This window comes from Pinus tabuliformis, chromosome 9 (genome assembly GCF_031772625.1).
Source record: "Pinus tabuliformis cultivar Carrire ecotype Pingquan chromosome 9, CPIR1, whole genome shotgun sequence".
Classification (NCBI taxonomy): domain Eukaryota; kingdom Viridiplantae; phylum Streptophyta; class Pinopsida; order Pinales; family Pinaceae; genus Pinus; species Pinus tabuliformis.
This window is the reverse complement of record NC_142307.1, coordinates 1,628,648,997-1,628,721,085: the sequence shown is the minus strand read 5'-3', so window position 1 is coordinate 1,628,721,085 and position 72,089 is coordinate 1,628,648,997. Positions and strand designations below refer to the sequence as shown.

General features: G+C 38.2%; 1 pseudogene; it reads right to left on the bottom strand.

The window, feature by feature from the left end:
- Window positions 1-24,192: 24,192 nt before the first annotated feature.
- On the bottom strand, window positions 24,193-67,476 carry LOC149155059 (peptidyl serine alpha-galactosyltransferase-like; annotated as a pseudogene).
- Between the last annotated feature and the right edge of the window lie 4,613 nt (window positions 67,477-72,089).

Here is a 72,089-nt window from a genome sequence, read left to right as displayed (position 1 = left end):
TATCTTTATTTTACGAGCATAAAGTGCATTTTTATTTGTGGTCTTCCAAACAAGAAGGTAAGATTGTTCATTCCTTTCATCTGGTGCAACAATTGTGCTTAAATTACACTATAAATGATCGTAGGGAGCAATCTGTGTCAAATACCATGGTTAGGTGGAAATAGAAAATCTCTACTCAATAGTGAAATGAAATTACCTTTTTTCGTAAGATTTTTAAAATTTATTCATACTCATTCTGTAAAAAAGAGTAACTGGAGCTTTGCCATAGCTCCTACTTTCATTGTTGTAGTGTTTATGCTAAGGATTTTTTTTATGTCATGCCAACATCGGAGGGGATGTATGAATCTTCTTCAGGAGTATACACAAAAGAGTGATTTATCACTTCCTATCTATCACTCCAAAAGTTCTAGAAAATTACATTCGCCCACATACAAATGTTTTTTTGGAGCCTCTGGGATTCAATACACAAGTAGTGCGACAAGAACTAGAAAGGAAGAAGAAACGAAAGTTTCCCGAGTATCATTACAGGCACTTTAAGCATAAGCTTATGGGTTACTACATATTCTGTTATGTGAATTGTTATTTCTTGCATGATGCTTTGATGATAATGTTGTTAGTTTCTTAATGGGATACTAATTTTTGACATGCATATTGTAGATGATTACATATCTCAAGCCACTATCCAAAACTTTTCTCCCTCTCAAGATGCTGGTTCTATTGTTTTGACTTCTCTGGTTGAAGCCTCTCCAAGAAAAAGGGACAAAATACAAATAACCTTTGAATAGAATGAAATTGATAAAACAAAACAAAAGATGACAACCAATAATTCTATGCAAGTTGAAAATGGTTAGGGGAAGGTCAGTAAGTTCATTCCCTTTAGCATGACATTGCACCCCCTATAAGGTGACATCGATGTTGCAGCCTGACATGTCGCACAAAGTGAAAGTTTCCTTCCAAATTCCCCACTCCTCTTATTGACGTTCCTTTGCACCTCTTGGTGCAATTGCAAGTATAAAAATTGTAATCCAATAAAATCACTTTCTAAATGAATATATACATACATATTTAACCTTTGTTAATGTGAACCTTCTATATTTAACCACACGTGCTCGCTTAATTTTTCTAACTAATTTTTTTAGGTAGTTTTTATGCCATATACCTTTGCCCATTGGATTTTCGATATTAGTTAATAGAAAATACTGCTCCATTTATTGATTTATGATTAATATATATATATATATATATATATATATATATATATATATATATATATATATATATATATATATATATATATATATATATATATATATATATTATATATATATATATATATATATAATATATATATATATATATATATATATAACCATTACATTTTTGGGTGATATGGTGAAAATTGTTCAAATAAATCACTATATCTTTTAATGTGCTATCTAAAATTATTGAAATAAATAAAAATTGAAATGTGGTTAGTTTGGTTTAACCAGTTGTTGTGAATATATATGGGGGGATTTGTTGAAAAAATTGGTTGGCTCTTTCTTGGCCATGAAACGATGCCATAATAGAGGATTTGTAAAAAAAAATGTTTGGCTCTTTTTTTTGGCTATGAAAGGATGTTATAATAGAAGTTTTGTTTATGCAATTAGGACACTAAGATTTGTAAAAGGTTGTTAGAGAAGTTTTTTATACACAATCAATTATGAATATATGGTTTTTGAGGTTTAGATAAAGGTGGAAAATACCATTCTTTTAAAGACTTCATGATTAAAGTAGGGTTATGACGAAGAAAGACACATGTAAGACAAAGGACCCATTTGACCACTAAATTCTATATAGGTGTATATACTATACCCCCTATCAATTTGAACCTATGACCTCTTTAAAGAAATCACAATAGAGGAAATTTCAGCCTTAAAGTGCACATAAAATTTTCAAGTAAATTCTATGTCATAATATTTAGATCAATCGAAATACTTTAAATTTAAAAAGAGGTACATGTAAATATTTTCGAGGGAAAAGAAGAAAAAATGCTTGTTTTGAATTGTATTTTTGGTTTATCTCTTTATAGGATTTCTCAAATTTCAAGTATAGACACTCATTGGATGCAAAATTAAATTCCAGATCAACGAGTTCCTATTGTGCATACTTTTGAGAATACTCACATTGATAAGAATTGAAGATACATTAAAAAAAAACATGTTGAACACACTTTTTTTAATGTATCTTTAATTTTTATAAATGTGGGTCTTCTCGAAAGTATGTACAATGGGTACTCGTTAGATGTGAAATTTAATTTTGCACCCAACGATTTTCTACACTTGAAATTTGAGCAAACCTATAAGAAGATAAGACCGAAATACAATTAAAAAAATACTTTTCTTCTTTTCCCTTCAAAATTCATAACTCTTATTTTATGATTTTAACAATTATTTTATTATTTTTCCTCAATAAGCCACTTTTATGCTAAAGTTTCCTTGAATGAATATTTTTAATGAATTAGGACACTAAGATTCATAAAAGGTTACTAGGTAAGCCTGGTATATGCAACCAACCATGAATATATGGTTTTTGAGGTTTCGATGAAGGTGGAAACACATGTTCAACAACCATGTCGAGGTGCCCCTACAACTTTAGGCTAGGCCCCCATGGGAATTAAACTTTTCCCAATGGCAAAAAACTACTCACTTTCCACCATTGGATTAAACCACTTTTTTTGAAGTTATTATATTGTGCATTTTCCTAATACGTTTATCTATTTATAGCTAATGTAGATTGTTGTGATCTAAATAATATAAATATCCAAGAAAACCATTCATATTGAAAAATTTAAGTTACAAGGTATAACTTGCACATCAATACCATGCATAAAATCAATAGTAGGACTACGAATATCATTCTCCTTTTCATTCAAAGAATTTGAAAAATGAAAAAAAATACCTGCTTGACATTGAAAAAGAAAATATTATGATGTTTCAAACATCTTTTGAATTTGGCATGACTTATCTTTTCTAATATTAATAAACATTTTCCATATATCATTTATATGACTAAAATAATTTTCTATAAGAACACTTCCTTAATCAAATAATGTTATATATAAATACATGAAGTTTTTTTCAAGACAAACAAACTATCATGTACACATAATCACTTTGTTGAGAGAATATCTCAACCACGCACTAATATAGAGCTAACTAGTTGGAGAGAATCTCTCAACAAACTAGGCCTAGATAACCTGCCATCTAATAGGAAAAATCTCATTCTAGTAGAGCCTAGAACTTTACCAAAATTGACTAATAAAATTAATCATTAAATAATGTCACACACATCGAGACAAGTGGGAGTTACATGCTCTAACAATCACACTTAACAACTACTTGTCTCAATATTGATAACAAAGTTTGCAATCTGGTAAATTTTACAAACAAGGTCATAATGTTGATGTTTATATAAAGAAACAACAATCCACTGAAATGCATGGGTACCTAACCAATGCAACCAGGGTGTCCCTATACGTACATTTTTCATTCAACGATCATGTCTTTATACCTGTACCTCCCCTTCCATCTTCATCATCTAGATTTTTCTCGAGTTACCCACAATCATGCTCAGGGTTTTCTTAGCTGACCCTCAACCATGCTTAGGACCTTCTCAGTTGACACACTTATAAGACTTTTCTAGGTAACCACAAACCTACACTACAAAGTGCTTTATGGGGGCATGCACTCCCTATGAAAAGAAACACATTATGCATTCCTCTTATTTTTTATAATTCTTATGATGATATCCATTTACAATCTTTTATTATACTATGTACTACTAGCACAAAAACCCGCAGGCACTACTAAACTTTCAAATCTTTATAATTACTTTGAATGAGAAATTAGTCCCATGTTCCCAAAGTGATAGTTAGTCGACATGATTGATTCCTAATCAGGTGAGTGTGAAAATTACTCCAGGGCACCATTCCTCCTTAAACATAACCTAGGAAATTGAACCTCAGACATAGCTCTAATACCATGCAAAAATATTCTATTACTCACAAATTGTGTAAAGTACATAGAAGACCTTCTCCATTAAGGAAAGCTATGACAACTTGTAGTTACAAATCCCTATGAGGTTACAACTCACTATAGCTCTATCATTTGGAAATAAGACATTGGAAAAGACTAACTCTAATAAATATGGTGTAGTATAACTATTCTATCTTATTTTTTTTACAAATATTTAACCATACATTTTAGAAAGGCCCTAACTTTATTATTTAAAATATATAAATAAATTTAATATCTAAAAATTTATTAACTACACAAATTTGTAATTTGTATATTTCATAACTTGAACTAATAAATTGAATCTATCACTACCCTTTGAACCCAACAATAACAAAAATTAGTTGAAAGGCCCTAACTTTATTATTTAAAAAATATAAATAAAATTAATATCTAAAAATTTATTAACTACACAAATTTGTATATTTCATAACTTGAACTAATAAATTGAATCTATCACTACCATTTGAACACAACTATAACAAAAATTAGTTAAAAAGGATTTCAGATTAACAATATTAATATAAAAACCTCATATTATCGTCAAATACATATATAGTCGTATGGCCATTTCATAAATGATTGTAAAAGATTATCATCAAAATTATGGGCCATTTCTTAAATATTGTAAACCACAATCATTTAGCCACAATTTTACTTTTATTATTAAAAAAGAATAGCGTGACTATTTAAACCAATCGATAAACATGGCAGCTTGGTGTATTTTAGTAATTAATCTCATCCCGTGAGACTATAGTTTGGTTGTTTCCATTATTTTAATGGAAGAAATCTTAATATTATATCGTTAAATTTATTTACTAATGTAATTTAAATGTATTTTTTTCCTATAAAATTAATTAAATTTTAGTTTTTTTATAAATTAATAAAATATTTTAATTTTTTTTATAAATTAATAAAATATTTTGATTTTTTTATAAAATTGTAAGAGAAATTATAATTTTATATTATTTGAAATGTTTTTCCAGATATATAAATTGATTCAACGTTTTTGAAAACCTATACCATACTCACATTATATAGATTTTACAATTCATATTTGTGATTGTAATAAATTTTTAAATAAGAAAAATTAAAAAGAAATTGTAATAATTTTTTAAATAAGAAAATAAAAAATAATATATGTGCATAAAAGTAAATTCAAAAAATATATAAAAAGAAAACAAAAAACATGGAAGTATATTATTCTTGAAAAATATTAATTCTTAAAAATTATTAAACTCCTAAATCTTGTTGATAATCGTATTTTTATTTGTTATATTGTTTTCAGAAAAATTTATTACTTAAAAATGATTAAACGTATAAATTTTATTCTTAATCTTATTCTTTGAGGTGAGAGATTCATTCTACAACCCAATATAAGTATGTACATCTCTTAAAATAAAAATAAAATATTTCCTAGATAGAAAAGCAATATTAGCTATAATAAAAAAGAAAAAAACATCTTCTCAATATTTAATTAGTTATCTATAAGGCCTAATATAGTTTTATGTAAAGAAATTAAAAGTAACAAAAAAAATTTAACACTTTATATCAACTTCATATATATCTCTATATAGAAAAAATGTTAAAAGAAAATATTTTAATGTTGTATAGAATAAAATATCCAGTGTGGGTTATGAATAAAATATTTTAATTTGAATTAATATTGATATATGCTTAAAAATATATCAATAACAAAAAAACACACTTGTTGGTTCGACCCCTAGCAAAAAAATTCTCTTATGTGATTTCTACCAAAACACTTTGTTTAATTCATTATGGATCACATAAACTTGAATAAAAAAAAAGAGAGTTTAATATGTATTGATAAAATGTCTTAATGCACATGTTATGGAATCTCTATAACATTCAAAAATTCAATTTAATCAATAAAAAATTACACATTATTTTTCAGATTCTAAAATACAATTGCATGTGAAGAAATTTAATCCCTCTATGATCAAGATGGATCTATGCTAATATCCATAAATCCTTTTGCAAAGCTTCATAACCCTCCATTTACTTAATCATATATACCCCACTTCCCTTCTCATTAAAAAAAAAGCACCATGTACATATAAACAACATTAAACCCTAAAAAGTATATATATATATAGATAGATAGATATATAATAATATTTAATTAAAATTATATATATATATATATATATATATATATATATATATATATATATATATATATAATTCTCACATTATTAAATAGTTGATTAATGACTTTATTTATATTTAGTTAGTATACTTTCCGTAGACATGGTATTAGGCATTTTATTTTTCTTTTGGTTGGGTATTACTTTGATTTTGACCAAAACTAATTTGTAACTTCTCTGTAGTTTAACATTATGAATTTAATTTTTTTATTTTTTATTAATATCTAAAATTATTTATTTGCAATATGATCAGTTCAAATCTTAGTCTACAATAATTTTTATTGTAGTCTTTCCACAAAAAATATAATGTGGATTACTAACAAATTTTTTTGAGTAATATTTTTTGGATGCAATTGCAATATTTATACCATGATGTTTAGATACTTTTGTATTTTTCATTGTTAAGCTTCATAGGAAACCATCGAAATATAAAATCCCTGAAAATAGCTCATACTCATGTAAATGACATATACCATCTTCTTTGAGTTTAAGATTTTGTGATTCATAATGTTTAGAAATAGAGAACTTCTGGATTAATCACACCAACAATTTTCTGGCCAATGTTTCGACCAACCAATGTGGTTCATCATAAGGACATTGATAGAGAATCTGATTAGATCAAATTATCCATCTATGTACTGATGAATCACATTGGTCGGTTAATCTCCTAGTTAGTGTAATGCCCATGGAAAAATTTACTATGTTACTTTTATTTATATGCTAGTTGAAATAATTAAAAAGCACATGAGGAAAATTGTTGAGCTAAATATTATTTTCAATAATGATTTTTTGTTTTTTGTTTTGTTGTTGTTGTTGTGTTAATCCTCTCATAAGTATGTTAAAGGATAACATCAACATAACTATCAAGATAACACTTGAAGTCAATTATGCCTAGAGGAGAAAAGAGAAAAGGGAAGAAAAATTATCCATCTTTCATGGCGCTTACTCATTGTCTAGTGCAAAGTGCAAGGGTGGAAAGAGAGAAAAAAAAATGATAGAGAGACAAATGAAATATAAATAGAGATGACTGGGAAAAATGTCATGTGGTGGATTTAGTATCAAGGAACTATGGGAGATAAGGAAATTTACCTTATAAGAGATTACCAGTTGGAGGGAAAGACTTATAGTACCCAGTAAGGATTAGTAGGATGCTATTAAGGGTTCGGGACTAAAATCTTGATAAATACTTTTGCAAAGTTTTCCTCACACTTAAAGGTAGTGTTTGGGGGGACTAAAAGAGAGTCTGTTCAAAGTTGGGAGGATCATGGAAGCATTTATCTTATTCCTTAAAGGATCTAGATAAATATAGAATTAATTAATTGTGAATAATACAACTGTAGAAATAGGGAATTGTACCATAAATATAAATAGATATTTCTCTAAAACTAATTAACTAGAAAATTATAAACTTCTAACAAAATATTGTATTATTGTTGAATATGAATATAATATTCAGAAAGTGTAGAGGTTGTTTTGACTAACTCTATTGTTGCATCTACAAAAAAATGCATACAATTTATAGAATTAGGTGATAGAATTGAAAATGTATATAGTAATGGTAGGAATTTCTGGTATCATAACTTTATATAGAAATATGTAGGTTACAAAGAAAATCTCAAGTGTACTTATGTATAAGTATATAGATAGGTACCATATGAATGTTTGAAAGTAATAACCTGAGGGTTAGATTTGCGCTTGTGTACATGTTAAACATGTAGACCTCTAGAGAACCAATACTTTATTCTCAAACCAGCATCGTCTGTCCTGAACACGAGTAAGTTAGGGCTCAGAGACTAAAGAACATTCCTCAATACACGAGTCAGTAAGTCCTATATGATAACATTATTTATGTTTAAATATATATATATATATATATATATATATATTTAAATAATATGATAACATTATAAATTACAAACATTTCATGTTTTTTACATATATATGCATGCATGCGCACATGTAAGAATTATGAAGTATGACACAGAAATACTATACAGTGAAAATAGGAGGCATATAATCGTTATCACATAATAGACTTTCTGAAATGAAGAAAATAACAAACAAGTTTGTGCTGTATCTAATGATACGAATATGAATGCATAAAACCATGACCAGAATTTTATTTGACAGAAAACTAAACCAACAACAATATTTTTGAGTAGTTGTTCATGCTAAAATATATTATCAGTAAGTATTATTTCTAAAATATACAACAATTACAATATTTCCAAGAGAGGGACGCCCATATAATATTAATAAACCACCAAGGAGATACATTCCAAGAGGAGAGGAAAACCTCCCTTGGAATTACCAATGCAGGTTTAATTCCAGGTTTTGAGATACATACATAAATTGCTTATAAAATCATAATTTCACCCCATATAATGTTGATAAGGTTTTCGTTTAAATAAAGAAGTGCACCTAGGCAAGTCTAGGGCCAAATTCAATAAACCATAATCTTATAAACTAGAAGTATCCATAAGGTCGTCATGACGTGATAGTCGTGGAAAAAATTAGAGGTCTAAAGTGAGAACTTGAGACTTTGAAGAAAAATGAGAAAGCAAGGTAACTTATTTGATTTCAAAGTCATTTTGATCCTGTACTTGTAAAAGAAATTTGAATAGAGTGAGCTCTTTATCAAACCCTAAGTGAATATGAATGGAAGAAAAACAATGAAGGTTATTCATAACTTAATTATCTATAGAAAGGTGAGTTGGGTCACCACATTTGTTGTTGGAGGAACAATATCAAAACTTAATAATAAATTCGAGAATAAAACAATCTACTTGAGTGAAACAACAATATGAAACAATTCATTAAGCTAGGGTTTCAAAAAATATAAACCGACAAGGAAAATGATAATGCTCCCTCGAATAGGCCAGATAGAATCTTCTAAAGTATCTTGTGGAACACTCAGTGCCACAACTGGTGAAACCCTTGGCTGTAGCTTATTTATATTTATAAATGACAAGCACAAGTTAAAAATGATGTTGGAGAGTAGCTACAAAAGAAAAATACTTCTTAAGTGACATACAATCTTGGGACATAAAAGCCCACAAAGATTACCATAGACGAGTTAGAACTCCTAGTTAATCATGCAAGTAAGCCGCCTAGAGTTTGAAGGGTTAGGTTACGTAGAGTTGCCATGAAATGAAACAAATAAATATATAGGAAATCAAGGAAAAATATTTGGATGCAAGAGGGTCTGATTATAGTTTCAAAGCTCCTTCTCACTGCGAAAAGAATCAACACAATGAAACTGTGGCGATAAGTCTGGTTAAGGTTTTTACCTTAACTTTTGCCCCAACAATCTCCATCATCCCTCTGAAATGACCTAATATACACCATTAAAATCGATAATAAGCTAGGTTTTCCATGAGTGCAGTGGGGCCCCAAGCTACAAGACAAAGATCACATGATACTAGTATATGTGGCAACTGTAGTAGTGTTTTTGTAGTAATGGGGTACCAAAAGACATCTTCTTAGCAGTTGGTTGTTCCCTGCAAATAAATACAAGCATTTTGGTTGTTGTAAGTGGATAAGAATTTTCAAGAAACAAATCATTGCAAATGGTGAAAACAAGGCATATACAAACATAAACTAAAACAAAGAGATAAACATAGAAATAAAGATTAATGAAGCAAACAAGTCAACACAATTATGGAAAATGGCTCCCTTTATTGACTATTGGTGGTAGAAGATGAATACAATAGATGAATACTAAACACTTGAAGAGAATTCTTCGAGCTATGGTGCTAAAAAATCCTCAGCAAGGATGTTCCTTTCTTCACTCTCTTTGCAAACTTCTACTCACTATCAAAGAAGTATCAAGGCTCTCTCAATGGTGAAATCCTCTCCACACTAGAGTTATGGATTGATATGAAGAAACTCTTCCAACAAAATAGTTCTCTACTTATTCTACTTCAACAATGAAATGAAGGATTTCTTTGATAGGAATTTTTCCAGGATAAGAGTGTGCTCTCTTTCGTCCTCCCATGGCCTGTCTATATTGATTTTTTAAAATCTCTCTACCCTCTCTTGGTTCATGAATGAAAATGACTTATGAGTATGATAAGAGGAATCCTTTGAGGGTTACGTATCTTCAGGGAGACCTGAAATTTGACTGTCCTTGACTAAAACCTATCAAGGAATCATCTTCCAAGTGTGGGAATTGGTCGCAAATTTTCTGAGTCAGACATTACTTCGACCATGTAGCTTTCGAAGGAAATGTTGCGCAGTTGTAAACTATTACTAAGGATAAGACGCAAAATCCAATTTCATATATAAAACCTTAGGAGAAATTGATTTTTTGAACTTTCATAATGTTTTCAGCTGGAAAACCTTCACCTGTACATTTTGTTGGGTGACTTTGGGCGTCTTTTGGATTATACAAATGTGTGTATGATTTTCTTGTGTCAACAGTTTCCAACTGATGTATGAGGTTAGGAGTAAATTCATAGCTGAAATACATCACGTTTTTTGTCATGGCTGAGAGTCTGATCAACTTCTTGATAGAGAGAATAACTTGCTGTAGAGATGAGTAGGGAAAAAGCTAACCATGCTATGAAGAAAAAAAGTTCTTATACAAGGTAGGCATGTCTCGTGCTCATTATGATGACTAGTGACTATTTGTTACAATCAGACAAGAAGTATTCTTATCACGTCAGTGTTAGAATGACTGACATGCTCATAGCTAATGATGATAATTGCTCATGCTCACAGGGGCGCTTCTCTGACAAATAGACCAAACTAGGTACCTCCATACATCAGAGAAGGTGAAGCACTCCTTGAATGAAGTTCTTGTGGATGCATGGGTCTTTCACTATGAGTACCTCCCATGCGTCAAGATGTAAGCACTGTCGAGTGAGGTGCTATGCAATTCATGGGTCTTCAACTAAATGAGAGAACTATAATGGTCATGAAGTATGATACCACCATGAAATGACAGCTTATTTTGGTGTCGAAATGTTAGGGGGTAGAGGAAATCAATGGAAAATAGTGATTCCCACTATGCCATGGAGGATTTCCCTTAAGGGGGGAAGCACCTAAGGTACTACCTTGATCCTGGAATATGGGTGTTGAATTTGACACAAAAGAGGCATCAATCGCCTCAAATGTTGATTCGGGAAATCAAGATGTGTAGTGAAACATATTATAATGACGAGGTCAACAAGGCATGATAATGAAAGCTAATGATATGAATGGATATGAACAACTTTCCCGAGGTTGGAGTTGTAATGTGAGTGGCGATAGTCAAAACAATTCTTCTGAGAGAAGTGGCCCTGGAGTCGGTAAGATGTCCAAGGTAAGTGTGAGTATGTTATGGCTGGCGTTGAAGAAGGTGAATGAATGTGGATTAGGTGCAAGCTCAGACCAAAGGTGACTAGGGACTACCGTCAGGTACAAGGTATGAAAATATGGGTGGGGACCATTTTCCTAAAAAAAAATATACACTTTCCAAAAGAATTTAAAGGTGGTTTGGGATGTACATACACGAAGACCGGTGTCCCATGAAAATAGTGACCTGCATGATGATGGAGGTAAACTATATTTTGTAAAGGGAGGGAGCCCCATTGGTTGGTCTTGGTGCTGGGTTGATGAGGTGGATGAAGTGACATAAATGACCTTATGTCGTATGGAGGGAGGATAGGCCAAATGAAAAATGTGGGAGATCATTCGTATTTATCTGTCACGAATGAATAAGGTGGTACGGGAGTAGGGTTGGTTAGCAGTGAGAAAATAAGAGAGGAATGAGGCTAGTCTTCAAGGCATGCAAGTGAGATGGCTCCCAGGCTGGAGTAGATTAGCATGGATTCGAAATAGAATGTGAGGGTCTATAACATGAGGTGATCCATGGGTGGGGAGGCTCTATTGACCGGTCATGGGCATTTTACCATGTGCAAGGGGATATGGTGGTAAACATGATCAAGATGATTGTAACACCCTCCACCCACATCTACCCAAGTAATTGTGCCAACTGGGGTAAACATGTCATGAGAGGCTATTATGATTGGATTCGACCTCCTATGTGACCTTAAGGAAGTGGAATTGACAGAAACACAACATACAGACATTCAACATTAGCTTCAGGACCCTTAGGAACCAATCCAACACTTTAGAAAACTTTCCCTTGGGTCCTATTGAAGCTCTGACTAACTTAAGACTTAGTTGATCTCAAGCTATATGCATGACAGCGTCCAAAAACCCAGAGTCGTTGTCACATGCTTTCCTGCCAACATCTAGAGACTAATTTTTCGAGTTCTGTGCTAGCGTCCCTGTGATTTGAACCACTTTTTCAGGCCCAGAGTCCAAGTCACTACCCATAATGGAATGATAACTTAGGAGAAGTAACACAAAATGGAAAAAATAATTTAAAAGAAATAAGTTAAACAAGACGTTAATTAGACCCCTACTAGCCATGACATGCATTTCGTCAAACATGTCGCAAACATGTAATCTATAGGCATAACCAACAGAATTAAACATAGCAATCTTGTACTTATATGAGAATCACTAAGAACCATTTTTCCCTCATGTCATTTGCTACATTACCATCTATTATATCATAGATACATTATCCATTCATTTACAAGTAAAAACAAGCTGAGAGCCATACATAGCTACCATTATAAAACACACATATAACTAGCATAATAACAACAAAAATACTCATGAAAGTAAAACCATATAGACCACATATAATCCATGAAAATGCTCATATATATATAAGGAGAAATAACCTTTCATTAATGATGCAAAAACTAAACTTGGGATAGGACTTCCATGCTCCACCTGACCATAGAATGGATGACCAAAATCTCTCTTCAGCCATTCACCCCCGTGCCATATTCCAAGCATGAATGTTAGAATTAAACCAAAAGAACCATCCAGGGCTTACTGAGGCTAAACTACCTCACCCTCATCAATAGAAACCATGCTTTACCATAATACATCCTAGATCACTAGGAAAAACACAATGAACACATAATAACATGCTTTACCATGATCTCCACCTGATCACTAGGCAAATCGAGAATGGATACCACCAGAGTCCTCCACCTAAACAGTGAGGAATTTTCATGTCTCCTAGTCTCTCAAGCTTTATCGCAATCCAAACCTAGATCACTAGGCCCTAAACCGAGACCCACTCTCCAGGCTTTACCGCATATCCCAAACTTAGTATTACTAGGCCCAACGAAGAGAAAACCACCTCTTGGCTTTACCGTGTATCCTGCCATTCACCAGCAAGGATTCCTAGGTCCACCGAGGAAACACAATCATAGCTTTACTGTAAGCCATAGTCTGGCTCAGGGGTCACTATGCTAGTGGCTTTACCATGATCCGTAGTATGGTTCAGGGACTATTAGGCCATGTGCTCTATCATTCAGAGATCCACCCCACTAAGCTTTGAATCCATTCGAAAATCCTGCTCAGCCAAAACATGAGAACCCCATCACACCACGACTATCAAGAAATGGAAAGGCTAGGCTGAAAACACTGTTACACTTGGAAAAACTCATGCCATAATAACAAAATAACCACATGAAATATCATGCATTTCAAATCTAGCAAGGAAAATATGCATGCAAATTGATGCCTGCAAAGAATCATGTTGTAGCTACTTGATCCTGCTCTTCCCTTATTTCCCCTTCCTTCTTCTTTCCTTCTTTTCCTTTCTTGACCACATGCTTAACCATATCAAAATATTGAGCCAAGATTCTACACTGACTAAGAGCTTGCCAACTGATCCTCATAAGCCTTTTTATTAATGAGGCCTATATTATCTTTATTTTCATTTATTTTCCTTCAATTTCCTCCTCACATGCAACATGTGATCTTTCACCTTACTTTCCTCCTAATTTCCTTTATTTTCATAAATAAATGTGCCAAAAATGTCATTTCCTTTCCAAAGCCTTAGCCATTGTCTTTTCCAATTTCCTTAGCTATAATAAACCATATCAAAACCCACTAGGATGTTGCCCCCACCATTTAGCTTGGAATACTTGTCCCATCACCGTGGCCATATATATATTTTTACATGGAATTTTCACCAGGTTTGTTATAGAACCCACCCCCTTGGGGGGACACTGTCCTCAGTGTTCAATGACACCTATAACCAATAAGACTACTAAAAACAAAACATACTACCCATCGAGCTTTATACCACAGCTCGTTGCAGTATTTACAATGACCACTGCTGAAACATGACAAACATACCATTTACTAGAGCTTTATAACACAACTCATTATGGTATATTTACAATAATATCCACATATACTTATGCACATTTTCTTCAACCAACAAATAACCATACTGCCTATGGAGCTTTATAAATCCAGCTCGATATAATCTTTACAATAATATGCACATCCAGCAAATAAAACGATACGATGCCCATATCAATCAATAAGGGAATCCAAAGGCTCACACCTCCATCCTTAAAGTAATACCAGGATTCACCTCCTTTGTAGGAAGTCTAAATCCACTACAAAGTCAAATCTGAATCTAATGTCTAGCGCTATAATCTAGTGCTACTTGTCCTCTTAGTGAACAATTACAGCTCATTTTTCTAGGGAAAACTCCTAATGTGAATTTGGTTCCATCTAGCAATGCTAATGAGAAAAAAAATATCCACAACCTTCCCTTCTCTACTACACCGTCCGTCAGGAAATGTAGTCACCCCCTTCCATGCAGTCACTCACCTTCCAAGTTCCCTGGAATCCCCTATCCCGTGATATCCATCCCCTGGAAAGGCTTCCTCACATCGAAAGATAAACAACCAAGGAATATACCTGACTCAAAACCATCATATTGGTCATAACATGCTAATGGAAATCAATGGACACTATTGGGTACAATGTCCCACAATGGCCCTACTCCTGAAGTACTCTACCATCATATTGTTACATGTTCCAATTTCTTTTGCTGTTGCTGCCAATACTTGTAGTCGATTTCAACCACCCAACTAGACATGTTCATGCATTTCTGTTCCAAAAATATAATTTCCATTAGATTTAAATAAATTGAAATGACCCCAAATCATACCTCATTGGTAGTTCATCAATAAGGTACACTTGCAATCCTATTCGCTTCTCGTCACAACAAGCCAAGCTAATTGTTTGATCAAAACATCATGTATAAACATATCACATCTAGTTATCTGAAAACACAACCATCATAGATTAACATCATAAATCACATGTAACCATCATAAACTAGAATCATAGATCGCATATAATCATCATATACCATATTCATAAATAACATGCACAAATAAAACTCAATTAAAATGATGATACTTATCCTTTCATCAATCCTTAGCTTCTACCTTTGTCTTTATTCCGCACGCACTCTAGATTGGTTGCCACACCTGAAAAAAACCCAGTTCCTTCTCCTCAACCATGTTCACATACACATAGTGTGCATTACACACATAGAACTACACATGTGATACAATACCATGCAATACATGAATCTACACTAGTACCATATGTATGACATGTACACAATACCACCTGCACACTACAACCACCTGCACAACGTGTGCACAACATCACTTGTACACGACACCACCTACATAGCATGTACACAACGCCACATGTACACTGCACCATTGTACAATGTGTACACAATACCACATGTACATAGTACCACACACATGACATGTACTCAACACCATATTTACACAGCGTCACCTGCATGACATGTACACATCACCAATTTCATATAACACCACTTGTACAACATGTACACAACACGATATGCACACAACACCACTTGTACAATCATGCACACAACACCATATGTACATAGCGCCACATGTACAACATGCACATAACACCACCTGTACATAGCACTGCATATCCAACATGTACATAACATCATCTGTATATAGGACCGAATATGCAATATCCGAGAAAAAATACATGCACATAGCATCACATGTACAAAATGTGCACAACAATAGTACCAAACATCCAGAAACACATTGTCTTTACCAAGGAACCTTGCTTCCAGTGTCTTATCCATGCTTGTCCCAACATGTCTCAGACCACATTGCTTTCATTTCGCTGTTGTATCCCTCAGTATAACCTATCCATAACATAAGCATAGGAATACTACAAGAATACAATATAAATTCACATTCACATGATACTGACCTCATATATTTTTCAGGACTACTCTTCCTACTTGATTCCTCATAGCTAGGAACCTCTTCCTAACATTCACCTGTGTAAGCAATCATTCCTCTACAAGGACAATTCCTTATGACCCTGTAAAATAGTGACATAGATACATGGATACATGCATATATATACATAAAAATTAGCACAAAAAAATCATGGTCCTCTCAGATAACAACATACATACATACATACATGTATACATATAAACATTAGCATAATCATGATCACAACACAATTTCTAGATATTATAAGGTCTAGGTTAGAAAATTCCTTATTTGTGCAAAACATGCACAACATTGAGAAAAATCATTCCCAACATAGCTAAGACATCTGATTCCTCAGATCCATTTACTTTACCTTTTCTGGTTACCTTTCTCGTGTCTGTCCTGTCATCATTCGCTTACCACAATCAACCCAACTAGTCCAACTGACTCTCATAGTATTACCTTCTGTTGCGCTTACTCATGCACTGTGCTTCGTCTGATTCTTACATCACTTGTTGGGTACCACACAACTTTCTCCAAGCTCCATCAACTCTTCCTCTTCCCAAAACCAATTCCCAAGACTCAAAACATAAAAGGCAAGCCAAGAAACAAACAAGAAGAAAACCATGAATACTAATAACAACACAACACCGCAACAAAGTGGCATAGCTATCCACCAGAAAAAATAAAAATCACAAATCAAGCGCAAAAATCGAAAAATACCAAAAGAACACAACTAACAACAGACACCATGACCCAATCCCCATGGTTCCCAAGGAAATCTCAACATGAGCCCTCTTCAGTATTCATGACAATCTCTCTTGTCGTGCAACTCCCTACATCATATTTCCATAAACACATAATGTCAATGCATAACTAAACATAATAATACACCAATTACCTTATCTTGTTGTGCCAAGCATGTTGCCTTGTAGCTGAACACGTCCATGCCATCTCTCAAGGGACTCCAATTCCCATGCCAAATCCACCTGTAACTAGAGACTAGCTAATATACTTGTCAATTACATGTCCATGAACATAGCACATATCCAAATAATTTCAGACAAATCAATGTTAAGAAGACTTCTTGCGTGCAAAGTAATCATTCGTTTGGAATTACGATTTCCAAACATAGCCAAAGGAATTCTTGCCCAATTTTTTCTTTGACCTTTTCCTTGCTGAAATTGAGTGTTACTATGCACTATCACATCACCCAACTATTAGGGATATAAACACATCAACTATTACCTTGTCAAGCTAATACCAACATGCTTCCTGCAACTACTCACACATCTCAACAACATGTTCCAAATATCAAGAATATCATATCTATCAGTTTGAAATCAACATTTATCAAGACTAACAATCATGTCATAATTCATATTCCACTCATAGTCATTAGAAATAATGATACAACTATCACGTACTTACATGCAAGTACATATCAATTGTCTTGAAACATATGTATTAGTACAATCATCTTAAAACACTATCATTTCTTCATGCATCCAGATAAGCACATACCCATATCATGCAATTAATCAAGCATTCAAGCAAGATATGAACACACCATGTCATATAAATCAACTAGATGGAATAATAGGTACCAAACACTCAAACACCAAATAGATGACATAATCAACAATGAAGCACCTAGTATATTGCATAAGCCAACTCATACCTTAATGTATTTTAGGGGAGGCTATCTTGTGTACACAATCAATCTAGGTTAGAACGATACAACTTTACAACATATCCACTCAAACATAAATCATGATATCCATAACAATAACTAAATAGCATGTTCACATCATAAGCTCATAAGGATTTTTTCTTCATGCATAAAAATCACATATGTATGATCAGTCTAGATTAGTATGACACCATGCAACACAATAAGTAGACTCATACCTAAATGTCATAACCCTAACCATCTGCATAGGCTAATACAACTTAGTGTGATACATATAACATCAAGATCTTAATGTAATAACTTTAATCATTAAGCTAACTATCATTTAACAACAACTAGTTAACCTATAAGATACCTCATCAACAACATATAACATAATCATTAAGTTATCTAATATAAAACAATAATAGCAATGCATACAACCACAGGTTACCATCATTTATGACTATTCGACACATGTGCTTATGACTATACTAATAAACTATCATCTATCATGTATGTAACCAGAACATCAAAATAGATGTACATAAACCTAATGTATATAAACCTAATGCATACAACAATCCTTAACATACATGCCGCATGCCAAACATACCATACTTGTATGACAATCTTCTCTTACCCCAAATTCTAATACTGCAATCTCATTATGATGATCTAAATCTCCTGCTCTATCTCAGCCAACACATTAGCATCATAACATAAAAATATCACCTTGATGACCTGGATTGCATACCATGACTTCACAAGGCATGTTTGACCTACTATTCATGCATAACTATAACCAATACCATACGTGCATGGCAACTGCATATAGGCATATAACACATGAGTACCAAACCATATTCACATCATTCTAGCTAGAGTCCAGTCATCAATGCATGACCATATCAACTTCACAAACCAAGAACTCATGCATGAAAACAACCATTACTCCATTGTACACATAATTTGCGACATGAAACCATCAACATGCATGAGCAATGCATAATCAACTGCACATACAAATGAATGCATGTAGTCGAGCATAAGTGATCAATTCTTGTAACCAACCTACAAGACTGATATATGTAATCGAACATACCAAGAATAAAACCTACCTAATCTAGGTGGATTTTCAGAAAAGTACTAGTGGCATGGTAAAAGGCTCAAAACTCAAAGTGGCAGAATCTGGATAAACTTAGCATCAGATCGAAGTGCTCGTCATCCTGATTCCAATGGTGTGAACGAAACTAAAATTCGAGTTGAGATGACAAAGTTAGAGAAAGTCAAAGTTTGATTTTGACTTGTCGAGGTGGTAGGGGAAGATGACATGGAAAAAATCTCAGCGAAAGAGGAAGCACCACGTGGAAGGTTTCCACTGGGTCCCTCATATCGCATATTGGCACAAGAGGAAGAAGAGGCCCCGGCAGGGTCCTGACTGCGATTGTGATATTTCATATCGCAGTTTGGAGGTGGAACAAGTATACGAATCGGCCCTAGTAGGAGGGGAACGGTAGCATGGAGTGACACCTTGACCCATGTTGATTTACATTTGCGGGAGGATCCGGACCCGATATGTTATATTTTGTGGTTTATAAATCTCGGCAGGCCTGCCATATCGTAGAGTGTTGAAGTTGGGTTGATACGCCGATGGGTTCCATGCCGATTGTGATTTGCGGGGAGGATCTAGACCTGATATGTTATATGTTTTGGTTTATAAATCTCGGCGGGTTCGCCATATCGTAGAGTGCTAAAATTGGGTTGATACGCCAATGGGTTCCACGTCGATTACAATTTTCGAGGAGGATCTGAATTTGATATGTTATATGTTGTGGTTTATAAATCTCGCACAAGTCTGCCATATCGTAGAGAGTTGAAGTTGGGTTGATACACCGATGGGTTCCACGCCAATTGAGATTTGCGAGGAGGATCTGGATGCGATATATTATATATTATATATTATGTTATATAATCGAACATGTCCATCTCTCGCACAAGTGTCTGTTGTATTGGCTTTGGATTGTCCGCCAATAGTTAAAAGCGTCGATAGACATGTTGTTGGGCCTTAAGCCCGGTTAATGGGTTTTCTATGTTTAAACATGATTTAACTATTATTACAAGGTTGGTGCCATATAACCTTCTGTCTCGATCCCACCTGCCTAAAATTGGTTATTATGTTAAAAATACTCCAGTTTTGAGGGATACTGCCATGCTTATATATATGACTATTGTGTCAGAAAAAGGCAGGGGGAGTCAACAGATAATGAAGAAGCACACACAAGCAACAAACCCTGAACTTTGCAGCAAGCCAGACCTCGCCTTGAGCAATAGGGAGGTTTCTAGAGGTTGCAGAAGATCTGATTATCCAAATTGGGAGTTTGGATAGGCATTTTTGCACTATTTTTCGCTAGGAGTTTAGTGGTACTATCTGTTTCTGAAGCTGGGCCCATATTTCAGCTTGGAGGTATAAGGGTTATAATTGCTTGTTGCTTGTACTTTTATCTCTTTTATGCCACTAATTGAATAAAGGCATCCCCACTATTGAGCAGGGCCCAGAGACGTAGTCCAAATTGGACGAACTCCGTAATCAAATCGTCGTGCCATAGCTTTTGGGTTCCTCTGATTATTTCCATGTTGTTTACGTGCTTTTAAGTTCCATGTTTAACTAATTCTGTTATATGTAATTCTGATGCATCTGTAAGTAAAAGATATTGGATCAAGTTTGGTATCGGAGTAGGTCTTTATAGATGTGAATTGCATGAGTTTATGCTAACCCGGAACAAGCTGGAAAAAGGAGAAGGAACACTTTATTATTTTGATCCTGAAGCAGGATGTGCACAACAAAGAAGAAACATGGCCAATGAAGAAGCTCATTGGGAAGAGGTACAAAATTTCAGCAATGTGTTCTACAATATGGCAGGGAATGTAGACAAGTTGTTCGCAGAGTATGAGAAGGCGCTTGGGCATGAGAATAAGGATACTAATGACCATGGGTTAGCAAATCATGAAGATGGTGGAGAAGAGCCTCCTACCTCTCCTTCTTCAAGTGATCGTTCTCATCACTCTCATCAAAATTCCAAGAAGACATCTAAGAAACCGTTCTTCAAGTTAGATGTAAAGTTTGACCTGCCCATGTAAAATGGAGAGTGTAGTGGAAAAAAATTAATAATTGGATAAGATAGATAGAGGTATATTGCTAGATCCAGCAGATCGAAGAAGATGCGTTGAAAGTCCAGTTAGCATCTCTTCGTCTGAGCGGCACTACTCTTGTTTGGTGGGAGAGCAAGCTGCAGAATGGCAACACAAAGTCAGGTAACCTTATGTCCTCTTGCTCTAGTTTTATTTCTACATTGAAAGACCAATTCTACCCTCTGGGTTATAAGCAAAGGGAACTTATGGACTGGAAATATCTAAGGCAAGGTAAGGGCTAGAATGTGCAAAGCTTCACTGAAGAATTTCGGAAACAAGCACCGAATCTGGGCATCTCATTAGATGCACCTGAGACAATAACTAAGTATATAGGTGTGCTACATAGTTACATTAGACACTCATTATTATTATTTGAGCCCACTAAAATTGATGCGGTTAGCATAAGGGATATTCATCTTGAAAGCTGAGGCAAGAATGATCGAGATGATCAAGCTAAAAAGGCACCATTCAAACCTGAGCATGGAAATTTCTAGAAAAAGGTAAAAGGGAAGGATAAGAAGACTGTTGTAGCCAAGAAAGGGGACGTAGCAACACTATATTGCACTCATTGCAAGAAAGATGGTCATGATGAGGACCACTACTGGAAGCTGCATCTAGAGTTCAGACCAAAGAGATTTGGTGGAAGGGGGAAGTAGAATACAATGGAAACAACACAGGACCTTGGATCAGATTCTAGCGATGAGACATCGATCACAGTCATGGGCACAAGAGGAACCGAGAGGATTTCCCCCTAAATGGTAAATCCAACATGTGATCCATTTACAACAGGATTCTCCTTTACCGAATGTTGTCATGTACAGGATGGCTTCTATCGAGATGGAGGTGAACAAGAAACAGGTGCAGGAACTGTTAAATCAAGGAGTCATCAGACCAAGTTCTTCCCCTTGTGGCTCACCGATCATGTTGGTGCCCAACAAAGATGATACATGGAGAATGTGTGTAGATTACATGGCACTGAACAAGATCATGGTGAAGAACCGATACCCTCTCCCTCGCATTGGTGAATTGTTAGATTAGTTGAAAAATGTTGTTTATTTTATAAAGATGGATTTGCATAGTGGTTATCACCAAGTTATAATTGGAGAGAACAATGTTTGGAAGACCGCGTTCAAAACCAAATAGGGGTTGTTCGAATGGATGGTGATTCCATTCAAACTGTCCAACGCTCTAGCCACGTTTATGAGGGTAATGAACAATTTATTTAGGCCATTTCTTGATCATTTTGTTCTTGTATATCTGGACGATATTCTTGTGTATAGTAGGACATGGGATGGACATGTGTCTCATCTAAAGAAAGTGCTTGATGTTATGAAAAATGAAAATTTGTATTTAAATATGTCAAAGTGCGAGTTTAAGATAACTTCTATGATTTATTTAGGCCACATTGTCGGCAATGGACAATTGAAGATAGATCCCTCTAAAGTGGAGGTGATTATGAATTGACCTAAGCCCACGAATGTTACAACCATTCGAATTTTTTTGGGCTTGGTACAATATTGGAGAAGGTTCATTGCAAACTTCTTCATTATCACAACCCCCTTGCACGCCTTGACTAGTGTGAAGTAGGACTTTTAGTGGGGAGGAAAACATCAAAAATCCTTCGACACACTGAAAGAGAAGATCATGACAACACCAGTGTTAGCCTTACCAGACCTTCAGCGGCCTTTTGAAATTGAAAAAAATGCTAGTGGATATGCCATGGGCAATGTATTGATGCAGCAAAAAAAGATATGTTACCATTCAAAGAATTTCTCCCATGCTCTTGTGAATTATCCCACGTATGACAAGGAGTTGTATGGCTTGGTCCATAGTGCAAAGAAGTGGAAACACTATCTGATTAGCAAGGAGACCATCATCCATACGGATCATCAGCCCTTGCAATATCTTCAATCACAGACCAAGCTTCAGCAACCCCGTCACTTTAGATGGATGGGATTCCTACAACAATTTCATTTGGTGATAAGATACAAGAAGGGCGCTAGCAAAAAAGTAGCATATATGCTTTCTCGCCCTCCTATTTCTGCATCTGTAGTTTTTCAAAAATTTTCTTTATAATTAGAAATTTATGCTGAACAATATGCTAACGATAGTGATTTTAAACAAATATACGCAAAACTGACTTGTGGATCATAGGTGGACAATTATTACTTGCAGGGAAATCTATTGTACCACCTTGGAAAACTGTGCATACCTAGTGATGGAAGGGTTCATGTAATCAAAGAGGCTCATACCTCTTTTGTGTCTGGTCATTTTGGAATTGAGAAAACTTTATGTCATTTTTAGAGCTTTTGTTTTTGGCCTCATATGAAAAACATTGTGACTTGCTTTGTAAAGGATTGTCTGTTGTGTTCTATTTCAAATCCTTCTAATAGAAAAATTGGGCTCTACACACCACTCCCTATTCCAAATCGAACATGGGAAAGTGTATCCATGGACTTTGTAGGAGGTTTGACTATGTCTAGGAATGGTCATGACTATTTGTATGTCATTGTGGATTGGGTTAGTAAAATGTGTATTTTAATGCCTTGTAAAATGCAGGTCACTGCTGAGCAGAGTTCTTTTCATTTCTTTCAGCATGTTTGGGTGCATTTTGGGTTGCCCACATTGTTGACACCTAATCCGAAACGGATGGGTGAACTCGACAATCATCAGGAAGATGAACTGATCTGTTATATTTATGTATATAAATATGAGTTAGCTAATGAATAATAGATCAGTTTTCTCTCCCGCTCATTCTGGAGTTACCCTGGCCTGACATGGTATCAGAGCACAGGTCCCAGATGGGATTCCTTGTAACTCCTCTGCCTGAAACATCTGCCTGGCTATAACGCCTTTGTCTGCATAAACGTTAGTCTCTCATATAGTGCTTCCACTGCTGAAGACTGCGCCCTCTGTCCTGAGTGCCTCTGACATTATCTACGCATCAGTTTTTCCTGAGCGTTCTCCTTCTGTCCCGCTTTTGTGTGCCACACGCATTTAGCATTTGCTATTTTATTAAGAGACAAGTTCCCGTGGGTGAGTGATATCGTGGTGTACGTTCCATCGGTGTCTCCTGTGCAGCTAAAAGCCATAAATGCCTTCAACTGCACTTTTCTGTGTGTTAATGAAGATGGCAAGCGGACAGTGGAGAAGCCCACCTTGTTTTTCATGCCTCGCTGCCCAACTCCTGTCCTTGACAATGCGTTGTTAGCAAACTGGACGAGTAGCAATTTGAACAAGATTATCATATTGTCCCACAGTTTTATGCACTCGACGAGTTTTACACTTTAACGCTGGTTTTATGCTGCCTGAACGTTTGAATATACGGTGGTACTACGCAGTTTGTATCAAGCTCATTCACGCTCCATTCATTCACATTTGAATATACGACTTGTCCACGAGTTCCAGCTTCCACCTCAATTACTGGACATGAGTGAGGTATAGAATGGAGTTGTGGTTTGAGTTGAGCAAGGTGGTTCATTGTAATTTAGAGGCGGTCAAATTGAATAGAGCAGGAAGTCGGAGGCGCGGATCAAACAAAGCACACCAGCGTCCCTTACTCCCCACCGTTTTAGAATTGCAAGAGTGCTTGTCTATAAATATATGTTTTCTTTTCTCCGTTGGATAGTATCAGAGGATTTAAATAGGCAGCGCATTTAAATAGGCAGTTGCACAGTTTTTTATAATGTTGTATTGAAGCATAAAGTGTAAGCAGTTGCACAGTTTTTTATAATGCTGTATTGAAGCATAAAGTGTAAGCAGTTGCACAGTTTTTTATAACGCTATATTGAAGCATAAAGTGTAGGCAGTTGCAAAGTTTTTTTTTATAAGGCTGTATTGAAGCATAAAGTGATGAAATTCTGATGCCTTCTGTCACACATTAGAGGGATTTGTAAAAAAAAAAAAAATATAGTGCATAAGGCTGTAAGGAAGTTTTCTTTTTTCAAGCAGAAATATTTTTACAGAATGCATTCAATCATTACTATGGTCGGAATAATTCTCACTGGCAAGGAGAACTATTCTGAATGGTCCCGGATGGTTAAACACACCCTCATCTACAATGAGTTGTGGAAAGGTGTGTGTGTCGGAGAAGACAAAGACCCAGTGCAGCCTACATCAGACAAAGAACTCGCCATTTGGGAAAACAAGAACAGCAAAGCCTATGCATTGATCGCAGCATCTGTAAATGAGGAAGTAAGTCATCAGGTTTCATCCTATTCCACTGCCTTTGAAGCTTTACAAAAGCTGAAAGAACTCTATGATACACATTCTGCACTTGAATTTGTTTAGCTCATGATTAAACTTTTCACTCTTGAACTGAAAAATAATGATCCTCTTGCTCTTGCATTTGAAATAAAGTCTATAATGCATGATATTAAATCCACTAAGGTTGAGCTGGATATCTCTCTTATTGCCTTTCTCAAAGCACTCTATCCTACCTACTCCAATTATCTTGAGTCTTTACAAGCAAATGGAAATCTTAAAGATATAACCTCTAACTCTCTTGTGAAAAAGTTTGCTGAAAGAGAGAAAGCCTTTGGAAAGAAAACAGTCCCTGAATCTTCTGAAGAGACTGTTTTCCTTGCTCATAAAGAAAAGCATCCTGCTCAAGATTCTACAAGAGGAAGAGGTGGACGAAGAGGAAGAGGAAGATACTTTAGAGGTAGGGGGGGTAGACATCCTCAAGCAGAAAAGGCAGATCTGCATTGCATTCACTGCAAACGAAATGGATCACATGATGCTTCTACATGCAAGCTACCATGGGACAAAGTTGAGTAGAGAAGAAATCAGCAGAAAGATAAAACTGATGACACAGACAAAGGTAAAGCACCGGAATCCGCTCACTATATTGAGGCACAATGTAACATTGGAGTAAATGAAGATTTGTTTAATGATTCACTTGCTTCTTCGAAAAATGATTGGTTGCTTGATTCAGGAGTAACCTGTCATATGACTCATAGGAAAGATTTTTTTGAAGATTTCACTGATAATGTTGATGGAGCAGTATACTTTGCAGATCAGTCAAAAATCAAGCCATCAGGGCTTGGCACAATCAGGCTTAAATTGCCTGGTCTTCCAGACTTTCTTCTAGATCATGTTCTATATCTCCCACAGCTCACGAGAAACTTGTTGTCCCTGGTCCACATCCGCCAGCAAGGTCACTCCATTCACATGTTTGATGGAAAGCTTGAGGTAAGAAAGGTATCTGACCATTCACTTGTCATGAGGGGTATAGATGAAGAAAGATTTCTTAAACTGCAAGGAACCTCTGCTCATGCACAAAATTTTTCATATATTTCTCATCATGAAGAAGGTACACTTCCATCAAGTTTATTATGGCATGCTAGATTTGGACATTTAAACTATGATAGTCTCCACTTGTTGAAGAAAAATGGTGTTGCTGGTTTGCCTACAATTCCTAGAAAACATAAGCAATGTGATGCTTGCATTCTAGGAAAGCATAGCAAACAGTCTTTTCATGATTCAAATTCAAGAGCACATAGGAAGCTTGAACTCATTCATTCAGATTTATGTGGTCCAATGCCTGTTTCTTCTGCAAATGGAAATAAATATATCATGACATTTATTGATGATTACACCAGAATGTGTTGGGTTTATTTATTGAAGAACAAATCTGATGCTTTTCAAACATTCAAGAATTTTCATAAATGGATTGAAAATGATGCACAATGTCATATTGGGTCTATTCGCACTGATAATGGAAAAGAATATACATCAAATGAATTTGAACACTATCTTCGCCAACATGGGATTAAACATCAAACAACTGTGCCTTATAATCCTCAACAGAATGGTGTAGCTGAAAGAATGAAGAGAACAATTTTGAATATGGTACGATCCATGCTTTTCTTAAAAAATGTAAAGACAATGTTTTGGGCTGATGTTGTTCTATGTGCTGCATATATAAAGAATAGATGTCCATCTAGTGCTATAAGAAACAAGACTCCTTATGAATTGTGGTATGGACATGTTCCTTCGGTAAAACATCTCAGGATTTTTGGTTCCACCTGTTATGCTTTAATACCAAAGGTACATAGAAACAAACTTGGTGCTAGAAGTCGTAAGTGTATCTTCCTGGGGTATTCAAACACATCTAAAGCATACCGCCTCTATGATGAAGTAAATAAAAAGTTTGTTTTATCTAGAGATGTCATTTTTCTTGAATCATCCAAATCTGACAGTGTTGTTGAGCGGCAACTTGATCGCTTGGATAAATTCACAAAACTGAAATCATTTCAAGAGTTTTATAATCAGATTCCACATCTTGAAGGGGGGATTCCTATACTAGATCAACATGTGGAATCTTCTTCTGAAGAACAATCTCCCCTGCATGACACTCCAACAATGGATGATGCTTTAAGTGATGTAATTGATAGAATTGGGAGACTCAATCTTGATTCAGACCCAACTCAATCAACAGAGCAGCCTGGACCATCTCAGAAAGGTCCCCCAAAGTGGCTGACAAAGACACTTGAAAGTGTTCATCCTGATGAAATTGGAAAAATAGGAACCAGAAATACAAACCGACAAGATGGAGGTGATCCAGATAACTCTAATTCACCTGTTGATATGGATGTTACTTATGATTGTGAATTGAACTTGTCTATAGATTTTGAACCAACTTCCTTCAAAGAAGCTGCTTCTCATGATGAATGGAAAGAAGCGATGCAGAAGGAGTATGATGCCCTCATAAAGAATGGCACTTGGAAGCTGGTTGATCGTCCATTTGGAACCAAACCAATTGGCTGCAAGTGGGTCTACAAGAACAAATACAAAGCTGATGGCTCACTTGACAAGCACAAATCTAGGCTTGTGGCAACAGGTTTTGCACAGAAGGAAGGGGTCGATTATGAGGAAACTTTTGCCCCCACAACAAAATGGGCCACCATTCGGACACTCTTTGCACTAGCTGCTCAAAACGGTTGGAAAGTCCATCAAATGGATGTAAAAACTGCATTCTTGAATGGAGATCTAAAAGAGAACGTTTTTATGTCCCAGCCTGAAGGATTTTCTATGAAAGGACATGAACACAAAGTATGCAAACTTGTGAAGTCCTTGTATGGCCTCAAACAAGCACCACGAGCCTGGTATGAAAAACTAACTGATCATCTTCTGAAACTCAACTTCAATCATTTTGATCTTGATGATGCAACTTTATTTGTCAAGAAAGTTGGAAAAACAGTTGTATATCTTGTGGTATATGTAGATGATCTTTTAATGATAGGGAACAATGAAAGCTATATTGCATCCATAAAGAAAGAATTAGGAAAAAATTTTGAAATGACTGATTTGGGCTATGTTCATTACTATCTTGGCATTGAAGTAACCCAACATCCAAAGTCCATATTTCTTTCTCAAAAGAAATACATTGGAGATCTGTTAAACAGATTTGGCATGACAGAGTGCAATCCCCTTTTTACTCCAATGGAACAAAACTTGAAGCTCACATTTATTGAAGGAAAGGAATTTGAGGATGCAACAAAGTATAGACAACTTGTAGGAAGTCTCATCTACCTCACTACTACCAGACCAGACATTTCATTTGCTATTGGAATCCTCTCCAGGTTTATGCAAAAGCCTTGTGAGGGACATTGGTCTGCTGCAAAAAGATTTCTAAGGTACTTGAAGGGAACTCAAGACCTTGGAATCAAGTATACACAGGAGGATGACTTCAACTTGATTGGATACTCTGATTCAGACTTCGATGGAGACAAAGAAACTGGGGTATCTACTTCAGGATATGCTATGAGTCTTGGATCAGGAGCTGTCTCCTGGAGATCACGCAAACAATTAGTACCTACAGATTCCACAACAGAAGCAGAATACGTGGTAGTAGCTAAAGCAACGAAAGAAATTGTGTGGCTCAGGAAAATTCTTGAAGATTTGCAGGTAAAACAAATACAATAAACTCCACTCATGATTGATAACATATCTGCAATAAAGTTGGCCAAGAACCCAAAGTTCCATGTGTTAGCGCTTGAGATTTCACCTCAGGCTGAGAAAGGTAAACCTCAAGGCAACATCAAACCATTCAGCCCCGTAGCTAGCCCTACGGGGCAGGAGAAGGATCTCTCCGGTCAATCTCGGTAGATCTTCAATTGAATGAGATGACCAATATGCTGACACTGATATTAGGCTAGTAAACTGATTAGAAAGGTTGATTTGGTTTTCTGGGCTACATGGGCAAAATCACAACTTGAACAGAGAAATATAATGAACAACACAGGTTATCGACTGAGGCAAGGTAGGCAAGAAATTTAGCATCAAATCTAGTTTTTAATGGGATGGCAAGACTGGTGAGGAGCTGACAAGGGCATAGGAGATGAATCCTTGTCAAACAGAGGAAAACATTAAACATGAACAAACTTATAGGCAGAGCATGGCAGGCATGAATTCTTACCTAAACACTTCATTTGTTCAGTTAGAAATGATCATGTAGTGAAATGAAACATAACAGATTACATATGAAACAAGGGAAAACTTATGCTAAATTATCATACCACAGGGATCTCAGAAGTCAGAGCTGTGAAATTTCATTAAAAATCCCTCTGTCAAAGACTGTACAATGGAGCTCAGTTCTCCTCCAGCGCTCAGCACTCAGAACTCTCCCCTCTGACTCCTAAATGAATCTTTTTTTTTTTTAATACAATGAATACAAGACTGCTAAGGAGAAAACAAATCGACCACAAAAAACCTCTGGGCTGTTCCACTACAATTACAAAAAATTAGAAAATAGCGTTCCATCTATGCTAAACATAGAACAACGTTTCCCTAAAATCCTCCGATGACTAACACATGGAATAACCGCTGGAGCGCAGCTACCTTTAAATCACTAACTGAATTCATAGATAGGAATACGAATCCTATTCATCTGGTAACAGGTGTCTTCAGGTGACTGAAGTGAAGAGCAGGTGTCAAAGACGTGCGCCATATTTTTCTTTAGTTGACAACGGATTAAAACTTATGCGATCAATGCCAGCAAGCTCTATTTGACACATAAGGGCCTTATTTCATCTAGACGCACAATAATCGCAGAAAAGATTGGCCTGGCATATGGGTTTCTATCCCATCAACTCTTTTAGATCACTGGAAAATGTTGATACATCGTGACAAAAAAATTTGAGTACGCAGTAACATCAACCCAAGGTGGAAAGCACTGTTTCAATTTTATTGCCCGCTTATCCCACAAAACCGTCTACATGTACAGTTCCAACACCATGCTTGCTCTCCAAATTACTCATATGTCAAGAACCTCCTTATGTTGCTCACCTTGCAAACATGTTGCACAAACTCTTTCTTCTCTTGAATAAAAAACATACCGACTGCCATTTCCAACCTGCTAAAAAGATAAAAGAAGTTGAAAGCTCAAATGACCATACTTTCGATGCCAAAGTAAATTGACATCAGTGTGTCCATTGTGCTGCAATTCTTGTGAACCTACCACGACCGCATCCTGCAAATTCATCACTGCCACATCCTGAAACCTGTAGTTCTCCACTCCTGAAGCAATAATTTATTCGCTCCTCTTGTCCTTCACAAGACACTTGTTCATTGTGCGCAAGCCGGTGATAGTTCGGTCTGATATTTGGATTGAATTGGTTACAGTTACGCTGAAAATGCACACTCAGATACCACATGCCGTTATGGTTTACTTTTACTGATTTCAGAATGATATCCTTGATGAGAGACTTATTCAAACATTCGAGATGAAGAACCTTGAAATTACGGAATAATCGTAGATGCCAAAGAGTTATTTGCTAGGCATTACTGGTTAGAAGAAGAATAGTACAAATTTTCCATTGGTGGCTACAAATACTCCTGTAACTTTAAAATTCATAGAAATAGGAACATTGCGGAGACCTGGAATAAAACAAGGAATGAAGAAAACTACGGAACCAATCACCTGTCAAAGGATGATGACTCATTGAAGGAACATAATGTGTAGGTGCCAGATCATGTCCTGTGTATGTCTTTAGTTCCTCATCTGTACAACTAAGAAAGCGCGTAAGCTAACCTGGCTGCTCACTCAGATGGAAACTATGAACAAATCCTACAGTCTGCCAATCAAAATATGCAGAGCACTCTGTGGAGAAAAGTGTATGAATTTTGGGATAATATGTCCTTCCCAGTCCTGGAGTTGGCAATTGCTTGGTTGCATTTTGCATGCGCCCATTCTTGATGAGTATCGTTGAGGAAGAAAATGTCCTCTTCAAAAATTCCAAATACTTGATCGAAATGGCTTTGAGCATCCATGTGATTTATGGTGAATCATAAGACCTTCGTTGATAGTATTAATGCATTCAATGCTAAGAAATAAGCCTCGCCTCTTGTTCAAATCAGGTTCCATAATTTGCACCTTTTTGGGATAAGGTGGTGGAGGGAAAAGACGGTTGCAGTCATAGACAATGTCATCATCCTGATATTCTGCCTTATCAAAGGACCAATTTCCAACAGTAAATGGCAGACCATAATGTAAAAGAATAGGTTCAGTCCCTTCTCGTGGAATAGATCCTGGATAAATCATCACTTATTTTATGGCGGAGTGCAACATCTGCAGCACCGAAAGAGTAACCATACATCTCACTGATCCATCCCTGACCAAAAATGTCCCCTATTATGTTGGTTCCCTAGTGAGCATGATTCCCCCGTACTTCTTCAGTCTTTGAAAGCCATAACGGTGCCAAAGCTCTTTAATCATCAATATGAAATACTAGAGGCCCACCAACTTTGTCACAGTATTCTGGATGCTTTGTGTGCAGCTGAGCCAGAATATTATCACATCCAATAAGATATCCATAGTATGCAGCCACAGGCTTGCCTTTTTCTACACCAAGTTCCCAAGGAATTATTGGTCTTCGAATGATCATGTCCGCATCCAAAATTACAACCCAGTCAACATTCTTTACATCTTGGCTATGATTAAGCCAGTGTACAACACCTGCTGGTTTATTTATTGCAGGATACAAGGGTATATGAGGCTATGAATATTTGATCAAGATCTGGACCTGCAACATTAATTTTCCAGCATCAATTTTCCAGAAGACTTCTTTTTCCCACGCGACCCCTCTCTAACTTCATCCAACACACTTGCAAGTTGAAGTCGTTGATAGTAAACTGGACCAATGAATATTTCACAAGTAAGCTCTGTGCCAAGGGTGCCACTGTAGGGAACCTCTATGCCATGATAGTTGAAACCATATGAATATAAAACTTGACCAAATTCATCAACAGTAGAGTCTGATGTATGCTTTGTTTTATTTGTGCTTTTACAGAGGTAGGAGCTTGAAGTAGCTGCCAGTTGAAGAGCTGAAAAACAAATTACATAATCTAAAAAGCAACATTTAAATGATTTCTTCTTCAAAACCCTGTTTTGAAGAAGAATCAATCTCTGACATGAGACGGAGTCTAACATCGGCTCCACTTGGGATGGCAGCTGCCGCTCTGTGGAGGTGCCAAGAACCACAGAAATTTGGGAGAGCAGACAGTGCCTCCACTCATTGGGCAATGGAGTCATCATCGACCCAATTCTTGACTTAATTTTCAAACTGAAACTGAACTCAAACAATCTTCAAGCAAACTAAAACAAGATGCTGCCCTTATGGCTGCTTATTTATTTACAAAGCCTACTCTAATTTGTTGTACAAACACTAGATCAGGTAACACTAAAATGCCAAATTAACCATTCAAGTAAACCTGAAAATGAAGCCGCTTGAGAATGCTGCCACGAAGTCACAGATGCAGTTGCTGGCAGCCCTTCATGCACGTACTGAGCCTGATCATGTACAAGACATCCTGATCTATCAATCAAACTGAAAAATGTGTCCATGTATGCCACAATAGGATCACGGAAGCCGGACTCTGTTGGCTGCCCCAACTCTGTGATGCATACTTCCAGGTGCACACTCTCAATGTAAACAACTGTAGGCAATTCTATGATATCTTTTCTCGAATGAGGAAGGATTTCCAAGAAATTTTTAGGGTCCTGGAAATCATATGACTGAATCTGCTCATCGAGATACTGAATCTCATTTTCAACTCTTTCAACAACTAACTCACAAAATTTAGTTTTGCTTTCAAGATGAAGCTTCGGAGATTTCAAACATTGAAGGAAAATACTGAAAAATTCTTCATTAATTTCAATATCTACTAACCACTCTCTAACTCCGTTTATAGCTTCACAAAGTGCAGGGTCTGCCACATACCCTACCATTGCATGAACAGATCAGCATGCGTTTGAATGTCTGGATCGAGTTGGAGTCGCCAGGTGAATGGTTCAGCCTGCATAAGTGTTTGACTGCTGTCCACCATCAGCATCAGATCTGCACCTTCATCGCATGTACTGGGAGAAGACAAGACAATCAAAAAATTGAATGTTCTCCCCAGTATGGTCGCCAGCGGCTTCTCAATTGCCTTTGATGTCCTTGCTGAGCTGATAAAGCATTTAAGTACCCTCTTTGATACTCTTCAGATTCTTCTTCAAGTATTGTATCATTTGACAAAATATAATGCTCATCTTGGGGAAAGACAAAATTACTCACCAACTCATCTTCTTCCGTAATATATGTGGGCATATCATCAAGAGTGAAGAAATGATTTTCCTCGCCAACATTATCACCTTCATCTTCAGACTCTTGGCTAACAAAATTCTGCTGAAAAGGAGGTTTCATTTGCTGCTGAACTGCTGTGTCTTGTGCCTTTGTTTCACACTGCTTGATCCTATATTGTTGCTGCTGTTGACTGAGAAGGAAGTCAATAGGTTGTATAAGTCCAGAATCATAGTGCCAATCCAGTTTTCCGATTGGATCTCAAACTTGGTGCCCGTGAGGAAGAAAACCGGTGAGATTCGCTTGTGTATAGACTTTAGAAATCTGAACAAGGTGTCATTAAAGGACAATTATCCGCTGCCCAAGATGGACCACATATTGCAGCGGGTTGTGGGGGCATCTAGGATGTCATTGCTTGATGGTTACTCCGGATATAATCAGATTTTGGTGCACGAAGATGACCGTGACAAGACAGCATTTACTACTCCATGGGGTACATTCCATTATGCCAAGATGTCGTTTGGATTGAAGAATGCAGGTGCCACATTTCAGTGGGCAATGGACATGGCCTTTGCAAATGAGAAGGATGTCTTTTTAGTTGTTTATCTTGATGATTTGACCGTGTTTTCTAAATCAGATGAAGAGAATTTGTTTCATTTGACTAAGGTGTTTGAAAAGTGCAGAAAATATGGCATCTCATTGAATCCAAAAAAAAGTCTTTTTGCTATGAGCGAAGGTAAGCTGCTTGGCCATATCATTTCTAAATACGGCATTCGTATAGATCCTGCATGAGTAAAAGCAATTCAGCAAGTGGAGCAGCCCCGTAGGAAGAAAGAAATTCAGTCTTTCAATGGTAAATTGAATTTTCTGCGTCATTTCATTCCCAATCTTGCTGAACATCTTAGAGAAATAACAAATATGCTAAAGAAGGACAGCGAGCTTAAATGGAGCGAAGAGGCGGTGAAATCTTTTAATTTGATAAAGGTAATCTTATCTTCAGCCCCAACTTTGATTAGCCCAGATTATACACAGGATTTCATTTTGTTTTCATTTGCCTCGGAGCATACATTGGCAGCCGTGTTAATGCAAAAGAAAGATGGAGTTGAGAGGCCCATAACGTTTTTCAGCCGCATCATAAGGGACGGAGCGCTGAATTATAATATCATTGAGAAGCAAGCATTGGCCCTGATCAAAGCATTGAAAGATTTCTGAGTTTACATATTGAATTCTCATGTTTTAGCATATGTTCCTAATGCAGCTGTGAAGGATGTTTTAGTGCAAACGGAACCGGAAGGAAGAAGGGGTAAGTGGATCGCTGCACTCTTAGAATATGATGTAGAAATTAAGCCTACCAAGTTGATTAAAGGTCAAGGTCTAGCTAAGTTGATGGCTGAAGCAAACCTTCATGTCCTTGATATAAATCTGATTGCTGCCTTGTCCGATGAAGATGAAGAAAATTCAGTTCTACAGGTGTCCAATATCTTTGTGTCTTCTCCTTGGTATGCTGATATAGTTTATGTGCTTCAAAACTTATCTTCACCTCCTGGAATGCCTAGAAACAAAGCTAGAACGTTGAAGCTAAAGGCTGCCAAATTTTGCATTATCAAATCTGCACTTTATTGGAAAGATCTCGGTGGCATCTTGCTGAACTGTTTCGTCGAAGAGGAAGCAAAAACAACAGTAGATGATTTCCATAAAGGTGACTGTGGGGGTCACTTATTTTGGAAGACTACGACTAATAAGATCTTGAGAGCTGGTTTCTATTGGCCTTCTTTATTTTCTGATGTGTATAAAGCGGTAAAGAGCTGTCATGAATGTCAAGTTTTTCAAGGAAAACAGAAATTACAGCCATTGCCTCTCAAGCCGGTGGAAATCAATGCACCATTTCAGCAGTGGGGTTTGGATTTTATTGGCGAAATCTACCCAGCATCTTCCGGGCAGCATCGATGGATCTTGACCGCCACAGATTACTTCACAAAATGGATTGAAGCCATTCCCACCCGGCAGGCTACAGATTTGGTAATTATTTCTTTTCTTGAAAATAATATCTTGTCACGTTTTGGCTCTCCACAAAAGTTGATTACAGACAATGCAGCTGCATTCAAATCGAAGAAGTTGGTTGATTTTTGCTATAAATATAACATCAGCTTAGGGAATTCAACCGCTTATCATCCGCAAGGTAATGGGCTAGCTGAATCTTCAAACAAATCTCTAGTGAACATTATAAAGAAGTTGCTGGAAATAAATAAGAAGAGCTGGCACAAGAAGTTAATAAATGCACTATGGGCTGATCGGGTATGTCAAAAGAAGTCCATTGGTATGTCACCTTTTGAAATTGTTTACGGAGTAGATGCGGTGTTTCCTACTTCACTTAGTGTCCCAGTAGCCAAGTTGTTTCAAGAAGCTAGTGGTGAGGAGGATCCTATGCAACGGCGGATCAGTCAAATGATTCATTTACAACAGACACGAGAAGAGGTTCACCAGAATTCCCTTAAGTTGCAGGAGCGCATAAAGAAAATCTATGACAAAAAGGCCAAAGCAGATGAGTTTCAGATTGATGATGTTGTGTTACGGTGGGATGCCCGCAATGAAGATAAAGGGAAGCATGGAAAGTTTGACAACTTATGGAAGGGTCCTTACAAAATTGCAACATAGTGTGGTCCAAATGCTTTCCTTCTCAAAGAAATGAACGGTGATGAATGTCTTGGTGGGTCGGTGAATGGCCGGCTGCTCAAAAGGTATCATGCTTGAGCATTTTCTGCTCTCATCACTTTCATTGTAAATACCATTTCATTTTCTTTCTGCAGCAAGTGTGAAGCTGATTTTCCATCTTCAGTTTGGGGCCCGCGGTGAAGGCTATAATTCTGAAAATGGTGATTAGTTCGTGTGAGTTTTACAAGTTGTTTCATGTCAGTTCATTTTCTGTATAGAGTAAGTGAGTTAGTGTCCAAGTTAGTCTTGAATTTCAGTCAATTGTCCAAGTCAAATAAAGTTGTTTTCAAGTTGGTCACATGTGAATAAGTTGACTCCATTGCCCAATGAAAAAAGCACTGGTCTGCTCTCCCAGAGGTCTGAGGTTCTTTGTACCTCCAAGGAGCTACCATCCCCATTGGAGCCAATGTTAGTGTCGGTCTTGAAAGCCCTCCATCGGTGATCAAAGCTCTTTGCATTTGCATTAGTAGGTGTCTCATTAGTGTCAAATTTTGCATCCCGTTAGGCATGCCATAACCCTGATGGAGGAGCTGGTCTATTTATACCCCTCTTGGCTTTGCTGGATCAGGTCATATCAGTCATTAAGTTTTTCAAGCTTGTCTTGTTTTGTCTTAAGGTCAAAGGTCCTAGGTCTAGGGTTTTGGCCATTTATCCTTGCAAGGTCATGTCTTTGAAAGTCCTTGAATGCCCAACAAGCCAGAGGGAGGATTGTAAACATGTTTCTTTGATATTTTCATCATGTACAGTTCATTTTTAACCTTGGATTTAAAAACTCTGTTTTTAAAGCCAAGGTCATGTTAAATTTGTGTAAAAAGAATGAAATTCCAAAAAGTCTACAAAAGGACAGTAGTAACCCTGGTCCCCTTGCCAAAATCCCTCAGATGATCTACCTATAAAAAGAATCAAGTCAAAGCACTCAATGAGTCAAAATCAAGATAAAGGAAACCAAAAATCTGTGTTATAAAGTGTCAAAAGAAAAAACATTAGAAAGTGGGTTTGTAAATGAAATTTTTTCAAATGAGACTTATAAAAGCCCAAATTCCCTCCTTTCACCCTCATTGTGCATTTTAGAGCTTGCAAGAGAGAAAGAGAGAGTGATTGAGAGAAAGGATCGAAATTGCAGTGATTTCAGGCAGCAGAGTGGTGCGCGACCAGTCAAAGGAGGTGCGCGACCTGTTGGGCGGTGCGCGATCCGTCCAGGACTCCTCCGCAGTTCAGAAATACTACGGGCACGACCCGTTGGGAGGTGCGCGACCCGTTGGGAGGCCTGCGCGACCCGTTGAACCGTTTGCCTGCAAACTTCAACAAAATTCCTCAATCTCCCTTCAAATCATCTAAATTGGTCAAGGTAGGCTCTTTACTCATGGTTATTGAGGATGGTGATGAATATAAGACTTTATGCTATGATTTTAAGCTCAAATCATGCAAATGAAAAGACTTATATGGCTGCAATATTCATGTGCAAACTGTGCTAGGGTTTATGGTGTTTCAAGTTGTTTTTCCTTTGGTTTGTTTCCCTCCCTTCCCTCTTGCTCACATTCATATGTACATCTTATTTTCCCCCATGTCATTTTATAAATGAAATACAAATTTTTTCCCCATCCTTAACCATTAAAAATGAAAACCCTACCCCTTTCCCAAAGCATCAAAAACAAAAAATGAAAACCCTAATTCCCCTCTACCATATGCATATGCAAAATAACAAAAACTGTTGGTAAAATGTCAGCATGTTTTGTGCATGGTTTCCCTTTTTCCCTTATTGAAATTGTATACATATTCCCATATTTACTTTCATGCATGTTTTTCCCATATGCAATAATCTTTGCAAATGATTTCCCTATTACAAATATGTGTTCCTATATGCATATGATTTGCAAAGTTTCCCTTGAAATTCCCTGTACTATTTATATATTCCCATTCCTTGTTAAAATATCCCTCCCCTAACATTTCCCTCATGTTTTGTTCCCCTTGAAACAGCATATATTTCAGCACTTTTTGCAGGCAGATACAACAGTTTTATTTGTCCACTTTGCTCCTAAACCATGTCAGAAACCGAAACTTATGAGCAAAGTGATGACCATTCATCATCTACAGAGGTTGAGGAACAGAGGAGGCCTCGTAAGGGTGGACATCATAAGCGAGAGCAGCCCACCTCTCTGGCAGAATTACAGGCTTGCCCCATGGCAGTGAGTTGTTTTTAGTATATGTCTTGTTATGATTTCTGTGAGAGAATTTCTCAGATTCAGCATCATAGAGAGTTGGCCCTCTTGTTTTTCTTGCACCTCCATGATGGACATGTCACTCTGGCAGCGGTGAACTTCACATTGACTCCTGAGGTGATCTCACAGGCTACAGGGATACCAAATGTGGGTGAGGTGTGGCCTAAGCGCAGATTGCTAGATTTTGTTCACTTTGAGCCCTATGTCCGGCCACCATTTGTGAGACTTTTGACAGGTGTTTTTCCATTCAGATTTCTCCAGAGCGAGTATGCTCCCATCATGAGGCTTATTATGCATTATTTTACCTGTGAGGGCAGATTTTCACAGGTGTACTCATATCACATTCGCCTTTTGATGCATTTCACCCGAGTGAGGATGATGAACATCCCGGTCTTCTTGTTTCATAACATTCAGAGGATGGTGCCCATGTTGCAGAAGAAGACCCTCGCCCAGCAGTACAGGAGCTTATGCCATTATGGTTTGATTCAGCTCATAGTCTCACATTAGTTGACTCAGCAGGGCATCACATGGGAGGAGTTCATCTCCCGTGATTTTTTCACAGTGCCACATTCGCCACATCAGGAGGTCATTCATGAGGAGGGAGGACCATCTCAGCAACCTGATGCTCCCATCACCCAACATGTTAGCTCCACTCCTTTGGTCACTTATCAGAAAGGTCCAAGGGCCTTATTTGCAGCAGCTAGGCGAGTACTATCTCCACAGCAGGTGGAAGGGGTCTTGCCTTCATCTTCAGCTCAGCGAGTGTTATCTCCACATCAGGTGGAAGGGGCCTCGCTTTCTTCACCAGCACAGGTACTACAGAGGGGCAAAGAGCCCATGATTCATGAGGATCCGATGATTGATCTTGAGGTCAGTCCTCCTAGCCAAGAGGCGAAGGAGATCATTCAGCATCTCAGGGCTGAAAATGATGTTTTACAGACGAGACTTGAGGGTGCTCAATGGACTATTACTTACCTGGAGTAGCGGAACAAACAATTGGAGGATGAGAAAGCGCTTGATGAGCTATGGAGGATTCGTAGCGACCGAGTCTTGAACCGTAGAAGACCCGGTGATCCATTGCCTGCTGATCGAGAGTCAATGCTCATTCGGGAGAATGCTCACTAGGAGAGGCTGTTGGCTAAGGCCAACCAAGAGAAAAGGCTGTTGAGAAACATGAAGAATCACTATTGGGCAAGAATGCATGTATACAAGGCCAAAATGAAAATGTTCCAAAGGAGGTTATTCGAGGCTCTTAAGCGGAGGAAGAAAACCAATCCACTCCGTATCTTGGCTGAGGCATCCCTCAAAGATCATGGCACTCACTAGCATCAGCTACAGCATAAATCCCAAAAAACATTGAGAATTTTGGGTAATTTTGGAATTTTTTGGAAATTTACAGGTTTTGGCTTCTCAACGGGTCTCACCCCCGGTGAGACCCTTTGTCATCGTAGCTCGGTTTTGCAAAAACTCAGCATTTTTAGATTTTTCATGCAAAATTACATATGCCCATGGATGGACTTGAGTTTTTATGGGGTTCTGGGCCTCCAGAAAGTCAAAATACATGCAAAATTTGACTTTCTGCCCCTTTTTTGAGTTGCAGAAGTAGTCTTGGGAGAATTGCGTTTTGACTTGGTAAATGACCTCCAAATTCAAAATTTCCAGTTGGGTTGGAAATTATACTCACATACCTTTCCAACGAGCTATCCTGCACCCAATTATGATACCGGGAAGGCCTCCAAACAGAGCTCCAAAGTGCGCGACCTGTTGAGAAAAGGGGCGCGACCCGTTGAGGAAATGTTGCCAGATTTGACCAGTTCAGCCCAGAAATTGTAGATTTGACCCTTTTCGACTTTCTGAGGTTAATGATGATCTTCATGGATGTAATTGTGACACTTTTTAGATACTTTTACTCTTGTTTAACATTTCTAGAAGATTTATGCATGTAAAGGGTAAAAATTGAATGTATGAACTGGTTTCCAAGTTTATAGAGGCAAGTTGTTTTGACTGCCTATTTTGTAGTGCTTAGTTTGGAAGTGGTTCAAACAGCTCCTAGGATAGTGAGCTCGACCCATGGAGGTAGGGAAAGAGGTTAGATCATCTATATTATGTACTTTCTTGCTCATTTTCATGGTTGGACTCTTGAGGGAGAAGCTATCACTGTATTATTTCACTTATATCTCTGCAATTTTTGGCTAAGGAAGACCAGGGTTTTGTAGTCATCTTTGGGATTCTTGTGGACTCATGTGTTGATGGTGTGATTCTCCATGTTATTGTAAGCTTTGTTATGTGATTCATTTCCTTTCTATACTTCTGCATATTAAACAAATGAAGTGTTAAAGTAAGAATTCATGCTTGCCATGCTCTGCTTTTAAATTTGTTTAATTTCTATGTTTCCTACTCTCTAAAGAGAATTCAAATTCATTGTTTGCTCTCTTTAGCCTTCCTATCCTTCTTTCCTAATCACCCACTTCAGCTAAGGAGATCAATACAGGTTCCTACCTCGCCCCAAAGACCCCCCTGCAAAAACTGTGTCCAATCCCCGCACCCTAAATTGCAGCTCCTCAATTTGCCACCGAAAAACCCCAAAAAACCCCAAATCAACCTTCAAATCAGTTTACTAGCCTAATATCAATGTTACCATGTTGGTCATCTCATCCCATTGAATATCTACTGAGATTGACTAGAGAGAGCCTTCTCCTACCCCGTAGGGCTAGCTACGAGGCTGAATGGTTTGATGTAGCTTTGAAGTTTGCCTTTCTCAGCCTGAGGTGAAATTTCAAGTGCTAACACCATGATCGTACTAAGCACATCAATACTAAATATCATCCGATCCGACATCATGTTGAGGCCAAAACGATCCATCTCCGTCATTGTTCCACAAACGAGAAAATTGCAGACATCTTCACCAAAGCGCTTGGAAGAGAAAAGCTTGAAAGATTCAGAACAATGCTTGGACTCACCAACATCCCTTCAGATTAAGGGGGGGAATGTTGACACCTAATCCGAAACGGATGGGTGAACTGGACAGTCATGAGGAAGATGAACTGATCCGTTGTATTTATGTATATAAATATGAGTTAGCTAATGAATAATAGATCAGTTTTCTCTCCCGCTCATTCTGGAGTTACCCTGGCCTGACACACATCTATTATGTCAGATCGAGACTCTCACTTTCTTGGGGAGTTTTGGACCAACTTGTGGAGAATGATGGACACTAAGATAAAAAGAAGACATTTCATCCACAGACCGATGGACAAACAAAGGTTGTCAACCACACCGTGGTACACTTGTTCCGAGGCTATTATGGGAAACATCCCAAGTTATGGGATGAACAACTTCCTTATGTGCATCATGCATACAATCAAGAATCACATTCATATACAAAGAGCTCACCATTTGAGACATGTTTTTCCTATCTACCTAGAGATCCCTTGGACATGGTCTTTGGGAAAGAGGAGGATAGTAATGGAGGAGATGATAGGGACAAAGCACAGAAGTTCATTAAGCCGATACAAGTGATTCATCAAGTAGTGCAGGAGTAGTTGGAGAAGAGTCAAGCTCGACATGATAAGCATTGATTTGACTATCAGTTTCAAGTTGGGGACAAGGTATGGCTCCATATCAGCAAGGATAAATGAAGGGAGAAGGGAAGAAGTTGAGACCCATTCGATATGGTCCCTTCACCATATTGGAAAAGATTGGAGACAATGTTTTTCATCTTGACTTGCCTGCTTAGATGCAGATGTACTCAGTGGTAAATGTAGAAAACCTAAAGCTTTATGAACCTCCATTGGTTATGGACACCGGGGAGGTTGCACATATTCCTACAGTGGATGATTTTGCACTAGAGTATCTAGATAAGTGGCCCAAAGATATCATACTTGACCAAAAAACGAGAAATTCATGACAGGGAGATGTGGAGTATATTCGTGTTGGCTTCAAAGAAATGCATCCAAGCAAAGCTTGATGGACGGAGAAGGAAAACGTGAGGGAGAAATTTCCTCACTTTCCAATTGACTGAAAAGTATTTTGTTATTCCAAAAGCTCTTAGTGTGGAGGATTGATCTAGGTGGATATCCAGAAAAGTACCAGTGGCATGGTAAAAGGCTCAGAACTCAAAGTGGAAGAATCTGGATAAACTTAACATCAGATCAAAGGGCTCATCATCCTGATTCCAGCAGTGCAAACGACACTCAAATCTGAGTCGATATGACGAAGTTAGAGCAAGTCAATGTTTTAGTTTGATTTCTCCAGGTGGCAGGAGAAGATGACATGGAAAAAATATCAGCGAATGAGGGAGCGCCACGTGGTAGGTTGCCACTAGGTCCTGCATATCGCTTATCGCCACAAGAGGAAGAAGTGGCTTAAGAATCGGTCCCTGTAGGGTCCCAACTATGATTACGACATCACATATCATAGGTCGGAGGTGAAAAAATCATACGAATCGGCCCCAGCAGGAGGGGAGCGATAGCATGGAGTGACACCCTGGCCCATGCCAATTGTGATTTGCGGGGAGGATCCAGACTCAATATGTTATATGTTGTGGGTTATAAACCTCGGTGGGTTCGCCATATCACAAAGCGTGAAGATGGGTTGATACACCGATGGGTTCCATGCCGATTGTGATTTGTGGGGAGGATCCAGACCCGATATGTTATATGTTGTGGTTTATTAATCTCAGTGGGTCTGCCATATCATAGAGCCCTAAAGTTGGGTTGATACACAAATGGGTTTCATGCCAATTTTGATTTGCAGGGAGGATCCAGACCTAATATGTTATATGTTGTTGTTTATAAATCTCAGACGGTTCGCCATATCGCAGAGCGCTGAAGTTGGGTTGATACGTCGATGGGTTCCATGCTAATTGTGATTTGTACGGAGGAGCTGAACGCAATATATTATATATTATGTTCTACAATCCATATATCATAGAAGTGTCTGTTGTATTGGGTTTGGATTTTCCATTGATAGATAAAAGTGCCGATAGACATGTCGTCGGGCCTTGAGCACAGTTAATGGGTTTTCTATGTTTAAACAGGATTTCACTATTATTACAAGGTTGTTTCCATATAACCTTCCAGCCTAATCTCGCCTACCTAAACTTGGTTATTATGTTAAAACTTCCCCGGTTTTGAGGGATGACGCCATGCTTATATATATGACTGTTGTGTCAGAAAAAGGCAGGGGGAATCAACAGATAGTTTAAAAGCACATGCACGTAGCAGACCTTGAACCTGGTAGTAGGTCAGACCTCACCTTGAGTAGCAGGGAGGTTTTGAGGGGTTACAGAAAGCCCGATTATGCAAATTGGGAGTTTGGATAGGTGTTTTTGCACTATTTTTTGCTAGGCGTTCAGTGGTATTATCTATTTCTGAAGTTGGGCTCTCCATTCTTTGTCCATATTTCAACTTGGAGGTATAAGGGTTGTAATTGCTTGTTGCTTGTACTTTTATCTCTTTTATGCCACTAATTGAATGAAGGACTCCCCACTATTGAGCAGTGCCTGAAGACATAGTCCAAATTGGAGGAACTCCATAATCAAATCATCATGTCATGGTTTTTGGGTTATTCTTATTATTTCCGCATTGTTTACATGCTTTTAAGTTCCATGGTTAATTAACTCTGTTATATGTAATTTTGATGCATCTGTAAATAAAAGATCTTGGATCACTACCATACAAGGATGTAATCATGCAACATATAAAAACATGTAAGTGGCATATAACAATATGTAACTAGTCATATACTCATGACAATTCATTCCACAAAATCAACATCAAGTTCCTCATGACAACCATACTACAACCATGATCAACATTATGCAATGCAACAAGCACATGGAATGCAAGTGTAAGAGACACACTTGAAACAAATATGCATGCATTACCAACACATTCACCCAAGGAGAGTGCAACCACACTCTGATACCACTCTGTAACACCCTCCTCACACAACTAACCAAGTAACCATGCCAACCGGGATAAACATGAGACGAGATGCTGCTATGATTAATTCAACCTCCTATGTGACCTTAAGGAAGTGGAATCGATGGAAACATAACACACAGACATTCAAGATAAGTTTCAAGACCCTCAAAAACCAATTCAAGACTTCAAACATCTTGCCCTTGGGTCTTATTGAAGTTTTGACCAACTTAAAACTCATTCACTCTCATGATATATGCATAACATAGTCCAAAAACCCAGATTCTCTCTCATAGTCTTGCCTGCTAGCGTCCAGGGACTCATTTTTCTAGTTATGTGCTAGCATCCCTGGGATTCGAACCACTTTTTTAGGCCCAGAGCCCAAGTCACTAACTAGAATGGAATGATAACTTATTATAATTAAAAGAATAGGGAAACAATGATGTAAAAGCAATAAGTTAAACAAGACCTTAATCAGACCCCTACTATCCATGATAAGAATTTCGTCAAACATGTTGGAAGCATGTAATCTATAGGTGTAACAAACAAAATTAAACATAGGGATGTTGTACTTATTTGAGAATTGGTAAGAACCGTTGTTCCCTCATGTAATTTGCTACATTACTATCTATTAGACCATAGATAAGTATCCATTCATTTACAAGTGAAAACATGCTGAGAGCAATACATAGATGTCATAAAACACACATATAACCAACATAATATAATAAAAAAATACTCATGAAAGTACAACCATATAAACCCCATATTATCCATCAAAATTATCATAGAAATACAAGGCAAAATAACCTTTCATTAATGATGCAGAAAAAAAACGCAGGATGGGACTTCCACATTCCACCGGACCATAGAATGGCTGAGCCAAATATGTCTTCAACCATTCACCCCATGCCATATTTGAAACATGAATGTGGGACTCGAACCAAGAGAACCAACTAGGGAATACCGAGGCTAAACCACCTCACATACATCAATAGAAACTAGGCTTTAACGCAATCCATCCCGGATCACTAGGCCAACATAATGAACATGTCATAATTGTCTTTACCGTGATCTCCACCTGATCACTAGGAAAAAAAGAATGGATTCCACCAGAGTTCTTCACCTATACTGTGTGGAATTTTCTTGTCTCCTAGTCTCTAAGGCTTTATCACAATTCAAACCCGAATCACTAGGCCCTAAAACAAGATGCACTCTCCAAGCTTTACCACATATCCCAAACCTGGTATTAATAGGCCCATTAGAGAGAAAACCACCTCTTGGATTTACCATATTTCGTATCATTCACTGACAAGGATTACTAGGCCCACCGAGTCAACACAATCCTAACTTTACTGCAAACCATAGTTTGGCTTAGGGGTCACTAGGCCAATGGATTTACCGTGATCCACAATCCGGTTCAAGGATCACTAGGCCATGTGCTCTATCATTCATAGATCCATCCCACTTAGATTCAAATCCATCTGGGAATCCAACTCAACCAAAACATGAGAACCCCATCACACCATAGCTATCTGGAAATGTCAAGTCTAGGCTGAAAACATTGTTACACCTAGAAAAACCCATGCCAAAATAGCAAAAGAATAATATGCAATACCATGCATGAAAAATCTAGCAAGGAAAATAAACATGCAAATCGATACTTGCAAAGAATCATGTTGTAGCTTCTTGATCCTTCTCTTTCTTGCTTTCTCCTTCCTTCTTCTTACCTTCTTTTCCTTTCTTGATCCCATGCATAACCATAGAAAAATCTTGAGCCAAGAACTTACAATGACTAAGAGCTTGCCAACTGATCCTCAAAAGCCTTTTTATTAATGAGGCCTCTATTTTTTTCATTTTACATTATTTTCTTTCAATTTCTTCTTCACATTAAACCTATGACCTTTCACCTTAGTTTTCTCCTAATTTCCTTTATTTCATAAATAAATGTGCCAAAAATTCCATCTTTCCTTTCGAAAGCCTTAGCCATTACCTTTGCCAATTTCCTTAGCCATAATAAACCGAATCAACAACCACTAGGATGTTTGCCCCACCATTGAGCATGGAATACGTGCCCCATAACTGTGGCCATATATATATTTTTACATGGAATTTTCACGAAGGTTGTTACAATGATGGACCCTATGGTGCATTTCAGAGAAATGATGTGATGATATGGAAAACGTTGTAGGAAGCCTATCATGTTGAGTGACGAAAGATACCTACCCTATTAATGACCACTAGGGTGTTTATTTCGATGGGAAGTTGCTAATGTAACTGCAACCTCAACTACCAATACCCCAAGTGAAAACTTCTTGATAAAAACATACGTAAGATGAAATCGGATGAACAAGATGAATCGAAAAATAGGAGAAGGTGTACCTGAAGTGCCACTCTAAGTGTGTAGCAGGCCCAAAAATTAGTTTGGAGTTGAAATCAAATGGAGGGTACCATGATGAAGATGATGTGGTCTCGATCCTTGTGTCTCTGATGATTTTGACAACGGAGGTCATGAGCTCCTATGCTAGGCTATGGATGATGACAAAGAGGGCGTTATATAGGGAAAAGTGGGCCATATTCCACCTCATTTTATTTTGGGAGATCAAAGTTGTTCTAGGAATTATTTTTTGTTGCTACAATCAACATGTGCACATGGGAAGTGCACAAGGAGAGACAGGTTAGAGCATGTAACCCTAACTTTTTCATTTTTGTAGACTAGGTTAGGTAGGTCGTACATGGGTGACCTGTACAACCTTTTTTAAGTAAAATTTTTTTACCATGTGGGCAAATGAGTTTCAGTCGCATCGTCTCCATGGGTATCTCAGGGATACATGCAGAGCCTCCACGGGCATTGGATGGTGACTCGCACTAGCAGTGCATCTTAAGGGACGAAAGTCACGGGGATGTTGGTTTGATGAACAAACTGGTAACCCTTCCAATCTCGTGCAGTATACGTGCTTGTAATGAGAATAGGCCCGTAGACTCGCGTCTACTTTCTAAGTAGATGCGTAGTTTGGAATCTGACATAGTTATGGTTGATTTTCGAATAGACGCATAGTTTGCACGTCTGTTCGAGAAATAGACGTGTAGTCTATGTGCCTTGTATGGGATCAAGCACACAAATGTGTGATTAGTGATTTTTAATCCTAGGGGGATTATTTTTTATTTTTGATATACTTGATGGCAGGATGGGCATGCTATTGAGAGAGTGTGAATGGGAGCCCTTTCGCATAGTGGTTTATGGATATCCTACTTCTAGTAGGGCACTAGCGAGATGGGGGTTTCTGAAGTTTCTTCAGAACCACAGGATGAATTTCTATGGTTCTTGATTCAATGCTGGGATACAAAGTAGGAAATATTCTATATATGATGAGCTAACCTACCTATTTCTACTGAGGTAGATTTGTATCTCGTTACTGGGTTGGTGCCTTCTGGGGATACCTTATAGTTTCCCCTACTGACTGGGAAGGTAGACATTCATGTGTGGAAGGGGTGTCACTTTGGGCCCAAAAATATTGATGAGGGGTGCATTTTGGTTGGTTCCAATATATATATTTCCAAGTGCGTTGTGTTGACAATGATTGTATGACTTGTTGGGTCGGTGATCCCTCACCAAGTGTCAAGGCCTCAGATTGGAGTGCTGAAGAGATTGCAGGTTGGCCACTTCTTTGACTGCGCTAGATTTTTTTATAGGGGTATGGTATCATAGCTTACATAGTTATGACAAGGCCAAGTGCGAAGTTTATATTATGTGAGTGTCATGTGTAGTATTTCGTAAGAAAGGATAGTGATGCTCTGACCATTTTTAGTAGCATCGTCAGGTCCTGCTAGAGACCCACAAATTAGGTGGTGGGATCCAATGATGTCGTGGGCTGGTGGTGGTGCCACAAGGCATCATCAGAACACCATTATGGAGGGTTTTTTCAGATCCAATCCTCAGATGATTCTAGAGTACCCTTATCATAGTGTGGACTTTAGGAGTGATCAAGACATGGGGCTTCCCCTTGGTGATGCTTGGGGCCAAAAGGTATGTGATTTGTGATTTCTTAATTTGTGTTTTCTTACATGTATAGATATGATGCATATTTTGATGATGCTAATACCATGTATTTTTTCTTGCAGATGTGGGACCCCATGGATGACCATTGACCTACTTGGTAGGCAATGATCCTTGACACATGGGTGTTGCTAGTGCGGTTGCTATGCCACAGTGACTGAGGGATGTTAGGGCTCAAGAGGAGCCTAAGAGGCCGACACAGTGCCGTTGTATAGAGATTGTTGGACCCTCGGGAGAGGGAGGCAACTCATCTAATTCTGCATAGATGATTAAGCTACGGGAGTGTGTTGAGGCGAGAGAGGCTCGAGAAGAGGTTGCAGAGGCATAATTGAAGGAGTCAAAGTATGCATGGGGTCAAGTGGTCACCCTTGCGAGGGGGATGCTCGAGGAGGGGTGGGCTAGATTGGGAGAGGAGACATTGGAGACAGTGATGGCATGTGACTGGGCACGATGACTGACTCTTCATCGCCTTGTGCTGGAAATAGCGACTATGCATCTCATTCTAGCACTAGATGAGGTAGTGGGACCTCAAGTGCGGGGTGCAGGGCCACAACCCTAGATAGATTTTTTGTATGTAGCAGGGCAAAAACCCATTATGAGGATGCTCCCCTATTTTGATGGCCTGTTTTTCTTGGCTTTGAGTCAGTGGATATATATATATATATATATATATAAGATGTGATTTTTTGCGGCTCTCATTACGTGTCTTGATGTGTATTCTTATATACATCTGATGTATGTATGTATTTATTCGATGGATATTATGTTAATGCTTCATGTTTCTTAATGGTGATATATATCTTATGAACGAAAATCTAGTATTTGATTAGCTATGCAGTGAACTATATGATTTTGATTTCTTAGTAGATGTGTAACTGTGATATGACCAAAACCATGGGCTAACCTTTGTGCATGCAGATATTTCAGAAAGATCTATGGATCATGAAATTTGAAGGTTCTATTCAACTGCGATACAAGAAGCTGGGAATGAGGGAGTACATGCAGGTGACTAATACCTACATGGGAGTCATCAACCAAGAGGTTTATGATAGTGTCCTATTCATCTTGATTGTTGGTAGCCAACCCTATACATAGTCTATTGGTGAGATATGGTGTGTTGCCAGGAGAGTAAATATCCCATGTTACTGCATCAAGGTTTTGTGACCATCAAGAAGCACCATTAGTGAACGTGTGATGGTAGGTTGGTTGATGATCCATCTATGACGCATGATGAGAGGAATGTTTTAGAGTGTATCATTGATGAATTGGTTATAATAAAAATAAGTCATGGTGCATAAAGGTTCATTCTAGGGCTACTTACAATGTTATGGATGATTTTTTTTAAGATAGAGCCATTGATGGGATTTTTGAGTGAAGTCTCATCGAGCTCTGATAAGATGTATGTCTCCTTAGGAGACGATGTTTGACAATGTATGGGCCTTTCCATAATGTTTCGAACTTCCTTTGTCCTAACGCTTCTTTGGAAACATCGTCACGAATGGTTAACTCCCCCTCCATAAAGGTCCAATGGGTGACATTGCAGTCAAAAGAGGCTTTTTTCTTCTTTTTGTGTGATTCGTTATGCTGGAGAGATTCTTGTTGACTTTATTCAACCTCTTCCAGCTGGACCAACGTTTGTTCTAAAGGTGTAGGGACGGTGAGAAATTTGATGGCTAAGTGCAAGGTAGGGATCTTGCAATAAATGGGGAAGACAACTTCGACCCCATAGGCTAACTGGAAGGGCATGAATCCTGTATATTCTTTAACTACCGTGAAGTATGCCCACAGGGCTAAAAACACCATATGGTGCCAATTGGTTTTTTGGTTTTTCACCATACGCTGCAAAATTGTTTTGAGAACTTTGTTGACAACTTCTACCTGACTATTGGACTGAGGGTAGTATGGGGAAGTGAACTTGTGGGAAAAACCAAGGTGTTGGGATAACTCATGAAATATTTTTTTCTCGAAATGATTTCCATGATCGGATATTAACTCCTTGGGAACTCCAAATCGTGTTAGAACATGGTTAAAGAAAAATTGTGCAATAGTTTCTGTAGTGTTATTTTATGTGAGCATAGCCTCTACCCATTTGGTGAAGTAGTCGATGAAAACCATAATGTAATTAGGATTTCCCTATGATGGAGCATTGCAAGTCATGAATTTTATGCCCCATTTGCAAAAGGGGTCAAAGATGATTATTGAGTGTAGGGGAGATGGTGGGGTTCACGCCTTATGAGCATGTCTTTGGCACCACTCAAATCTATTGACTAGTTGAATACAGTCATGGAAAAAGGTTGGCCAAAAATAAATGACATGAAGGACTTTCTCAGTGGTGGCCATCTTTGAGAGACGGCTGCCATAAGCCTATTGTTGCAATCATTTAAGACCCACTCAGCTTGTTCGTGAGTGAGGCATTGATGAAGGATGGTGTTGATGCCCTGTCGATAGAGGATATCTACCAAACAGAGGCAACAGGGGGCCTAGTGGTGTATGCACCTGTGGTAATTGAGAGTATGCTAAGTTTTGAACTTCTAAGTTTGTAAAAAAAGGAGGATATAACTATACTAGGGGTCATCTCTTGACACTAAGAACAAATTTTCGTTAGGGAACACATCATTAATGGGGGATCCTTGTGTTTTTGGTGGGAGATCATTGATGAACTCAACAAGGATAAGGGCCTTCTCACTCCTTGGGGAGGAAAAATGAAGGTTGAATTCTTGCAAAAAAATGACCCGTCGAGTGTATTTGTGGTTCATCATATGATGAGTGAGAAATTATCACATAGTGATATTTGCAACTATGGTGGTGGTTCGTAAGATTATGTAATGTCAAAGCTTCTGTATAGAGTGGACAAGGGCTAAGGTTGTTTTTTTTGCTGGTTCATACTTCAATGTAGGATCAAAGAGGTTCTTGTTGATGTAATATATTATGTGCTCTCTATTATTAGGTCCTTCTTGGACCAGTAGCCCAACTATGGCTACCTCAAATGCTGAGAGGTATAGCGTATAGTCGTTGTTATGGTTAGGAGGGATAATGAAAGGTGCCTGAGATAATGCGTCTTTTAGGGAGTCAAATGTGTCTTGTGCTTCTTGATCCTAGTTGAAAGGGATATCTTGATGAAGCAAGTGCAAGAAGCCCTGCACACAGGTGGCATAGTTAGGAACAAAGTGACATAAGAAGTTGGCCTTACCGTGCAAGATTTGGATTTGCTTTAAAATTTTTGGAGGTGAAATTTCCTTGATCACCTGGAATTTGGGAGGGTCAACTCTAATACCTTGCTGAGAAATAATGAATCCTAGTAGTCATCTTGCATTAATGTAGAAGGTCCTCCAAATGGTAATCAAGCTTTTTAGATTGTATAATAAGGTCATCCAAATAAGCAAGAATGAGATGAGCTAGATCATGGAATATATAATTCATGTCTCGTTGGAAGGTGGCACTAGCATTTTTAAGGCCAAAGGGCATCACTCAATATGAAAATGTGCCCCATGGTGTTGTGAAATTTGTTTTATATTGATTGGTGTGGCGAATCTAAACCTGATTATACCTAGAGAGCTCGTCCATGAAGGATAGAACCTCATGAATTGCACAAGCATTGATAACTTGGTCGATGAATTGCGTAGGTTAATTTTTCTTGGGACATGCTCAGTTTAGATCTCAAAAATCAATACAAACTTATAGGTGCCCTATTTTTTCATGACGTGATCTGAATGGAAAATGTGATCCACCCATGGTATTCATCCACCCATGGAATTTACCCATGGTATTCATCCACCCATGGTATTTATCCACCCATGGAATTTACCCATGGTATTCATCCACCCATGGTATTTATCCACCCATGGAATTTACCCATGATATTGTAAGTGGCATCCACCCATGGTATTCATTCACCCATGTCATTTACTCATGGTATTGCAAGTAGCATCTACCCATGGTATTCATCCTCCCATGGTATTTATAAACCTCCGGAATTTACCCATGGTGTTGTAAGTGACATCCACCCATGGTATTCATTCACCCATGGTATTTAACCACCCATAGAATTTACCTGTGGTATTGTAACAAAAAAATGCTATAAGTAACAAGTCACATTTTGTAAAAAGACAAATTGTCCACCACAATGTAGCTTTTAAAATTATTCTTTTTTTTTAATAAAAAAGTTTCTTTGTGGTTTTGTTTACTATGTGTTCTCATATTTTTTTATCATTTCAAATTTTCATATCTTGGGGGCCTGCCCCCAAGATCCAGATCATGCTGGGTACAGGGTTCGAAACCCAAGACGTGTAAGCAAGAAGATAGATGAAACCAACTTTGTGGATTTTCTCAACTTCCTGCTTGATCACATGGACATTCGGGTTTTGTCATGGCCTCTAGAATATCTTCATTTGAGTGAAAAATATTATATATTATTGAATTAGGTTGCATGAGGCCATGAGGTTGGAGTTTATGCCTAGCTGTGTTGGTCAACAAGAAAGAACATGATTCAGTTGTTGATGTTGTAGAACCTAGGGAAGTTGACAATGTGAAAATGGGATGGGTATGCACCTTTAGTTATGGTCCCACCGGTGTGGTGGGTTTGGAAGTATCGACATCAAAAAATGATGAGAAGACAAAAGGAATCATGGTCCATACGAATGAGGAAATGAATCGTATGTTATGTTGCATGTCATCAGCATTGGGTGGTGGTAGAATTTCCATAATGGTGAGTTGATAATGAGTGGGAGGAAGTTCTTGCAACCTTGGTGGTGTTCGAGGGGAAAAATTGTCTTCCTCATGATGAGGTTGATGTTGAATTCTAAGTTGTCTAAATGTTTGGAACATATCACATGTCTCAGAACTATGAGAGTTACTGGTGCAAATATTGCACATAGAATTAGTGCTAACACTATAAATGGTGTGGGTGTCAATATCATCTATATCATGAGACGATGAAACCTGGTTAATATCATTAGGTGGGGCATATCTAGGTGTCAGCAACCTCTGGATCTTAGTATCCGCTTAAGGTGTGTTCCCAATGTGAGGTTTTCTTAATGCTACTCTCGTTACTTGAAAACGGGGAAGGTACTGACAGTTTTGCGTATAGTGTGCTTGAGAGAAGATATGACACTGATGGCATGAATTTCGAGTGTGGTTAATTAGTAGAGTATGGACCAACAAGCGAAAGATGACTTCAATCTTGCGCAATTCCTAGCATTTATTTACTAGGTTGTTGGGTCTATTGCATAAGGCACACGTATGAGTTGATTTTGACAAAGTGGTTTGAGGCCGTTTTGTATTTCTTCTAGAACCAGAGCGATGGTGGTGGAGGTTGACACATTGATCGGTGCTTGACTTTATATTAGGTAGGGTTTTGTCATCGAATATGCACAATATGGACCTATATTCTTTATCCCCCACTCTTGTGGTGTTATCCGGGGATTAGGTATCTCGTTCGACTAAATTAGAGTTCTCAACGATGAATCAATGAATGAAATCCAATAGTTCGTGAAATCAGGTAGGGTGTGGCTAACACCAGGTATGATAGTTTCCAACATAAATATGGAAACTATGATCCCTACATCTAAGTTTGTTGCTTAGTTTTATGTGTAGGTTAGGGTAATAATCCTAAATTCCTATAACTCGAGACACTGGTTTATGAAATGGTATGGTTCATCGAATAAAGCACTCATGGAGGTATGTTGGGGTGTCACCGAATTTGGTTGCCTCTGTGGATGGTGGGAGGTTGAGGGATAAAAAGAGGGATATGAACATGAAGCTTCTTCCCCCGTGACACAAAAATGGTTTTAGGCCCATCATCTGTGATTGGGGTGGCTAGTAGAGATGGGGTCACGGTACTGGCTCGGGCAAGTGCACCGAACGCATTTCAATATCGAGGGATTTCAAGGCAATGATGAGTGTAATGCTTGTATTCCACACATATGGCGCATGCATGATTGGTGCATAATGCCTTGTAACACATAGGTTTTTCCTTTCCTCTGGTAGGGGGAGGAGGATTCACTGGCGCTTTTGGGGAAGGCAGAAGAGATTTTAACTCATATAACTCAGGGCACATATTGGTAGGGTGCCCAACTACTTCACACAAAGCATGGGGTGGAAGTAGACTAGAGGAGGAAGCATTTGAAGCTTCCACATTCTTTCCTTTTTTTTAATCCCATTTTCTAGCATCGGTTGGTGTCGATGCATGTGTTTATTTTTGTGGGGTGTTATATTGAGGAGGGGCTGCAAAAAATATGCCTGTTGAGGTGATAACTAACTTTTCCGATAAGGCCTGAGGGGAAAAATACCAAACTGATATCGCCAGAGCTATATTGGGAAACGAGAGTGTTACAATGACTTAGTGCAAGAAAAAATGAGGTGGAGTGAATAAGAAGGTTGTTTAGGTGATAGCATATGGTAAGAATGAAGCATCATGAACAAAATTTATGTTGGTATCGGGAACTACTTCCTGATCTTGATAGGTGTTTGATGAACTCATCATGCACACCGAGGCTCCTATGGCTTGAGGTGTATCCTCTATCACAGGTGGGTCTCTTGGGAATGTCCCTAGGAGTGTAGATTGCTTAAATTATCTGGGCCGAATTCAGTGTAAGTTGTGACCAATTCGGGAGAAGATTTGACAAAAGGTAGCACGCCATCACGGATAGTTAATGTCTTCTTCTCATAGTATGCGAGTTGGTCAATTGTAATAATTTTCCCATCGTGGGAGAACATCATGACATTGAATACAAAAGATGGTACTGCTGACATTTCATACATATGACTTCAGCCAAGAACGATATTATAATCCAACTGTGTGTCCAATCCTTCAATGTCTATGAGCATGGTTTTACCTACCAGATGTACTAGAATGCCTTGGTATATGCCTACGGGAATATAATGACACTCATTTCACACTTTGAGAGTGATGTTAGATGGTTTAAGTTTGGGAGATCCAAGTTTTTTCCAAACTATTTTGGACATAATACATGTGGATGCCCCCTCGTTGACTATGCAATGGTGGATGGTCGTTGGTCTGAGACAAGAATTTGAAAAGTTACAACTGATGGTAGGCACACGGTAGCTTTGTCTAGGTCAAATACCTTAAACAAGAAACAAAAGGATTGATTTCTCCTAATGTAGAAAGTAATGATTTCCGTTGGGTTGGGCATGATTGCAAAACTTTCAATGTTGACATAACTGAAGTAGTTTGATCTAAATAATTGAATATGCTATAGATGTGAGCAACCTTTGAGTTCTTTCTAGCTCACTGTAAAAGACCTTTAAGCGTATTTTGGATGGGTTTCATGGCATATCGAGGGATTATCAAAGGTTTTGTAGGTACTATAGTATCTAGGTGGAAGGGTTTGTTTCTGGTGGAGTTTTATACTCCTCGTTGCATGTTTACGGGATAAAATATTCCCCTGCCATGTAAATGTCATGGTTTGAGGCACTTTGGGAACTTCCTCAAGAATAGTTATAGTGTTCTTTGGAGTTTTCCTATTGTGTATTTACCACTCCTTAATTGGTGAAGGAATGTTGCATCATTACAGGTTGTTGGTTTCCCCCCCCTTGCCCGCCATTGTATTTCATCATTTTAAAATCATGGAGTTGAGGATAGTGATAGGTGTAATGACCATATTCATTACAAATGGCACAAGTGTGATTAGTCTGTAGACTTGTGTTTTAGTTTTTCTTTTGTGTGTTTTTATTGGCGAGTCCCTGGTTTTGGTTTCGGTTGTGGTTGCCCCTAGTCAGTGTTCGTGGAGGTTGTTGCTGATTACTACCCCATTGGCTAGACTCTCCCTTTGGCTTACTCTTTGATTTTTCTTAGAAACGTTAGGTAGGTTAGTTGTGTTAAGCTATTCAACCAATTTTTACTATTGAGCGAGAGAAGGTTGCAATAGATTAACCCATGCATTAGCCTGTGATGGTGGGTTATTCTGTTGAGGTGCAGGGAAAGAGAAACATTGGTTCCCTTGTCGCTTACTGGAATATGAGTTCTGGGAAGGAGGAATTGCTTCCACATTCCTAGGGGGGTATGAGCCACCTTGCATGGGAGGTTATTAGCCACCCTGCGTAAGCTGATATTAGTTGACCTACGTAATAGGATTCTGCATAAGCATAGGTTGACGAAGATAATATTATGTGTGAGGTGGTGGTGCTATGGCACCAAATGGCTGGCCATTGTAATTGTTGCTAGGGTACTGGAAGGTGTTTTCAAGTTGGTTTTGGGATATGGTCCCAATCAATCCATCAACAACATTGGATGCACCTAGTGTATCTTGTTTAAAAGTTTGCAGGCGTGGGGCATCTAGAAGAACATGGTAGATATATCTAGACTATGTGTATATAAGCTCTAATTTTTGAGATTTTCTAATGTCCTCTTCCTCATTTTGTCGGGATGAATTCACCAAATCCTTTGAGATTTCTAATGTGAGAGTTCTCAAAATACTTCAAGGAGGAGTTTGTCTTCCAAATGTGCTTTGCATAAGATATGACATTTTCACCATTCATGGATGTGATTTGATATGTTTATAAAAGGTGTTTGTTTGAAATGGGTAATAAGTTCTAGGTCAAAGTCCTAACAGACTAAGAGCTGGAATAATGTTAGGAATGTTTTGGTTAGGGAACTAAAGCTCCAATCAAATGTAGAAGGTTGGTCAATACATCATTTTGCTGCAGGCCCTGTAAGGGTATGCTGAAATAGTCATAATCGAATAGTATTGTATGTGATACTATTTGATGAATACAAAAGTTGAAAGGTCATGGCATGATTTGTTAGGTCTTCTTCCTGCTTCCCCTCGAATTTTGGAATGTCCAAAGGGAGCTTGGTGGGCATGGGTGGTCAATTCCTGTCATTGGTTAGATTTCTTAAATTAGGAAGGTTTAGGGAAGATAAAAAAGGGACCTACGAGTTTCCCTCCATCACGAAACAATTTTGAATAGCTATGTATGTGGGTTCCCTAATGAGGATAGTTACCTTGGTGGGAATTGCGTGGACTCTCGGGATGGGAGTTGTGGGAGGACTCCCCTGAGGGTTAGTGTGAGGGGTCTCCTGAGGGGTAGTGAATGGGATACTTTGACGAGGAGGGGTTCCAAGAAAAGTTGTATCGATAAAGGAAGATCCAATAATGGTAGTTATGTGGTGTCTTCTATGCTTGCCACTCCTCATGGTAATGGAGGGAGGTATTGAAAATCTCTAGATCAATGGAGAGCCATGGGGTCCCTTATTGTGTCAAGCAAATTGTGTGTTTATCTGTGTGATTGAGGGAAGGAGATAATTATCAAAGCAAATAAATCATATACATAAAACAAAGTGAAAATAAAATTATTACTTTCCCTATAAATTAGACTATGTGATCAATCAAACAAAAAAATGGTTTTCATTTGCTTTTACTTATGATAAAAGATCCTATAAATACCTAGTCATTCTTGCCATTCTCAAAGTAATTGGCCCTTGCAGAGATATCTTGTGATGCTTACTAGGGAAATGTTCCAAAAGAACTGATGATGCTTTCTAGTAGTTTAAAAATCAACCAAGGTAACGGATGAGGATTTTGTGTTGCCCACACCTCTACTTATAGGGATGGATGCCATAGATTTTGACCACTAAAGTACATTCGTCCCACCTGAGAATTTAAGGCTTTAGCTTCTTAGTAGTTAGTTAACAAAGCACTAAAAGAGTGAGGCAAACCCAAATAGTACTACATGCACTAGGCCAAAGACAAACCCCCTCTGAATTGGGTCTCTACCATGCTCAGGTATTCTTTTCCGTGGGATGATTGAAGGATTTTGAGCACCCTAGAAGTCTGCTGCTATGTTTCAAATATGTAACATGACCATGGTGACTTATGGGATGCCTAACCCCAATGGTCCTAACTTGAACTATAAATTATTTTGTGGCCCCTGTGGGGAATTTAGATGGTTCAAGTTATGGTTTCTTTTAAGGGTTTTACTTTTCTTAGGGTGTGAGATGCAAGCCAAAACAAGATAATTACAAAAAGTAGGATGCCTTCTTATACAAAGCTTATAGAAGCTTAGTGTGTGATGTTTAATTGTGTGCAAGTGAGAAAGTGAACATGAAAAGTGTGTTAAGATGTAGATATTTGATGATCCTTTACAATATCATCCTAATTACAGTGGATTTCAGTTATTCCTTGCATGAAAAAGAAATGATGCACTAGTAATGGACAGCTTACTCTTTCTCCTATTACACTATGTGTGCCTAAAGGGAGATGGGAAACACAAGTGATTTAAGAAAGCTTTCATATGCAAGCCCAGGTTTGCCTAAAGATGCAAGGAAAAAAACTGCTTTGTTTAGTAACAAGATTTTTGGATGATGGACCACTTAATCCTTTAGCGATTTGCAAAAACTAACAAAATAGATTGAAAAATATATGTGGAATTTGGCCACTTACTTTTCCCCATAATTACGCTATGTGACTATTGCAAATAAAAATAAAATTAAAGATAATCTAATTACCCTACTACTTGTGATTAGTAAAGAAATTAAGTAATCTGACTGGAAAGAAAAGAAATTGCAGAGGGGAAGGAAATTCACTAAAGGCTACAAATCACCTAAGAAAAGTGGAATTATAAGGAATATTTTTCTTTCTAAAAATTGGACAGGTTTTATCATGCACAGACTAGTCTACTGGTCTATCTGAGAAAAATTCATAGCCTACCCATTTGTCTATAAGAAATCCACAGGGTGGACAAAAAAAATACGAACAAGTCGTCCAAAAGTTCCTTTTAAAAATTTCAGAGAGATGTTGAATGCCTTGTGAGGTGTTAATGAAGAGAGAGGATCCTACAAACACAATTGTAGAGTAAAGAAAATACAATAGTGAATGTTGTAGTAGTGTTTTTGTAGCTATAGGGTACACATTCTTAGCAGTTGGTTGATTGTTCAGTGCAAAGATATGCAAGTAGTTTGGTTGTTGTTAGTGGACAAGCATGAAGCAACAAAACATTACAAATAGTGAAAACTATGAATATACAAACATAAACTAAAAGAAACAGATAAACACACAAATAATGCTTAATGAAGAAAACAAGTCAACACAATTATGGAAAATGACTCCCTTTATTTAATGCTGGCCTTAGAAGATGAATACAATATATGAATATTAAACAATTGAAGAGAATTCTTTGAGTTATGGTGCTCAAAAATCGTGAGCAAGGAGGTTCCTTTATTCACTCTCTTTGCAAGGTTCTCCTCTCTATCAAAGAAGTATCAAGCCTCTCTCAATGGGGAATCCTCTCTACACTAGAGTGATAGATTGCTAAGAAGGAACTCTACCAACACAATAGTTCTTTACTTGTTCTGCAAATGAATGATTGCTCTAGTAACAATTTTCCTAGCATAACATTGTCTTCTCTTTGGTCCTCTTATGGCATGTTTAGATATAATTTTTTGAATCTCTCTTCCTTCTCTTGGTTCATGAATGAAAATAACTTATGAATACCACAAGAGGATTCCTTTGAGAGCTGCATATTTTGAGGGAAAATTATGTTATTGACTGAAACCTTTCAGAATCATCTTCCAAGTGTGGGAAGTGGTCTTGAATTTGCTGAGTCTTCCATTTCTTAGACCTAGACTTTCTAAAGAAATGTCAAGCAATTGTAAATTATTACTAAGAATAAACTACACAATCCAATTTTATATATAAAACCTTAAAAAAAATTAAAATATTAAACTTCATAATGCCTTCAGCTAGAAAATCTTCAGGTGGCTTTGGGCGTCTTTTAGATTATACAAAAGCGTGTACTATTTTCTGGTGTTTACAACATCGATCTAAAATGGCATCATAAATATTGTTATATAAAAAACACAATGTCTATCACTGCGTCGACCAATGCATGGGAAATGTGAGTGGTCTGCCGGCCAACCCAAAGACAATATATTACTACATATTAGCATATAGGAAATATGCATGCCAAGTCGAAGTCATGGGACTAAGACTTGGATACATTATAATTGTATAGATATGAAAGTCGTTAGACTTGGATATGGAGTAATATATAGATCGAAATGCATAGTCATTGTGTTCTATAAAAAGTGCATCGTATAGCCATAGAAGGGTTAATGTACTATATAGTTATATGTATATATTTATCTATATAATTTCAAATGCATTCATATGTACAAATATCAGAATAAAACTGAGCATAGAATATAAAGGACCCAGGAATATAAAGAGATAAAAAGTGGGCAAAGTAAAATAAGCATTGATGCACATAGTTTCCATTATAATCCCAAATTAAATAACGGTGCCAAGAATTTGTTAAAAATATATATCCAATCTATAATTGTGTTTCCATGACTGTATAGTAGAGATAGAAAATAATGATCATCTTGCACAAGTACTGTAAATGAGCAGATAAGTCAAGTAATAATCACGAAGAAGTATGGAAATTAAAAATATGAGATGTTTGATTTTATTAGTTTGGTTAAAAAAAGCATTTACTTTGTCAAAATTTAGGGCAAAAGAGTATTTTCTACATTAATAAAAAAGAAATGTTACATATAGCTCGAAATGCATAGTCATTGTGTTTTATAAAAAGTGCATTGTATAGCCATAGAAGGGTTAGGTTAATGTAGTATATATATATATATATATATATATATATATATATATAATTTCAAATGCATTCATATGTACAAATATCAGAATAAAACTAAACATGGGATATAAAGGACCTAGGAATATAAAGAGATAAAAGGTGGCCAAGAGTAAAATAAACATTGATGTACCTAGTTTCCATTATAATCCCAAATTAAATAACGGTGCCAAGAATTTGTTAAAAATATATATCCAATCTATAATTGTGTTTCCATGACTGTATAGTAGAGATAGAAAATAATGATCATCTTGTACAAGTATTGTAAATGAGCAGATAAGTCAATAATCACAAAGAAGAATGGAAATTAAAAATATGAGATGTTTAATTTTATTAGTTTGGTTAAAAAAAAGCATTTACTTTCTCAAAATTTAGGGCAAAAGAGTATTTTCTACATCAATAAAAAAGAAATGTTACATATAATATGAGAGTGGTAGGTTACAATATTAGAGCACATTGTTGGAGTCACCATTGTCATTACACCAAAACCAGTAGGTGGTGTTAGTAAACAGACACATCAAAACCCCTAGGTGTTAGTAAAGAGACACATTGCTAGATTTAAGAACATGCCACTAAACACACCGGGAGAGTTGACCTTCTACACCGCCATTAACGGGAGGCAACAATCTCCCCCTCAACAAGACCCGAGTGTGTTTCAAACTCGAGACCTCTGCTCTTATACCACTACCACTTGTTGGAGTCACGGTTGTGGTTACACCAAAACCTGTAGTGATGGGGACAGCCCACGTGGTCCCCCCGCTAACTCAGTCTACGTGGACTCACACTAATCCTTGGTTGATTATAAAGTGATTGTAAATGATTTTTGTGGTGGTTGATTGGCATTCAATACATGGTACCTTACTCGGCCTCTCTTCACGACACCTGCCCTCCTCGGGGTTGACAAACCCTAATCCCCTTAATGCGCTTTTCCTCCGCCATTTTGCGCCTGTTCAGTCATTTTCACTCTGTGACTTGCTCTGTCGTTCTGGTCTCGCTCCGCCTCTGGTTTTTCTGTTTGTGGGAGAAACCCTGTTGAGCTCCGCTGGTTTCTTATGGTGTAACAATGCTCTTCCACTCCGTCAATCCGGTGCTATGGGAGTCAAAGGGCTTACTTCAGGGTTTCTTGGTAAGTTACGGTCCTTCTCTGCGCGTTCAACTTGTTCCTCGACTGTGTGAGCTTTACTGTTTCTATTCTGGTGATTACTGTTCGTTATGGTCTTTTTGGCAATTCTGTGGTGAATGTTGGTGATGAATGGTTGCTACTCTGTTCTGCTGTCAAACTCACAGTTTGAAGACTCTCCAGCTTGGCTTTTCTCCAACGCTCGGCTTTATAGAACAGGTATGGCCTCGTTCCATGCTAAATATTTGTGTCCACAGTTTGTCCCGGAACTAACGTTCCGCAGCCCCTTTGTGTTTAGGGTTAGCACTTCGTTTCCACTGGCCTGGGTCTCGGCTCACTACAGGTATGGCTCCTCTGTCACCCTCCTACACGGATTTCTTTGTTTTGATTGCAGTTTCATTTCACAACTTTGTTTGCAGGGTTATTATCGGTGTTCAGACCCTAACCCTTCACCTTGCTTTGTGTTGGCAGGTGTGGCCGGATTCCGCAGATTCACCAAGGCTACAATCGCTCTTTACCGAGTAGCTCTGTCTTTGCTTTACTTTCTCACAGTGTTTCTTGGTCTTGGCCGCATTTACTCTTGTCTGCTGTGTGCATTCTGTGTATTTGTCGGACCTGTGTATGTCAGGGTTACCTCCAACCCGTAACCGTAATTTGGGGTTTTTTTGTGAGCTCTTGATAGCTCGGTTCTATGAACCCTTGTGACACAGTTTTGTAGATATTGTTTTACACAGGCATACTATGTAATATTTTTATGGCATATGAACTATTTGTAATGGTTTTGTGGCTTACCGGTTTAGACCGTGGTCTGTTCGTTCTGCTGTGTTGGGTTGCGCCCTCCCGTCTTGTACTCACTCTCTTCTTAGCTAGTCGACGGACTCTTTGGAATTGTAAAGAACTCTGTTATTTTGGTTTGCCTGAAATGAATTGAAATTACGATGATATGCATGTACATATTATTGCAGAGGACATAAATCATAGACTTGTATTTTTAATGGTGCACTGTATTTGATGAAGGAAAATAATGTATGTATTTCTGGTATTCCTCTTTTACATGTTCCGCTCCTGAACTGAACCCCTCTGGGTTGTTTCGTTTGCCCTTTTGTACAATAGTTTGAGCAGTTGGTTAACTGCCTGGTAGTTATGCTATTTCGGTTTTGTACAGTTGATACAGGCATACGTTTCCTTTTACTATTTGTTGGTTCACTTGTCCCTTTTATGCTATAAGGGTTTGCTGTTACATACTTATTAACACTAATCTATCTTTAACACTTCTAACTAAAACCTGTTACAGTAATTAAGATAAAATAAACATAAATTAGGACAACAGAGTTTAATGCTATAGTTGACCCTGAAAGAAATTAAACAACAGAAAAAAAAAAAACTAAGAACTTTGACAGGCTTGCTGTCCAGTTTAATGAAATTTTCAACTTTCCCAATCTTCTTCCGAAACTATGTCCACCCTCTCTCGGTCTTCTCCCTGTCGACCAGATGCTCCTGCATCAGGCTGCCGGGGTAAAAGAGAGAGCTCATGGCTCCGTTCCATGAGTTCCTCCACCGAGTAGCCAGCTTTCCGAATCTGTGTCTCGTTGAGCCAGGAGCTGTCCTCCATTGGACGGTCCTTCCACTTGACGAGATAACGCAGATACTCTTTCCTGCGCGTCTTCTTGGCCACCTGTGTGCTGAGGATTCCCTCGATCTCATGGGTCCGGACCGAAGGCAACTGTTTCTTCCAAAGACTGCTCTCGAACTGGGTGTCCCGTTGTGGCTGTACCATACTATCATCTTCCATCTGAGCATGATATGGGAACAGGTCTGCCACGTTGAATATGGGTGATATGCCTATATCAGGTGGCAGCTGAATTTCATATGCATTCGCTGAAAATTTGCGCAGAATTTTGCATGGGCCAATTTTCTTGAATTTCAGTTTGTTGTACGTACCCTTAGGAAACCGTTCCCGGCGCAGATGCGCAAGGACTTCGTCCCCAATCTCAAAATTTACCTCTCGCCGCTTTATGTCTGCATGTTTCTTATATTTCTGCGTGCTGTCCTGTAATCTTGACTTAATTTTTTCATGTAGTTCACTCATCGCTTCGGCAAAATCTTCCCCGTCTGCACTCCTCCTTTCCAGCTGTCCCAAATCTCGTAATTCATGTACTCCTCGCGGATGCATACCATACAAGATTTGAAATGGGCTAAGCCCGGTGTTTCGGTTGGGCGAATCGTTATAAGCGAATTCTGCCTGGGCTAGAGCTCGATCCCACAATCGCGAGTTTTCTCCTGTCAAGCTTCGTAACAAGTTGCCCAAACTTCTGTTCACCACCTCTGTCTGTCCGTCAGTCTGCGGATGATACGCAGAACTGAAATTTAATTGTGTGCCCAGCTTCTTCCACAGGGTGCGCCAAAAATGACCTGTAAATTTCACATCCTTGTCTGAAACTATAGTTTTAGGTAAGCCATGTAATCATACTACTTCCGTAAAGAAAAGGTGTGCCACGTTTGTGGCGTCGCTAGTCTTCCGACAAGGGATGAAATGAGCCATCTTTGAGAACCTATCCACCACCACCATCACTGAATCATACCCCCACTGCGTTCTAGGCAATCCTAGGACAAAGTCAATGCTGACCGAATCCCACGGCCTGCTTGGAACAGGTAGAGGTGTGTACAGCCCCGTGTTCTGGCTGTGTCCCTTCGCCAGTTGGCAGATTTTACACCTGGTTACATACCTCTGTACGTCCCGACTCATCCTTGGCCAGTAATAAAAATGCCCGAGCTGCTCCGATGTCTTATCGATGCCAAAATGTCCCGCTAGTCCGCCACTGTGTTTCTCTCTCACCAAATTTTCCCTCATCGAACAATCTGGAACACATAGCTGTCCCCCTCGAAACAGTAATCCCTCTTGTAAATTGAAATCTAGCCATGGGCTTGTATTTCTCAGTACGGGATTCTGGCATGCTTCAAAAGCTTCTTTGAAATCCGCGTCCATTTGGTACAAATCCTTCAAATACTCAAATCCCATCACCTGTATGCCACTTTCCTGTAAGAGTAGGGCTCTTCTGCTTAAAGCGTCCGCCACTTTGTTGGCTTGCCCACTGATGTGCTTCAACACAAAAGTGAAACTTTGCAGGTACTCCACCCACTTGGCATGTTTATGGTTCAGTTTGTGCTGCTGTGTTATATACTGTAACGCAGAATTATCAGAGAACAAAATGAACTCACTTCCTAGTAAATAGTGCCTCCAATGCTTCAAGGCTTGAACCACTGCATATAATTCTTTGTCATATGATGAGTATTTCTGCCCACTTTCATTTAGTTTCTCACTAAAGAACGCCACTGGTCTGTCCTCTTGACTGAGTACAACGCCAATAGCTGTCCCACTTGCATCACACCGAACCTGAAAAGGTTTGCTGAAATCGGGCAGTCTCAAGATTGGCCTCTCCGTTATCTTACGCTTCAGAAGTTGAAAACTGTCTTCTGCTTCCTTAGTCAGCAAAAAGGTTGGCTGGCCTTTTTGATGGTCTCTAGCATGGGCGCGTAGATTCCACTAAAATTCTTTATGAATTTTCTATAAAAACTTGCTAGGCCGTGAAAGCTACGTACCTCGAATAAACTCTTAGGTGACGGCCAACTCGTGATCGCTTCAATCTTCTCCGGGTCCATCTTTAACTCATTTTCTGCCACTACAAATCCCAAATAAATTAACTCCTTCTGTAAGAAAGTGCATTTTTTTAAATTTATCAGCAGTTTGTTCTGCTGCAGCTTCTCGAATACCCTTCGAATATGCTGAAGGTGTTCTCTTTTCGTCCTGCTAAAAATTAAAATATCGTCCAGATAGACTATCACGAACTTTCCAATAAACTCCTTTAACATTTCGTTCATCAATCTCATAAAAGTACTCGGTGCGTTACTCAACCCAAATGGCATGACCACCCATTCGTACAGCCCTTCGTTGGTCTTGAAGGCTGTCTTCCATTCATCTCCCTCTCTAATTCTGATCTGATGGTACCCACTTTTCAGATCTATTTTTGTAAAATATGTTGCCCCACTAAGAGAGTCCGTCATGTCATCCATTCTAGGAAAGGGAAACCTGTATCGAATGGTGATCTTGTTTATAGCCCGGGAATCTGTGCACATTCGCCATTCTCCACCTTTCTTGGGTGCAAGGACTGTAGGTACCACACAGGGGCTTAAACTCTCTCTGATGAGTCCCTTATCTAACAACTCCTGCACTTGTCTTCGTACTTCTTCATTGTCCTTTGGACTCATTCTGTATGCTGCCTTGTTTGGCAAGCTTGCTCCTGGTATGAAATCAATATGGTGGCTGATGCTCCTCTTGGGAGGCAACTTATCAGGTAATTCATCATCTGCAATAGCTGGAAATTCTTCTAACAGCTCTTGTACTTCTTTAGGCAATTCTGATTTCTCCAAGTTCAGTAATACTGGCTTCATCCTCCTCACAACTGCAAAATTAATTTCATTTTCCTCAACCTGCTTTACGAACTATTTTCCGCCAATTAATAGCGCCTTTGTCCCACTTGATTCTGCTCAATCTTCCTCCTTGATGGGTACAAGTGTGTGTTTGACCCCATCCTTTACAAACTTATAGCAATTAGTTTTCCCATCGTGTGTCACCTCCATGTCATACTGCCATGGTCTTCCGAGCAGTATGTGGCACACGTCCATCGGCATAATATCGCAGACCACTGTATCGTGGTATTTGCCAATGCGAAACTCCACCTCGCATTGTTCATCAACCAACAGCTGGTGGCCTTTCTGCAGCCACGACACCTTGTAAGGTGTGGGGTGCTTCAGCCGCTTCAACCCCAGTTTTTCCACCATCTCTGTGGCAACCAAGTTATCCGTACTCCCGCTGTCTATTATTACCTTGCAGCATTTACCATGCGATTTACAGACTGTCCGGAAAAGTGCCTTCCGCTGTGTTGGTTCAGCCACTTCCTTGGTTGGATTTAACAACACTTTGTTCAAAATCAAAGCTTCCCCTGTCTCCGCCATGTCTTCCACCTCCCGGGGTTGTGCTTCAGCTTCTTCAGGCTGTGCCATCAGCGTTCCCCTCTGACTGGCCTGTTCAACTTCTGGACACTCAAAGGCTCTGTGCCCCCATTTGTGGCACCTGTAGCACTGGACATTAGTCCCTCTTCCGCGGCCATTCCCTCGTCCTCTCTGGTATGACCGACCTCCTCTGGTGCTATCTCCTTTTTCTGCTGTCCCTAAAGTTTTTGAATTGCTGCCTTCTTCGCTGTTCGCAGCACTCTTCCCTCTACCGTAGGATTCTCCCCGTCCTCTGCTACTTCCTCTCCCTCTTCTGCTGTTCTGTTTTCTGTTAATCTTTTCCTCGGCCTTTACAGCGCTCTGAAAGGCTTCTTCAATATTTCGGGGAGAAAGAATGCTAATTTCATCCAGAATTTCCATCCTCAAGCCATTGACATATATCGCTGTTTTTTCTGGAGTTTCATCCGTGTAACCAGCACGTAGATTTACCCGGTAGAACTCTTCTATATACTCCTTGATAGTCATACCTCTCTGCCTCAGGTTCTGTACCCGCCGACATAGTTCCACCTGGTAATCTTTCGGCAGAAATCTGCCCTTCAATTTTGCTACCATCCTTGACCAACTCCGTATGGGTAATTTGTCCAGTCTTTTTCTGTCTGCTTGGACATTATCCCACCACAAGAGGGCATGTCCCTTCAACTTAGTAGCAGCGAACTTGACTCTCTTATCCTCCTTAACTTCCTCATTTTCGAAATACTTATCTAGTTCGCTTATCCAATCCAATAGGATATCAGCAAACAGACTGACATCGTAATTCGAAATCTCTGTTTTGCGTTTGCTGCTGGCCAATAAAATTGAACGCAGTAGTCTCAATTCTGGAGCCTCCTCATCGGACCCGTCTATAGCAGCTACCACTTCTTCCTCACTGTCATCTCCCAGTTCCGGGTCTCTTCGTCTACCCGCTTCCACTGCTTCCAAGCGAGTTGTTAGAACTCTAATCTGTTCCCTCAATCCTTCATCTGCTCCTCTACGTGCACCTCTTCCACGTCCTCGTCTTGGCACTTGCCCTTCTGCCATCTTCCTCTATATAAATAAAAAAAAACTTGCTCTGATACCAATTGATGGGGCCAGCCCACGTGGTCCCCCCGCTAACTCAGTCTACGTGGACTCACACTAATCCTTGGTTGATTATAAAGTGATTGTAAATGATTTTTGTGGTGGTTGATTGGCATTCAATAGATGGTACCTTACTCGGCCTCTCTTCACGACACCTGCCCTCCTCGGGGTTGACAAACCCTAATCCCCTTAACGCACTTTTCCTCCGCCATTTCGTGCCTGTTCAGTCATTTTCACTCTGTGACTTTCTCTGTCGTTCTGGTCTCGCTCCGCCTCTGGTTTTTCTGTTTGTGGGAGAAACCCTGTTGAGCTCCGCTGGTTTCTTATGGTGTAGCAATGCTCTTCCACTCCGTCAATCCGGTGTTATGGGAGTCAAAGGGCTTACTTCAGGGTTTCTTGGTAAGTTACGGTCCTTCTCTGCGCGTTCAATTTGTTCCTCGACTGTGTGAGCTTTACTGTTTCTATTCTGGTGATTACTGTTTGTTATGGTCTTTTTGGCAATTCTGTGGTGAATGTTGGTGATGAATGGTTGCTACTCTGTTCCGCTGTCAAACTCACAGTTTGAAGACTCTCCAGCTTGGCTTTTCTCCAACGCTCGGCTTTATAGAACAGGTATGGCCTCGTTCCATGCTAAATATTTGTGTCCACAGTTTGTCCCGGAACTAACGTTCCGCAGCCCCTTTGTGTTCAGGGTTAGCACTTCGTTTCCGCTGGCCTGGGTCTCGGCTCACTACAGGTATGGCTCCTCCGTCACCCTCCTACACGGATTTGTTTGTTTTGATTGCAGTTTCATTTCACAACTTTGTTTGCAGGGTTATTATCGGTGTTCAGACCCTAACCCTTCACCTTGCTTTGTGTTGGCAGGTGTGGCCGGATTCCGCGGATTCACCAAGGCTACAATCGCTCTTTACCGGGTAGCTCTGTCTTTGCTTTACTTTCTCACGGTGTTTCTTGGTCTTGGCCGCATTTACTCTTGTCTGCTGTGTGCATTCTGTGTATTTGTCGGACCTGTGTATGTCAGGGTTACCTCCAACCCGTAACCGTAATTTGGGGTTTTTCTGTGAGCTCTTGATAGCTCGGTTCTATGAACCCTCGTGACACAGTTTTGTATATATTGTTTTACACAGGCATACTATGTAATATTTTTATGGCATATGAACTATTTGTAATGGTTTTGTGGCTTACCGGTTTAGACCGTGGTCTGTTCGTTCTGCTGTGTTGGGTTGCGCCCTCTCGTCTTGTACTCACTCTCTTCTTAGCTAGTTGACGGACTCTTTGGAATTGTAAAGAACTCTGTTATTTTGGTTTGCCTGAAATGAATTGAAATTACGATGATATGCATGTACATATTATTGCAGAGGACATAAATCATAGACTTGTATTTTTAATGGTGCACTGTATTTGATGAAGGAAAATAATGTATGTATTTCTGGTATTCCTCTTTTACATGTTCCGCTCGTGAACTGAACCCCTCTGGGTTGTTTCGTTTGCCCTTTTGTACAATAGTTTGAGCAGTTGGTTAACTGCTTGGTAGTTATGCTATTTCGGTTTTGTACAGTTGATACAGGCATACGTTTCCTTTTATTATTTGTTGGTTCACTTGTCCCTTTTATGCTATAAGGGTTTGCTCTTACATACTTATTAACACTAATCTATCTTTAACACTTCTAACTAAAACCTGTTACAGTAATTAAGATAAAATAAACATAAATTAGGACAACAGAGTTTAATGCTGTAGTTGACCCTGAAAGAAATTAAACAACAGAAAAAAAAAAAAAAACTAAGAACTCTCACACGCTTGCTATCCAGTTTAATGAAATTTTCAACTTTCCCAATCTTCTTCCGAAACTGTGTCCACCCTCTCTCGGTCTTCTCCCTGTCGACCAGATGCTCCTGCATCATGTAGGTAGACCTCTCGCTCTGATACCACTTGTGTAGGTATCTCCCCCTCAACAAGACCCGAGTGTGTTTCAAACTCGAGACCTCTGCTCTTATACCACTACCACTTGTTGGAGTCACGATTGTGGTTACACCAAAACCTGTAGGTTTTAGTAAACAGACACATTGCTAGATTTAACCACATGCCACGAAACACACTGGATCATTGACCTTCTACACCACCATTAACAGTGAGCCAACACACATGAGTTTAATTACAATTAAAATTAAATATAATATTTATTTTTTTTGAAATGTAGAATTAGATGAAATTTTTGAAGAAGAAATAAATAAAATAATTTTGTAATATGAGTAAATTGATATAATATTAAGAGATTATTAAAATAACAACTTTACCTACAATAATAGGTATGATAGGTATGTTGGGCATGCAATTAAATTTCTGATAAAACTAAATAAGAATAATACATGCTACTAGTGGACTCTATTCCTTGAGTGTTTAAATATTTAATAAACAAAGAAGTTCATAGCATATTGGATTGAGTAAGTATTTCATAGCGTAGCTAATAAATGTATAAACATGTAAGCAAGAAAATTTGCAGAAGTATTATCTTACTCTGTTAAACGTCTGTAACAGTAGATGAGTGTGTTCAGTGTACATATTAAATTAACCTAGAAAGGACTAAAAACTGCCTGCAGTAGATTGATTAAGTTGATGACGCTGGGTAAATTGTACAAGAGGTCTAAATATTAATGTTAATTGCACTATAAGTATAACAAGACCCTTTTTAATTTGCACATTTAAAATATTTTAGGTATGTAACCAACCATATTTATATGCTTAGATGTCATATTTCAGAAACATTGCACTATAAGTATAACAAGACCCTTTTTAATTTGCACATTTAAAATATTTTGGGTATGTAACCAACCATATTTATATGCTTAGATGTCATATTTCAGAAAATATTTTGGGTACGTAACCTACAATATTTATATTCTTAGATGTCATATTTCAGATATATGTTGCAATCTGTTAAGAACAACTCCCAACAACTAGGATTTGACCAAACGGTCTTGCCAGAAGAAAGAGCGAAATAAATAATAAAAGGAAGTACTACCAATAAAATTAAATTTACCGACTCCAATTGAGGAGTAATCTTGAATGTTTATGAGAACACAAATACTATGAAGTAAACCGGATGAAGAAGTAGTTCAAAGAAACATTATGGAATACAAAGAGTCCCTTACATTAATCAAAGATAATATGATAGAAAAAAATTAAAGTGTTCGTATCCTAGACAAAGGATGTTTGAGAAATGGAAATGACTACAAGATTATATGTTTATATATGCTCAAGAGTTTACTTAAAATAGTAATTGCACCATATATTGTAAGAAGGTCTGAAAACCTTTGGTATAAAGAAATTGGTTTGAGATTTATGATTAGAATGAAGGAACACATAGAACTATACACGGAATAACGTGTATTCAAGATGCTATTAAGGTATGTATATACCAACAGAAAATCTGACTAAAACAGGGTTTGCAAACTCTATATTACGTAAACTGAAATATATAATGTACTTGTAGAGTCTCGGG